We start from the raw sequence: 72089 nt of genomic DNA on the forward strand, positions 1-72089 counted from the left end.
AAAAAGATCCCCAAGAATGGGACACCGGCATCCTGCAGCTCCAGCAAGCAAGATAAGATAAGATAATAATTTATTCGTCCCATGACGGGGAAATTTCCGATGTTATAGCAGCATAGTGCAACATATGCAGAAATAAGGTATAAGAAAATACCAGAATAACAAAATATACCACATAATACACTATTGACAAGCAAGATTTAAAAAAAAGAATGCTTCATAATGTTATTATTATTATTATTGAGGATTTATTTCATTCATTTAAAAGAAAAAACAGAAAAAGCAAAATTAACAAAACATTACAAACCATTGAATAAAAGGAGCAGTTTGGAAGGAAGAAGTCTTATATAATCTGCCCCTTTTTTTTACAATACAATCTTGCAAAGCATCATCAATCGACATCATTGCATTTCTATGACTTTGTCACATGCCACCGACTTCTTTCCTAATTTTAACCATTATTTAAAGACTACATCCCTAATAGATTACATTTTAAACTTCAAACATTCTAAACATTATTAACAGATTACATTTTTGGCTTTGTCACAGCCCACTGACTTATTTCATAGTTTCATACTTTCATATTGCACAAGTGAAGTTACATATGAGTGTACAAGTATTATTGCACAAGAATGTATAAGTATTATTGCACATGAGAAACAGAAAATTGTTACTTTAGCGATCTGAGTGATCTGAGTGGTCGATTGGGAGCAGTGCTGGTTGTAGAGTCTGACAGCAGCAGGACCCAAGTCACCTCAGCAGGTAGAGTCTTCTCTGGCTTTTCTTATAAAGTGCAGTAGTGTTGTTTGACTAGTCCAGGTGAACACCCAGGTACTTGTAAGAGGTCACTCTCTCAATATCTGTTCCCTGGAGCTTCACTGGTGTCGGTGGAGAGTGCCTGTGCCTGCGGAAATCTACCACCAGCTCTTTGGTTTTCCACTGATACCAACTAACCAACTTTATTTATTCAGCACTTTAAACAACCAAAGTGGACCAAAGTACTCACCAGAAAATAAAAATCACCACAAAAGGCATAGTTCACATAAAATTGAAAACAAAATACAAATAATTGTAAGGCTTGTACAATCTTTAAAAATTTTCCTGTTCTTAATTGACCAGCAAACTCGCCTGACCTTAATCCCATAGAAAATCTATGGGGTATTGTGAAGAGGAAGATGCGACACACCAGACCCAACAATGCAGAAGAGATGAAGGCCACTATCAGAGCAAGCTGGGCTCTCATACCACCTGAGCAGTGCCACAGACTGATGGGCACCATGCCACGCCACACTGCTGCAGTAATTCAGGCAAAAGGAGCCCCAAGTACGTATTTATTGCTGTACATGCTCATACTTTTCATGTTCATACTTTTCAGTTGGCCAACATTTCTAGAAATCCTTTTTTGTATTGGTCTTAAGTAATATTCTAATTTTCTGAGATACTGAATTTGGGATTTGCATTAGTTGTCAGTTATAATCATCAAAATTAAAAGAAATAAACATTTGAAACATATCAGTCTGTGTGTAATGAATGAATATAATGTACACATTTCACTTTTTGAATGTAATTACTGAAATAAATCAACTTTTTCATGATATTCTAATTATATGACCATAACATGTACATCAATTACAAAGAAATACAAACAGTATGACACTCTACGGTAAATCTGTGTGGAGTAGACAGTTCTCAAAAACTGAGTGTCTGTGCAAGAAGGAGAAGAGTGAGGAAAGCCACCAAGACACCCAGACAGCCCAGAAGTTGTTACAGGCTTCTGTGGCTGTGATTGGAGGAATTGTGCACAGTGCAAGTTTTGCATTTTGTATCACCAATTATACAGCTTCGTGATGAAGTGGTATAGAGGAGGATTTTCTTAAAAGGAAGACCTGAAAGTTTAGCTACAAATTGTCAGAAGACACATCTGAGATGCAAACCTAGGTTTGATCTGTTTGGGTGAAAGAAAATCCTTCTCCGCTCAGCTCCACCATGAAACTAAAGTGATAAATTTAACAGTTTGCAGATGGATAGCAAGTTACCTGTGATGCTGCTATCTCCTTCAATCAATCAATCAACTTTTTTCTTATATAGCGCCAAATCACAACAAACAGTTGCCCCAAGGCGCTCCATATTGTAAGGCAAGGCCATACAATAATTATGAAAAACCCCAATGGTCAAAACGACCCCCTATGAACAAGCACTTGGCCACAGTGGGAAGGAAAAACTCCCTTTTAACAGGAAGAAACCTCCAGCAGAACCAGGCTCAGGGAGGGGCAGTCTTCTGCTGAGACTGGTTGGGGCTGAGGGAAAGAACCAGGAAAAAGACATGCCGAGAAGGGGGGCAGAGATCGATCACTAATGATTAAATGCAGAGTGATGCATACGGAGCAAAAGAGAAAGAAACAGTGCATCATGGGAACCCCCCCCACAGTCTACGTCTAAAGCAACATAACCAAGGGATGGTCCAGGGTCACCCGATCCAGCCCTAACTATAAGCCTTAGCGAAAAGGAAAGTTTTAAGCCTAATCTTAAAAGTAGAGAGGGTATCTGTCTCCCTGATCTGAATTGGGAGCTGGTTCCACAGGAGAGGAGCCTGAAAGCTGAAGGCTCTGCCTCCCATTCTACTCTTACAAACCCTAGGAACTACAAGTAAGCCTGCAGTCTGAGAGCGAAGCGCTCTAATGGGGTAATATGGTACTACGAGGTCCATAAGATAAGATGGGACCTGATTATTCAAAACCTTATAAGTAAGAAGAAGAATTTTAAATTCTATTCTAGAATTAACAGGAAGCCAATGAAGAGAGGCCAACACGGGTGAGATATGCTCTCTCCTGCTAGTCCCCGTCAGTACTCTAGCTGCAGCATTCTGAACCAACTGAAGGCTTTTTAGGGAACTTTTAGGACAACCTGATAATAATGAATTACAATAGTCCAGCCTAGAGGAAATAAATGCATGAATTAGTTTTTCAGCATCACTCTGAGACAAGACCTTTCTGATTTTAGAGATATTGCGTAAATGCAAAAAGGCAGTCCTACATATTTGTTTAATATGCGCTTTGAATGACATATCCTGATCAAAAATGACTCCAAGATTTCTCACAGTATTACTAGAGATCAGGGAAATGCCATCCAGAGTAACGATCTGGTTAGACACCATGCTTCTAAGATTTGTGGGGCCAAGTACAATAACTTCAGTTTTATCTGAGTTTAAAAGCAGGAAATTAGAGGTCATCCATGTCTTTATGTCTGTAAGACAATCCTGCAGTTTAGCTAATTGGTGTGTATCCTCTGGCTTCATGGATAGATAAAGCTGGGTATCATCTGCGTAACAATGAAAATTTAAGCAATACCGTCTAATAATACTGCCTAAGGGAAGCATGTATAAAGTGAATAAAATTGGTCCTAGCACAGAACCTTGTGGAACTCCATAATTAACTTTAGTCTGTGAAGAAGATTCCCCATTTACATGAACAACTGTAATCTATTAGACAAATATGATTCAAACCACCGCAGCGCAGTGCCTTTAATACCTATGACATGCTCTAATCTCTGTAATAAAATTTTATGGTCAACAGTATCAAAAGCAGCACTGAGGTCCAACAGAACAAGCACAGAGATAAGTCCACTGTCCGAAGCCATAAGAAGATCATTTGTAACCTTCACTAATGCTGTTTCTGTACTATGATGAATTCTAAAACCTGACTGAAACTCTTCAAATAGACCATTCCTCTGCAGGTGATCAGTTAGCTGTTTTACAACTACCCTCTCAAGAATCTTTGAGAGAAAAGGAAGGTTGGAGATTGGCCTATAATTAGCTAAGATAGCTGGGTCAAGTGATGGCTTTTTGAGTAATGGTTTAATTACTGCCACCTTAAAGGCCTGTTGTACATAACCAACTAACAAAGATAGATTGATCATATTTAAGATTGAAGCATTAAATAATGGTAGGACTTCCTTGAGCAGCCTGGCAGGAATGGGGTCTAATAAACATGTTGATGGTTTGGATGAAGTAACTAATGAAAATAACTCAGACAGAACAATCGGAGAGAAAGAGTCTAACCAAATACCGGCATCACTGAAAGCAGCCAAAGATAACGATACATCTTTGGGATGGTTATGAGTAATTTTTTCTCTAATAGTCAAAATTTTGTTAGCAAAGAAAGTCATGAAGTCATTACTAGTTAAAGTTAATGGAATACTCAGCTCAATAGAGCTCTGACTCTTTGTCAGCCTGGCTACAGTGCTGAAAAGAAACCTGGGGTTGTTCTTATTTTCTTCAATTAGTGATGAGTAGAAAGATGTCCTAGCTTTACGGAGGGCTTTTTTTTATAGAGCAACAAACTCTTTTTCCAGGCTAAGTGAAGATCTTCTAAATTAGTGAGACGCCATTTCCTCTCCAACTTACGGGTTATCTGCTTTAAGCTACGAGTTTGTGAGTTATACCACGGAGTCAGACAATTCTGATTTAAAGCTCTCTTTTTCAGAGGAGCTACAGCATCCAAAGTTGTCTTCAATGAGGATGTAAAACTATTGACGAGATACTCTAACTCCCTTACAGAGTTTAGGTAGCTACTCTGCTCTGTGTTGGTATATGACATTAGAGAACATAAAGAAGGAATCATATCCTTAAACCTAGTTACAGCGCTTTCTGAAAGACTTCTAGTGTAATGAAACTTATTCCCCACTGCAGGGTAGTCCATCAGGGTAAATGTAAATGTTATTAAAAAATGATCAGACAGAAGGGAGTTTTCAGGGAATACTGTTAAGTCTTCTATTTCCATACCATAAGTCAGAACAAGATCTAAAATATGATTAAAGTGGTGGGTGGACTCATTTACTTTTTGAGCAAAGCTGATAGAGTCTAATAATAGATTAAATGCAGAGTTGAGGCTGTCATTCTCAGCATCTGTGTGGATGTTAAAATCGCCCACTATAATTATCTTATCTGAGCTAAGCACTAAGTCAGACAAAAGGTCTGAAAATTCACAGAGAAACTCACAGTAACGACCAGGTGGACGATAGATAATAACAAATAAAACTGGTTTTTGGGACTTCCAATTTGGATGGACAAGACTAAGAGACAAGCTTTCAAATGAATTAAAGCTCTGTCTAGGTTTTTGATTAATTAATAAGCTGGAATGGAAGATTGCTGCTAATCCTCCGCCCCGGCCGTGCTACGAGCATTCTGACAGTTAGTGTGACTCGGGGGTGTTGACTCATTTAAACTAACATATTCATCCTGCTGTAACCAGGTTTCTGTTAGGCAGAATAAATCAATACGTTGATCAATTATTATATCATTTACCAACAGGGACTTAGAAGAAAGAGACCTAATGTTTAATAGACCACATTTAACTGTTTTAGTCTGTGGTGCAATTGAAGGTGCTATATTATTTTTTCTTTTTGAATTTTTATGCTTAAATAGATTTTTGCTGGTTATTGGTGGTCTGGGAGCAGGCACCGTCTCTACGGGGATGGGGTAATGAGGGGATGGCAGGGGGAGAGAAGCTGCAGAGAGGTGTATAAGACCACAGCTCTGCCTCCTGGTCCCAACGCTAGACAGTCACAGTTTGGAGGATCCAAAAAAATTGGCCAGATTTCTAGAAATGAGAGCTGCTCCCTCTAAAGTGGGATGGATGCCGTCTCTCCTAACAAGACCAAGTTTTCCCCAGAAGCTTTGCCAATTATCAATAAAGCCCACCTCATTTTTTGGACACCACTCAGACAGCCAGCAATTCAAGGAGAACATGCGGCTAAACATGTCACTCCCGGTCTGATTGGGGAGGGCCCCAGAGAAAACAACAGAGTCCGACATTGTTTTTGCAAAGTTACACACCGATTTAATGTTAATTTTAGTGACCTCCGATTGGCGTAACCGAGTGTCATTACTGCCGACGTGAATTACAATCTTACCAAATTTACGCTTAGCCTTAGCCAGCAATTTCAAATGTCCTTCGATGTCGCATGCTCTGGCCCCCGGAAGACAATTGACAATGGTTGCTGGTGTCGCTAACTTCACATTTCTCAAAACAGAGTCGCCAATAACCAGAGTTTGATCCTCGGCGAGTGTATCGTCGAGTGGGGAAAAACGGTTAGAGATGTGAACGGGTTGACGGTGTACACGGGGCTTCTGTTTAGGGCTACGCTTCCTCCTCACAGTCACCCAGTCAGCCTGCTTTCCCGACTGCACGGGATCTGCCAGGGGGGAACTAACGGCGGCTAAGCTACCTTGGTCCGCACCGACTACAGGGGCCTGGCTAGCTGTAGAATTTTCCACGGTGCGGAGCCGAGCCTCCAATTCACCCAGCCTGGCCTCCAAAGCTACGAATAAGCTGCACTTATTACAAGTACCGTTACTGCTAAAGGAGGCCGAGGAATAACTAAAGATTTCACACCCAGAGCAGAAAAGTACGGGAGAGACAGGAGAAGCCGCCATGCTAAACCGGCTAAGAGCTAGTAGCTGCGCTAAGCTAGCGGATTCCCAAAAACACACAAAGTGAATAATGTGCAAATAATCCAGAGGTGATTCAGCAGAAGGAGTGCCCCAATCAAGGCACCAAACAGGCCATGAAGCAGCACAGGCAACGCACGACAACAGCGAATGCACAACAACGGTGCTAAAATAAAAAATAAATAAATAAATAAATAAATAAATAAAAACGAAAGCGTTAGCAAGCTAGTTAGCTTGCCAACGCTAATGAAAGTTAGCTGATAAAAGTGCTCCGTCGCGATGTTTCGACCGTTAGAGGTCTTCCTTAGGCGTTGGAGCACAGTAAAAAAGTAAAAAAAGTAAAAAGGTAAAAAAGTAAAAAGTAAAAAAGTCTTGAAAAAGACTGTTAGTTCAAGTCCAAAGCAGCAGGTAGCAGTCTCTGTGTAAACAGTCCCAACAGAGAGCTCGATCAGATCTATAGCAGTAGATTTGGCAGTAAATTTTTTGACCCTGGAGACTTGCTGTTGTACACGTTCGTACCTTGAGATGAGCGCTGTGACACAAGAGTCTGCAGGCTGTAGCCGTACCTGTCTCATGGATTCAGCAGTCTGCTGCTTACAGACTTTATCAGGCTAACCAAGCTGTCAAGAAGTTTTAGATAATCTACCACTGCTCAAAAATTTATTTTAAGAAGTTATGGCCTATTTCAATGGCTAAATAAATGAATAAACAGAAGAAAGTTCATTTGTTGATGTAATCATATTTAGGGTGGGGGTTTTTTTTCTAACTTTTTCCTCTGACGTTATTCCTCTTTTATGGTGACCATTACAGCTTCATGCAAATTTCCAATTTGCATGTAGGATGATTAGGACAAATTGCCAGACTATGTATGTGTTCAACTGCCAGAGACACAGCAACTGTCATCATGACAGATGATCTTCAGCGCTCAAGTTATAACACACATTCATATCACTGATCACACTGCCAAAGGCTTCTGACACAACATGGTGGATTCAAAACCCCAAGAGTCACTGACATAAGTGTAACTGTCACTGGGTAACATATGACAAGAAGAAATTATGAGATTGTGATCATCACAGAAGTTAAGTATATTTTTGTTAAGCAACAAATTATCTGGATCTTCAGGTTTGCATTCCAGTCACTTATCAATACAACAGCAGTCAAATTCCTCAATTTATGTACTCAGAAAACACAAATCCTGTCAGTACTTATCTTCATTTTCCCTGCATTGATGAGGTAGATATACATTAATACCATACCTAAAAACTAAACTTAAAACCTGAATAACACTTTTAAAATGGTAAATTGGGAGGATATTTCACGTGCAAAAGATATTGATACTAGCGCCAATCTGTTTCTCACAAAATTCCAGAGGTGATGTCAAATTTTGTCAGTAGTGGGTGCAAGAGGGGTAAAAAGCAAAACCATCTACCTTGGCTGGACAAAATTGCTGAAGTATGCTAAAACTAAAAGACGTACTACTGAAACAATACATAAAATCTGGGCTGACGATTGATAGACAAAATTTCACTCGTGCGCACAATAAAGCTATACAAACTATTAGAAAAGCAAAAGCAAAATTTTTTGTATCAATTATAGAAAACACAAAGGGCAATGGACAAAAAACATGGCAAATTTTTATTAAATTATTGGGTAAACACAAAGAATGTGAAAATAGAACCCCAGAATCGGTTGTAAACAACATCACAATCAGGGACCCGATGATGGTAGCAAGTGCTTTTAACAGTTATTTTATAGATAGCACAAATGAAATGTCAAATCTTTTTAAACTACCCACAATTTTGTTTCAACCATTAAAGGAGATTCAGCCAGTTTTTCAGTTGCAAACGATAACAGAGTCTGCAGTAGCAATGATTATTGCAGCACTCAAAAGTTCCAAAGCAAAAGATGTCAACAACATTGACACCAGCTTCTTAAAGGCCCACTCCAATGTCTTGGTGGAACCCATCATGTTTTTAGTTAATCAGTCAATTACACAAAAGAAATTTCCATCATCTTGGAAGGAGGCTAATGTGACACCGATCCACAAATCTGGACTTAAATCACAGGCTGCTAACTACTGACCAATTAGTATCCTACCAATAGTATCTAAAGTCACTGAAAAATGGATAGCGATTCAGGTAATTGAACACCTTAGCAAAAGTCACACGACACTACATGAAATGCAATTTGGGTTTCGAGCTAACCACAGCACAGAGACTGCAAATTGCTTTTTTATCGAAAAGATTAAACATCTACTAGATAACAACCCTTGTGTAGGAGCCGTATTTTTAGACTTAAAGAAAGCATTTGACACAGTTAACCATCAAGCTCTCTTGGCTAAACTTTCATATTTTAATTTTTCGGAGGATACTATTCAATGCTTTCAATCTTATCTTTCGAATAGAAAATACCGTGTTGTTGTGGATGGTGCCACGTCCTCTTATCTCCCCAGTTATGTTGGTCTTCCACAAGGCTCAATATTAGCCCCTCTATTATTCTCTCTGTATATAAATGATCTCCCCGATGTGTGCTCTGAACTAAATATGCAAATGTATGCAGATGACGCAGTAATTTTTACCCAGGGAAAGAGTGACAAAATATCTGTAGACCTCACAAATGGACTCTGTAAAATGGCAACAAATGGCTACACAAAAATTGTCTTCTGCTGAACACCAAAAAAACTGTATGTATGATGTTCACCAAAAGACCAATTAAGCTAGCCAGATCCCATGTTTTCTTGGAAGGTGAAGAACTGGTGCTTGTGTTTAATATTTTTAAGTTTAATATTCATATGTATGGAAAATTGTATTACTTGCACACTGAGTCTGAGGATAGTGATAAGTGTAATACTTGTCATGACATACAGATGTGGCATGAAATACTAGGCCACTGCAACTATGATGATGTACTAAGGCTGCAAAAGGTGGTTGATGGTATGAAGATTAAGGGGAAGGCTGTTAAACCTGATCAAGAGTGTGGGATATGTATTCAGGGAAAGTTTGTACAAACCAGAAGTAGAGAACCTGACACAAGAGGCCCCATTACAGATGGCACACACAGACTTAACAGGTCCAGTACCAAATTAATCTATTGATGGATCCAAATATGTGCGGTCATTCACTGATGGCTATTCAAATGCAGTGTTTGTATACTTTCTTAAGACAAAGAGTGATACGGTACAGGCAATCAAAAAGTTTCTTAAGAGTATTGTTACAAAAAGCAGCACAGGAGAACCTGTTGATCCACCAAATGGATGTTAAAACATCTTATTTACATGCTTCCATTGACTATGAGATCTACACAGCTCAACCAGAAGGTTATGAAGAAGGAGAAGGTCTGGTGTGTAAGCTGGAGAAATCTTTGTACAGCTTAAAACAGTCAAGGTGAAATTGGAACAGGGTTTTGCATGACTACCTGAAAATGACTTCCACAAAACCCAGCAGATCACTGTGTCTATGCCAAGGAAGGAGAACATGGAAAGGTGATTATGATAATCTGGGTGGATGATCTGATTATTGCCGCCAGCAATGAAGAGGTGATGGTGGATGTGAAAAGGATGCTTTCAGAAAGATTCAAGATGAAAGATTTAGGGAGACTTAAGCATTTTCTTGGTATTGATTTCATTCAGTCTACTGAATGTGTGAAGATGTCACATGAAATACTAGGCCACTGCAACTATGATGATGTACTAAGACTGCAAAAGGTGGTTGATGGTATGCAGATTAAGGGGAAGGCTGTTATGGCAATCACACAACACTCCATCCCTGAGATCACTTGATGAACCTCTGGTGCCCTGGAAAAGTTGGTGTTGGTTATTTAGGCTTTGCAAGCCCTGCTGACTGTACCATGTTTCCTGGATACAAATAATGTCATTGTTGTCCAAAGTGTACACCAGATCCTGTCGACGATTAAGGTCTCTTGCACCTTGGGGAGACCTCTGTTGTTGAACTCAGTAGATGTGGTTTGCTGACCATTGGAAGTGCTGTTAAGAACCCCCTGACCACATTCGGTATCACAGACGTCATCTCTCACGTCGTTCCTCATACCAGGTCGAGCTGCCAAAACCTGAGCCTGTGTTGGTCTGCGTTCCCTCCACCATTGGACAAAAACACACTCTGGCCACTGAATGTCAGCCATCAATACAGAAGGGTCTGTACATTCACATGTCACATGGAAGGAATAATAGATGTTGTACCTCATCACCACCCTCTCAACTTTATGTTCCAAGTTCAGCTTTCCTTTCAGGTAAGCCTCAAGATCATCACACATCACATTTCAGGACCAAAATAGGTAGCGAATACACTGGCTACAGGTTTAGGTACAGTCTGAAGACCAGAACCCTTCTCTGCACCTGTAATTTTCTTTGGTCTTTGAGCTTTGCTTGAATTTGGCTTCTGTCTTGTAATTGACCTGGTGACACTTCTTCAGGTATCAGGGTCAAGGTTTGCTGCAGACCCTTCTGCTGATCTCTCACAACCTCGGGCAACTCGTTGTGCATAAGAGCCCACATCCAGATGCTGTCTACTGAGGGTGAAGCTGCCAAAAGTAAAAAATTTGAAAAAAGCACTACAGCTGCTGAGGCTCTGCGATGTTGTAAATTATGGTTGCGGGGAAAGAGGAAAAAAAACAGACGGATTTTTGCAGAACAGCCGCTGGTTTGAGAGCTAAAAAAAGAAATTTCACGGAGGAGGAGCGTGGTCACAGTAAGCATTTCCCCCATAATGCATTGAGCCTGCGTGACGACTATCTGAAAAACAATCACACTCGCCAAGTAATCTTCAAAGTTGTATTGCAATAATGCTATAAACTGCAGATAATGTAGTAAGTATTCTGTGTTCTGAATATTACTTCACAACCGTAAGTGAAAGTGTGTTTGTGGCGCATTAAGAGCGGTAGATGTCGATTCTACTTTCATTCGTAACAGATGTATAGTTCTACAAAAAAATTTTTGGCGTCCCTTTGGGGACATCAATATTTTGTTTAAAAAAAAAATCTCGTAAGTGTTGGTGTTGCACATTTAAGTATCGGTTCGCTTTTTATTTCTACACGTGCATCATTAGACGCGGTTCATAGTTAAAACCTCGTTTCTGCTTTAAACTGCCTCCAGTCATTCCCTTACCAAAAATAGTACTGATAAGTATATAAAAAGTAAACTAGAAGTATACTTGAAACATACTTGCATATACTACTTTTTGGTAAGGGTTATCTGTCTCAGCAACAGATATCTGAAGCTTTAGTACAACAGTCATTTCCACATAAATTCAGCATTATTTCATCATAAAATGCGGTGGAAGCGAATCAGAGTGCCGCGGCTAAACGACCTGCTGGCTGATGCGTTCACTGCGCGTCGGTCATTTAAAAGCGTCATGGAATTTCGCCTCGTTTCTGCTTCAAACGGCCTAGTTAGTTTCTGCTTAAAACTGACTTTAGAATGATTCAAGAGGTTTTACCTTTATCATCTGATGGTTATTAATCCCATTAATCCATTTGATCGCTTTGGGTGAAGAGACTGTCTTAGATGTGCTGCTGTGGTCCCAAATGAAGCATGCGCAGATGCAAAGGGCAACCGATTTTTAGGGGCGACCGTTTGGTCTGCAAGACTCACGTCCCGAGACAAAGTTAGAGAGGTAAGATTGAGATGGTTTGGACATGTGCAGAGGAGGGACCCAGCGTATATAGGGAGAAGGATGCTGAGGATGGAGCCACCAGACAGGAGGAGAAGACGGAGGCCAAAGAGGAGGTTTATGGATGTGCTGAGGGAGGACATGTAGGTGGTTGGTGTGAAAGAGGAAGATACAGAGGACAGGGTGAGATGGAAATGATTGATCTGCTGTGGCGACCCCTAACGGGAACAGCCGAAAAACAAAGAAGAAGCACAATCTTTATTGTCATTGTAATTAGTACAACGACAGATAAGGTGAATAAACTGTTAAGACATTCTTTTAATTTTGTGAATTCAGTTGTGATAAACAGGTGATTGTGTTGTTGTTTGCTGAAGTGCAGTATTTTATTTCTTCCACTGGGTGCCGCAAGTTTGTAAGCCGGGGTTTTTGCTGCCATCCCATTTTTGTGTTTGTCCACGCCCCGTTTTTTTTTTTTTTTTTTTCTCCTGTGAGTTCAGAGTTCATCCCGCTGTATAGAGGTGGGCGGTTGCGGGAATTTTGGTATTGATCCGATACCAAGTAAATACAGGCCCAGTATCGCCGATGTCAATACCGATACTGATACTTTTTCATATTTAATTTCGCCAAACATTGTACGTGACAACAAAATACTTTGTTATCACAATCAACATTTTTGTTTAAACAAATATCACTCAACACAACTTAAAACAAAATCTCCTGAGGTAGAGGGCTGACAAACCACAATACAAGGGTGCGCTACTCTGTGTTGTGTGACAGTGCAGCGCTGCTCTTACAGACAGAGAGTAGACTTTGATGAATCTGCATGCACAGCAGTCAGTGCGTGCGGGAGAGAAAAAACCTTCAGTATTGATCTTTTTACACAAGGATCATTCAATATCAATACCAGCGTTGGTATCGATATTATTGATATTAGGATCAATCCGCCCACCTCTACCGCCGTACCCGTTCTAGTTGTATTAGAAATCAAGTACACCAAAAGGGCTAAAAATGATGACTGCCTCCGTTAAGTTTCCTTTTCCCGAGTTCAACACTGGTGAAGCTGCAAAGCTGAACAGGTTATGTGCCCAGGAGTAACTCGGAGGAGAAGAGAGCCGGTAGAAAGTCACGACAGACTGCATGCTAACGGCTAGAGCATCATGGAGACATGAGGTGCAAGCAGGCAGCCTCGGACCATGTTTGACGGAGATGAAACTAAGTATGAACTGTGGGAGACTAAAGTGCTCGGACATCTGCATTTATTAGGATTAAAGGATACAGTTCTGAAAGAACCCAGCGGCGACGCAGAGGTAACGGCAGATGGTAAGAAGAACGCTGATGCGTATGCCAAGTTGATTCAACTTTTGGATGATAGTTAATTATGAGAGATGGACCAGACAATGCGAAAAAGGCGTTAAAAATACTGAGACCACTATGCTGGGAAGGGGAAGCCCCGCATTATCACCTTGTACACCATGCTGAGTGACGTCACTTAAGAAGACAAGCAGCGAGACAGTAACAGACTATATAATCAGGGCAGAGATCACCATCACGGTGCTGCGAAATGCAGGTGAGACTTTGGGAGATGATCTGATGATTGCCATGATATTAAAAGGACTGTTTTGACCACATGTTCAAGCATGCAGACACCTCTGCACAGGGTGCGGATGGCACCCTGTGCAGAGGTGTCGCTCAATGTAGGAGAACTGCAGAGGTGTTCCTAGTGGACAGTACAGGACAGCAATGCTGAGAGATGCACTGCTTATACCATCTTACCCCCAAGACATCTTTTCAGTGAAGTCAGCCACTGCTGCTCACGGGTCAACGGTAACATTTAAACAAGGACAGGACACACTGATGCATAAAGATGGTACCAAGTTTAATATTCATATGTATGGAAAATTGTATTACTTGCACACTGAGTCTGAGGATAGTGATGTGTAATACTTGTCATGACATACAGATGTGGCATGAAATACTAGGCCACTGCAACTATGATGATGTACTAAGGCTGCAAAAGGTGGTTGATGGTATGAAGATTAAGGGGAAGGCTGTTAAACCTGATCAAGAGTGTGGGATATGTATTCAGGGAAAGTTTGTACAAACCAGAAGTAGAGAACCTGACACAAGAGGCCCCATTACAGATGGCACACACAGACTTAACAAGTCCAGTACCAAATTAATCTATTGATGGATCCAAATATGTGCGGTCATTCACTGATGACTATTCAAATGCAGTGTTTGTATACTTTCTTAAGACAAAGAGTGATACGGTACAGGCAATCAAAAAGTTTCTTAAGAGTATTGTTACAAAAAGCAGCACAGGAGAACCTGTTGATCCACCAAATGGATGTTAAAACATCTTATTTACATGCTTCCATTGACTATGAGATCTACACAGCTCAACCAGAAGGTTATAAAGAAGGAGAAGGTCTGGTGTGTAAGCTGGAGAAATCTTTGTACAGCTTAAAACAGTCAAGGTGAAATTGGAACAGGGTTTTGCATGACTACAGCAAATGACTTCCACAAAACCCAGCAGATCACTGTGTCTATGCCAAGGAAGGAGAACATGGAAAGGTGATTATGATAATCTGGGTGGATGATCTGATTATTGCCGCCAGCAATGAAGAGGTGATGGTGGATGTGAAAAGGATGCTTTCAGAAAGATTCAAGATGAAAGATTTAGGGAGACTTAAGCATTTTCTTGGTATTGATTTCATTCAGTCTACTGAATGTGTGAAGATGTCACAGGAAGCACATGTCAACTGGATACTGGAAAGGTTTAACATGCCAAACTGCAAACCCAGGGAAACTGCTTGTGATCAAAAACTGTTACACAGAAGATGCTGTCAAGATGGGTGATGTTAAGATGTACAGAGAGGCTGTGGGCACCCTTATTTATTTATCAACATGTACACGTTCAGACTTAAATTTTGTGGTAAGCAAGCTATCACAGCATTTTTGTGAAAGAACAGGAACAGTGGGTAACTGTAAAGCATGCCTTAAGGTACCTCAAAGGCACCGCAAGCAAAGAGCTGTGTTTCAGAAGAAATGATAATGAAAAGTTTGGCCTGGTAGCCTATAGTGATGCAGACTGGGCATCTGATACCACTGACAGAGGCAGCACCACAGGTTACTGTGTAAGCCTGAGTAAGAATAGTTCTTTAGTTTAATGGAAAACTAAGAAACAACCTACAGTAGCGCTCTCAACCTGTGAAGCAGAGTATATGGCTCTAGCATCTACAATGCAGGAGTGCATCTACCTAGAGCAGCTACTGGAAAGCATTGATGACTACAAATACACACGAACAGTAGTGTATGAGGACAATCAGGGGACAATTGCCCTTGCCAGAAACCCTGTAAGCAGGCAGAGATGCAAACGTGGACATTAAATATCATTTTATAAGGTCCATTGTAAACGACAGGAAAGTGACTCTGGTATATTGCACTACTGAAGAGCTGGTCGCAGACATTATAGATAGAGAGATAGATAGATAGAGAGATAGATAGATAAACTTTATTACAGACTCAAGGTCCAGATAAAAGAAACAAAACACCATACATACAGTATAACAACAACAAAGAAAATAAATAAATAAATAAAATAGGGACACTAAATGCCCTTGAATAAAAGACACTTATACCAGTGTTTCCAAATCTGTGACATATACCGTGTGGCACTGTAGGAAATATTAATCAGTTTAAGAACAATCTTATTATCAGAATTATTTAAAGGAGAGATAAACCTAAATGGGCGGCACAGTGGATTAGTGGTTAGCACTGTTGCCTCACAGCGAGGAGGTCGTGGGTTCAGTTCCCGTGGCCTTTCTGTGTGGAGTTTGCATGTTCTCCCCGTGTTTGCGTGGGTTTCCTCCAGGTGCTCCGGTTTCCTCCCACATCCAAAGACATACGGGTTAGGTGGATTGGAATCTTTAAAAAAATTGTCCGTAGGTGTGTGTGTGGGTGTCTGTGTTTGTTTGTCTATTTGTGGCCCTGCGACAGACTGGCATCTTGTCCTAGGTGTACCCCGCCTCATGCCCTATGACTGCCGGGATAGGCTCCAGCCCCCCGCGACCCTTAATTGGACTAAGCAGTAGAAGATGAATGAATGAATGAACCTAAATGTCATTGTTCTTAAAATGGCTTGGAGAGCGTTCACACGTGCCATCACAAACATTTCCGTGGCACTGGTCCATCGAGGCCTTTTTAGTAAAATTCTCAGTCATTATAAGCCACTTGTAGTCTCTGAAGGCTCACTTTCTTATAGTTTTTCCACAGATGTGCAGTGTACAGAGGTGTTTTTCGAACTAATGTGTTTGCTTTCTGACATATAGCGTACGACACTGACGAAAAACATCCTCATCATCACTCAGCATATCTGTGATCACATGACCAAGATACCTCACCTGATTACATACATTCAGTACATGACCTGCCAGAGTAAAATCAGGAAAAACCAAATGTTTGTCATCATTCGTTCTAGCAATCATGATCATATTTTTCATATCATTATATTTTATGTCATGTTTTTCTCCATACATGGCACACACATTCAACAATTGCTGTAGCCCAGCAGAACTGGGACTAAACAAAACACAGTCATCAGCATACATCAAATGGTTCACCACTGTATCCCCAACCACACAACCAGTTCTACACCCATTCAGCTGTTCAGACAGACCATTCATATAAAAATTAAATAAAATTGGAGACAAAATGCTCCCTTGTCTGACTCCATTGCTGACCTGAAAAGGGGAAGATATACAATTACCCCATTTCACCTGCATTTTTGGATGTGCATACCAATACATTAGTAGCCTCACTATGGATTTGGAAATACCAGCATCAACCAATTTTCTGAACAATTTTCCATGGTTCACACAATCAAATGCCTTAGAGGCATCCATGAAACACAAGAATATTGATGAGTTTTTCCCTTTATAATCACTCAGTAATTCTTTTAAAACATATACGAGGTCTGTTAGAAAAGTATCCGACCAAAATCATATGGATTTGAATCACGTGTGATTGCATCAGCCAAGCTTGAACTTCGTGTGCATGAGTGAGTTTTTTCACACCTGTTGGTTGCGTCATTCACCTGTGAGCACGCTTTGAGTGAGCATTGGTCCTCCCCCCTCGTCGGATTTTCATTGTGAGGAAAATGTCTGAACGGCTGGAGCAGCGCTGCATCAAATTTTTCCAGAAACTGTGAGAGACAGCCAGATGGACACCATTCTGAAAATTCAGATGGCTTTCAGGGACGATTTTATGGGCATCACACAGATTAAGGAGTGTTACAGCCGGTTTAAAGACGGCGCACAATGGCGGAGGGCACGCCATGCTCCGAGCGACGAACGACAGGCTGAAACGATCAGATCATTTCCAAACCAAATGCTGTGTTGATCCGGGACGTCGTCTGACTACCAGAGAAATTACAGAAAAGGTGGACATAGCACTTTTCCGGCACATTCCACTGTTAACAGGAGCGGAGGAATTCGCCACGGAGCCGCTAATGGCGCGGAACGAAAGCACCTCCGTGTTGGTCTCACAGGACATGTGACATGCCCAGATCTTCAACAGTTTCTCGGATACTCACTCGACTGAAAAGCCACCCAAAGCCTCTGAATCTTCCGAATGGTGGAAGAGCTGGGCATGTCCCATGAGACTTCCAACACGGAGGTGCTTTTTGTTCTGCACCATTACGCAGCTCCGTCCTGACGCGCAAATTCCGCCGCATGTCTTTCATTACAAAATCTCCTGTAACAGTGTAATGTGCTGAAAAAGTGCTATGTCCACCTCTCTTGCCATTTCTCTGGTAGTCAGACGACGTCCCGGATCAACACAGCCTTCACTTTGGAAATGATCTGGTCGTTTCAGCCTGTCGATGGCCGCTCCAAGCGCCGTGCGCCCTCAGCCGCTGTGGGCCGTCTTTAATCCGGTTGTAATGCTCCTTAATCTGTGTGATGCCCATGGGATCTTCACCGAAAGCCATCTGAATTTTCCGAATGGTTTCCACCTGGCTGTCTCTCACAGTTTCTAAAAAAAATTTTGATGCAGCAAAGCGGCAGTCGCCATTTTCCTGACAATGAAAATCTGCCGAGGGGGCTGGACCACTCCTCCCACAAAGCGTGCTCACAGGCGAATGACGCAACCGACAGGCGTGAAAAAACTCACACATGCGCACGAAGGTTCAAGCTTGGCTGATGCAATCACACGTGATTCAAATCCATATGGTTTTTGCAAAAAATAAAAAGGTCGGATAGTTTTCTAACAGACCTCGTATACACAAATCAGTACTATGCATGGCTTTAAATCCAAACTGATATTCTGAGATAATCAGAGTATTAACTCTCTCCAGAAGAATTTGCTCAAGTACTTTAGACAGTACATTAGCAAGAGCAATAGGTCTGTAATTGTCAGAGCTGCATAATTTCCCTGCTTTATCCTTGATAAGAGGAACCAGCAACACTGTCATCATGGAGTCAGGAAGATAGCCATGGGCCATGTTATGACCAAACCTGCCACAAAGTCAAAACTGAAAAAGTTTTGAAAGAGATCCACATGTGTATCACATCTTGATGTGTAATTTTGTTCATATTCTTACAACCTGAGTTCAAGTGGGGGTGTTAAGAGACATTCTTTTAATTTTTTGAACTCAGTTGTGATAAATAGGTGATTGTGCTGTTTGCTGAAGTGCAATATTTTATTGCTTTGCTTTAGTGCTGCAAGTTTGTAAACCGGTGTTTTTGCTGCGCTTCCCCATTTTTGTGTTTGTCCACACCCAGTTTGTTTGTTTTTTTTTCTTCTCCTGTGAGTTCAGAGTTCATCCCGCCGTACCCGTTCCAGTTGTATTAAGTTTCCTTTTCCCGAGTTCAACGCTGGTGAAGCTGCAAAGCTCAACATAAACCATGCACTGACTTGAAAAGTCTGCAGAAGAAAAAATAAATACAACATTTAATGGAATGAATGAAGTATGTTCAGAGCGCAAATAAAAAAAGAAAAAAATAATAAGAATGTAGCAGCAAAATATATGTATTCTTGCTGTGTGTGTGTGTGCATACGTACATACAAAACTGGATATTTCACTGGCAGTGGATATGTAAGAATATAGAATATACGAGGTCTATTAGAAAAGTATCTGACCTTATTATTTTTTTCAAAAACCATATGGATTTGAATCACGTGTGATTGCGTCAGACAAGCTTGAACTTCGTGTGCATGCGTGAGTTTTTCCACGCCTGTCGGTTGCGTCATTCGCCTGTGAGCTGTGGGCTTTGAGTGTGGAGTGGTCCACCCCTCTCGTCGTTGTTTCATTGCCAGGAAATGGCGGAATGATTTGGGCTTTTTTCCATCAGAATTTTTTTCAGAAACTGTTAGAGACAGGCAGCTGGAAACCATTCGAAAAATTTATCTGGCTTTCGGTGAAAATTTTACGGGCTTCACAGAGAATAACCAGCCGCCACTGGAAGGAGCAGTCTGTTACATTGTCCACTGTAAAGCAACCCTTACTTGGACTGAATTGGAAATATTTTAGAAAAATACACTAAATTACAAGTCTTTACAGAACAGTGCGCTATTGTAGACTTAATATGTAAGGTTAAAATTGCATTATTTTAATAATAATACGAGGTCGTAATCTAAAGTGAGTCGGTCTGAGGCATGAACCTCCAGGGATGAAAATGAGTCCCACTCTGGCCCTTGAGCCAACAACAAGTCACAGTAAAAAAATAAACATTTTTTTTGCCAGAACTATAGCATTTTTAACATTTTTTGTCTGTTTGTTTGCTGGACAGTCTTGTCTGTCTCTGGAGGAGAATAGTCAAGTAGCTTGGATAGTTTTTCTATATTTTCTATTTCCTTCAGACTCTTCCTGTGCTTTAGAGTTTCCTCTATATTGAAAACTGACATATTCTGCAATGCTTCAGTGTCGTCTGGCAATCTCATCCTCAACTCGTTAGTGAGGGAGGCGATGAAGGCTGCACATGCCTTTCATACATAGTTGTTCTTCTTCTCCTCAGGTGCAACGTGGAGCTCAGCTGCCTTTGACTCAAAAAGAATATGAATAATAACACAAAAACTTTTTTCACTCATGGTTAGTGGTTGTGTGAAGCCATTTATTGTCCAACAACTGTGTTTCCTCTTTTTAAATAATAATGACAACGGAAACGACCCAAATGACAAATGATCAAAAGTTTACATCCCCCTTTTCTTAATACTGTGTGTTGCCCCCTTTAACATAAGCGACAGCTTGGAGTCTTTTGTGGTGTTTGTGGATGAGGCTCTCTGATGGTGAAGCTGCCACAAAATATCTCTTGGACTTTATTTACATCAATTACAAAGAAATACAAACAGTATGGTACTCTATGGTAATTCCGCATGGAGTAGACAGTTCTCAAAAACTGACTGTGCAAGAAGGAGAAGAGTGAGGAAAGCCACCAAGACACCCAGAAGAAGTTATAGGCTTCTGCGGCTGTGATTGGAGAAATTGTGCATAGTGCATGGTTTGCATTTTGTATCCCCAGTTATACAGCTTCATGATGAAGTGGTAGGATTTTCTTAAAAAGAAGACCTGAAAGTTTAGTATTTTTATGTATTCTTATGTAATTTTATTGCCGAATGAATTCCAATCAAATTCAAATCAAATCAAAACTATAGTGGTAAATTTAACAATTTCTAGATGGATATTAATTACCTGTGATGCTGCCATCTCCTTTGACAAACTTTTCTTCTCTTGGTTTGATTTATTACCTCCGCCAAGGAGGTTATGTTTTCGGTCGCGTTTGTCTGTTGTCAGCAAGATAACACAAAAAGTTCTGAACGGATTTTGATGAAATTTTCTGGAGTGGTTGGAAATGACAAGAGGAACAAGTTATTAAATTTTAGTGGTGATCTGGATCACGGTCCGGATCCAGGAATTTTTTAAAGGATTCTTCACCATTGCGGGATAGGGGGAATTTTGACATTCTAGTTTCTAACTCCACAAAAACAAGGCAGAAAGGCTTGAAAAAAAATTAGGGTGTAACATAGTCAAATGTTCTATCAAACAACAAAGTTTGGTGATGATTGGATCCGGATTCCGGATCTGGTGATCCAGAATATGCAAAAATATAGGGAAAATAGAAAATGTGTCAGTGTGAGGTGACAAATGAAGCTAGAAATGCACAACTAACACCAAATTGTAGCTGAATCTGTACTGATTCAGTAAGGTGTCAACAGATTTGATGTAGCTTCAAATGTTATGGAGCTAGATCCAGAAGAAAACCGCCATTACTGAAAAATCGTTTTTATACAATAACTTTTCAACTAATAAAGACATAAAAGTGATTCCAAGTTCTAGTGGTATGTTTTCATGGTCAAGGATGTCAAATATAAAGGAAAGAAAAGTGTATGTATCATAGTTTTGGTTGTAACACTGAATTGTTGAATAGATCACTGTGCCAAGGAGGGAACGTCTTTAGGGTCAGTGACCCTATGGCCTTGTTTAGAGAAGTGTTTCATAAATGTTAAAAAAATTCATAAATTTGCAGTTTAGTTGAATAATAAATTGAATTTTGTCTCTTATTTGTTTTTGTCTATAAGCACATGCAATATCAATGCTCAGATGACAGTAGCTTCTGGGAAAGGTGCAAGTTGCAATAAACTGTGATGCCAAGTGCTAAGGATACATGCTATCCAGTCACAGCACATCAAACTTTTTTTTACTACTGAGCAAACATCATTGTTAGACTTTTTTAGGTTCAATGATTCCACGACGTGTAGATGTTATGGTGTCAGTGACCCCATGACCTTGGCGGAGGTTTGCACTCTCTGAGTCCTTCTAGTTGGCAGTAAAAAATTTTACCCTGGAGACTTGCTGTTGTACACGTCCATACCATGAGATGAGCACTATGACACAAGCGTTTCAAATTTTATTTTGAGAAGTAATGGCCTATTTCAATGGCTAAATAAATGAATAAACAGAAGAAAGTTCATTTGTTGTTGTAAACATATTTAGGGTGTGTTTTTTTTCTTTGATTTATTGGCAGTAAAATTTCTGACCCTGGAGACTTGCTGTTGTACACGTCCATACCATGAGATGAGCACTATGACACAAGCCTTTCAAATTTTATTTTGAGAAGTAATGGCCTATTTCAATGGCTAAATAAATGAATAAACAGAAGAAAGTTCATTTGTTGATGTAAACATATTTAGGGTGGGGTTTTTTCTAACTTTTTCCTCTGACGTTATTCCTCTTTTATGGTGACCATTACAGCTTCATGCAAATTGCCAATTTGCATGTAGGATGAATATTAGGACAAATTGCCAGACTATGTATGTGTTCAACTGCCAGAGACACAGCAACTGTCATCATGACAGATGATCTTTAGCGCTCAAGTTATAACACACATTCATATCACTGATCACACTGCCAAAGGCTTCTGACACAACATGGTGGATTCAAAACCCCAAGAGTCACTGACATAAGTGTAACTGTCACTGGGTAACATATGACAAGAAGAAATTATGAGATTGTGATCATCACAGATGTTAAGTATAGGTATGTTTGTTAAGCAACGAATTATCTGGATCCTTCAGGTTTGCATTCCAGTCACTTATCAATACAACAGCAGTAGAGTCATATTCCTCAATTTACGCACTCAGAAAACCCAGAAGATGAGGTAGATATGAATTAATAACACTTTTTTAACAGCTGCTGAGGCTCTGATCAGATTGGTGGGTGGGGAAGTAGAACAGAAGCCTTGAACGCTCTTGATAGATATTTACTCTTTGTGTGAACAACGCTCATTTCTTACAAGTCGATGCCTACAAACAGAAGGATAACGGCGATGTTGTAAATTATGGTTGCGAGGAAAGAGAGAAAAAGCAGACATGGATTTTAGCAGAACAGCCGCTGGTTTAGAGCTAAAACAAAAGAGGTTTCACGAAGGAGGGGCGTGGTCACAGTAAGCATTTCCCCCATAATGCATTGAGCCTGCATGACGGCTATCTGAAACATAATCACAGTCGCCAAAGAACTTAAGAGAACAATGCTGTGTGCCACATTTAAAATAAACTGCACACACGCACACACCTTCACAAATGACACCAACATCCTGCCTTTTCCTCAAAAATTACTACATTTATGTTTGCTGTCTGTCTCTGTACTGTCAGTTTTGCGCTCTTTTTCATACTTTCCCTCGTTTCAAAAGTCACCGAACGCACTGTTGGAAAGCATGGGTTCTTGGCTTGCTGTCAAATTTTTTAGAGTGAGGGCTTATATGAGAACTTACGGTAATGAGAATCAGCGGCGCACTAGTTTTTTTTTTAATTATTATTATTTTTCTCAGCGGCGCACTAGTGTGAAACTTCCGTGTTTTTCCTCTGCGTTATGACATCACAGGCTTACGTTTACCGTAATACACCATATATATCATTGGAAATCGTTTTTTTTTTGTTTTTGTTTTTTTGGCAAATTAGGTTGATAGATACCTACAACTGCATTATTGATGAAGAGAATAGATTATACATCTTGGTTGCAAAAACTTCTTTTTTTTTTTGTTAGCTCCACAAGTATTTTTTTGTTGTCTTGTTCTCTCAGGTGTAGGCCTATAGAATAGATTAGTGATTTTGGGTGCAATTTTGTTATTTAAGCTATTTGTTTGTTTGCCTACACACTTAATAATGTAAATAAAGTGTTAAATATTAATAAAGTGTCGTCATATGTTATGTATTATGCTGTACTTGTGCGTCTAATGGTGTGAGTGGGTTAGGGGGTGGTGGTGGGCAGGGGTCCGGGGGGGTATTGTCCCTACCAAAGCTGAGACCAAACCTACGCCCTTGCTCGTGTGTTTTGCCAACCAGAAAGCTTTGTGTGGAAATTATCTATGGTAGTAGTTGATATATTCAAATTATTTAACTTTTAATTTAAATATATGTAAACAGCTGACATGTGGACATCTGTGAACCTGGAGGCTTACTTGGCTCTTACCTGTCACTACATTAATGAAAATTTGTAGTTGTGTACATCTGCGATGGGTGTGCAATACTTTCCACAATCTGGCCCAACTCAAAGGCGCATGATGGAAGACTGGGCCATAACCAACAAAGTAAAGTGTCTTTTTGAATTTGAATTTATTAGACACCCATGCAACAAAATTTCACCCATATATACAACACAAAACTCAAACAAAGTAGTCAAAGAAAAAAATAGCCAGTAACAAAAAATAAAAAAAATAAACAATGTACACGGTGCCTAAAAGCATAGGCAGAAGCAAAAGCTTATCAATGCCTACACCCCTCCATGAAACCAAATTAAACCAGGCATATGTACCTGTTCATAAACATTCATTTCCAAACAAAATCTGAACAACATCAGCTCATAATTACAATTAAAGAAAACAAATATTTCCCAGCAGCTCTCAATACAAGCTGGTTACTATCTACATATTTCAGTAGAAAAACACCTTCTAAGGGATGGTTCAGGGTCACCTGTCACCAATAGATATAAGCTGTACAAGGTATTAATGAAATCTTCTGTCCCATTATGCTGATATGGATTTAAAAGATTAATATTTACTCGTATATCTCCACAGACAAATACTCTTTTATTTCCCATCTTAGATTTTCACGTTATGATACATGTTCACATTATTTATTATTATTTAAAATTTTAAATTTAAATGAAGATATGAAATTATACAAAAAGAAATACAATGACTGTCAGTATTCAGTGACACAGTATCGACACAAGTCGATGCCTACAAACAGAAGGAAAACGGCGATGTAAATTATGGTTGCGGAGAAAGAGAGAGAGAAAAAAAAAAACAGACATGGATTTTAGCAGAGCAGCCACCGGTTTGAGAGCTAAAAAGAAGAGGTTTCAGAAGGAGGGGTGTGGTCATTGCATTTCCCCCATAATGCATTGAGCCTGCATGACGACTTTCTGAAAAACAACCACACTCGCCAAAAGAACTTCAAATTTATACTGAAATAATTTCATAAAATGCAGTTAATCCAGTAAATGTTCTGTGTTCCAAATATTACTTTCGCATAACCCTAAGTGAAAGTGTGTTCGTGGTGCATTAAAATCTGTACTCGGCTATATATTTAGTTCTCATGCCACCTGGATTTAATTGCAAGGCTTGTATAGCCTTCAAAAAATTTTTGATGTACCTTTCGGTGCAGTAAACGTTTTATTAAAAAGAGTCTGTTCAGGATGATGTTTTAAGGGACATGTCTCACGTTTTTTGTTGCACTGTAGGAAATATTAATCAGTTTAAGAACAATCTTATTATCAGAATTATTTAAAGGAGAGATAAACCTAAATGGGCGGCACAGTGGATTAGTGGTTAGCACTGTTGCCTCACAGCGAGGAGGTCGTGGGTTCAGTTCCCGTGGCCTTTCTGTGTGGAGTTTGCATGTTCTCCCCGTGTTTGCGTGGGTTTCCTCCAGGTGCTCCGGTTTCCTCCCACATCCAAAGACATACGGGTTAGGTGGATTGGAATCTTTAAAAAAATTGTCCGTAGGTGTGTGTGTGGGTGTCTGTGTTTGTTTGTCTATTTGTGGCCCTGCGACAGACTGGCATCTTGTCCTAGGTGTACCCCGCCTCATGCCCCATGACTGCCGGGATAGGCTCCAGCCCCCCGCGACCCTTAATTGGACTAAGCAGTAGAAGATGAATGAATGAATGAACCTAAATGTCATTGTTCTTAAAATGGCTTGGAGAGCGTTCACACGTGCCATCACAAACATTTCCGTGGCACTGGTCCATCGAGGCCTTTTTAGTAAAATTCTCAGTCATTATAAGCCACTTGTAGTCTCTGAAGGCTCACTTTCTTATAGTTTTTCCACAGATGTGCAGTGTACAGAGGTGTTTTTCGAACTAATGTGTTTGCTTTCTGACATATAGCGTACGACACTGACGAAAAACATCCTCATCATCACTCAGCATATCTGTGATCACATGACCAAGATACCTCACCTGATTACATACATTCAGTACATGACCTGCCAGAGTAAAATCAGGAAAAACCAAATGTTTGTCATCATTCGTTCTAGCAATCATGATCATATTTTTCATATCATTATATTTTATGTCATGTTTTTCTCCATACATGGCACACACATTCAACAATTGCTGTAGCCCAGCAGAACTGGGACTAAACAAAACACAGTCATCAGCATACATCAAATGGTTCACCACTGTATCCCCAACCACACAACCAGTTCTACACCCATTCAGCTGTTCAGACAGACCATTCATATAAAAATTAAATAAAATTGGAGACAAAATGCTCCCTTGTCTGACTCCATTGCTGACCTGAAAAGGGGAAGATATACAATTACCCCATTTCACCTGCATTTTTTGATGTGCATACCAATACATTAGTAGCCTCACTATGGATTTGGAAATACCAGCATCAACCAATTTTCTGAACAATTTTCCATGGTTCACACAATCAAATGCCTTAGAGGCATCCATGAAACACAAGAATATTGATGAGTTTTTCCCTTTATAATCACTCAGTAATTCTTTTAAAACATATACGAGGTCTGTTAGAAAAGTATCCGACCTTTTTATTTTTTGCAAAAACCATATGGATTTGAATCACGTGTGATTGCATCAGCCAAGCTTGAACTTCGTGTGCATGAGTGAGTTTTTTCACACCTGTTGGTTGCGTCATTCGCTTGTGAGCACGCTTTGAGTGAGCATTGGTCCTCCCCCCTCGTCGGATTTTCATTGTGAGGAAAATGTCTGAACGGCTGGAGCAGCGCTGCATCAAATTTTTCCAGAAACTGTGAGAGACAGCCAGATGGACACCATTCGGAAAATTCAGATGGCTTTCAGGGACGATTTTATGGGCATCACACAGATTAAGGAGTGTTACAGCCGGTTTAAAGACGGCGCACAATGGCGGAGGGCACGCCATGCTCCGAGCGACGAACGACAGGCTGAAACGATCAGATCATTTCCAAACCGAATGCTGTGTTGATCCGGGTCGTCGTCTGACTACCAGAGAAATGACAGAAAAGGTGGACATAGCACTTTTCCGGCACATTCCACTGTTAACAGGAGCGGAGGAATTCGCCACGGAGCCGCTAATGGCGCGGAACAAAAGCACCTCCGTGTTGGTCTCACAGGACATGTGACATGCCCAGATCTTCAACAGTTTCTCGGATACTCACTCGACTGAAAAGCCACCCAAAGCCTCTGAATCTTCCGAATGGTGGAAGAGCTGGGCATGTCCCATGAGACTTCCAACACGGAGGTGCTTTTTGTTCTGCACCATTACGCAGCTCCGTCCTGACGCGCAAATTCCGCCGCATGTCTTTCATTACAAAATCTCCTGTAACAGTGTAATGTGCTGAAAAAGTGCTATGTCCACCTCTCTTGCCATTTCTCTGGTAGTCAGACGACGTCCCGGATCAACACAGCCTTCACTTTGGAAATGATCTGGTCGTTTCAGCCTGTCGATGGCCGCTCCAAGCGCCGTGCGCCCTCAGCCGCTGTGGGCCGTCTTTAATCCGGTTGTAATGCTCCTTAATCTGTGTGATGCCCATGGGATCTTCACCGAAAGCCATCTGAATTTTCCGAATGGTTTCCACCTGGCTGTCTCTCACAGTTTCTAAAAAAAATTTTGATGCAGCAAAGCGGCAGTCGCCATTTTCCTGACAATGAAAATCTGCCGAGGGGGCTGGACCACTCCTCCCACAAAGCGTGCTCACAGGCGAATGACGCAACCGACAGGCGTGAAAAAACTCACACATGCGCACGAAGGTTCAAGCTTGGCTGATGCAATCACACGTGATTCAAATCCATATGGTTTTTGCAAAAAATAAAAAGGTCGGATAGTTTTCTAACAGACCTCGTATACACAAATCAGTACTATGCATGGCTTTAAATCCAAACTGATATTCTGAGATAATCAGAGTATTAACTCTCTCCAGAAGAATTTGCTCAAGTACTTTAGACAGTACATTAGCAAGAGCAATAGGTCTGTAATTGTCAGAGCTGCATAATTTCCCTGCTTTATCCTTGATAAGAGGAACCAGCAACACTGTCATTATGGAGTCAGGAAGATAGCCATGGGCCATGTTATGACCAAACCTGCCACAAAGTCAAAACTGAAAAAGTTTTGAAAGAGATCCACATGTGTATCACATCTTGATGTGTAATTTTGTTCATATTCTTACAACCTGAGTTCAAGTGGGGGTGTTAAGAGACATTCTTTTAATTTTTTGAACTCAGTTGTGATAAATAGGTGATTGTGCTGTTTGCTGAAGTGCAATATTTTATTGCTTTGCTTTAGTGCTGCAAGTTTGTAAACCGGTGTTTTTGCTGCGCTTCCCCATTTTTGTGTTTGTCCACACCCAGTTTGTTTGTTTTTTTTCTTCTCCTGTGAGTTCAGAGTTCATCCCGCCGTACCCGTTCCAGTTGTATTAAGTTTCCTTTTCCCGAGTTCAACGCTGGTGAAGCTGCAAAGCTCAACATAAACCATGCACTGACTTGAAAAGTCTGCAGAAGAAAAAATAAATACAACATTTAATGGAATGAATGAAGTATGTTCAGAGCGCAAATAAAAAAAGAAAAAAATAATAAGAATGTAGCAGCAAAATATATGTATTCTTGCTGTGTGTGTGTGTGCATACGTACATACAAAACTGGATATTTCACTGGCAGTGGATATGTAAGAATATAGAATATACGAGGTCTATTAGAAAAGTATCTGACCTTATTATTTTTTTCAAAAACCATATGGATTTGAATCACGTGTGATTGCGTCAGACAAGCTTGAACTTCGTGTGCATGCGTGAGTTTTTCCACGCCTGTCGGTTGCGTCATTCGCCTGTGAGCTGTGGGCTTTGAGTGTGGAGTGGTCCACCCCTCTCGTCGTTGTTTCATTGCCAGGAAATGGCGGAATGATTTGGGCTTTTTTCCATCAGAATTTTTTTCAGAAACTGTTAGAGACAGGCAGCTGGAAACCATTCGAAAAATTTATCTGGCTTTCGGTGAAAATTTTACGGGCTTCACAGAGAATAACCAGCCGCCACTGGAAGGAGCAGTCTGTTACATTGTCCACTGTAAAGCAACCCTTACTTGGACTGAATTGGAAATATTTTAGAAAAATACACTAAATTACAAGTCTTTACAGAACAGTGCGCTATTGTAGACTTAATATGTAAGGTTAAAATTGCATTATTTTAATAATAATACGAGGTCGTAATCTAAAGTGAGTCGGTCTGAGGCATGAACCTCCAGGGATGAAAATGAGTCCCACTCTGGCCCTTGAGCCAACAACAAGTCACAGTAAAAAAATAAACATTTTTTTTGCCAGAACTATAGCATTTTTAACATTTTTTGTCTGTTTGTTTGCTGGACAGTCTTGTCTGTCTCTGGAGGAGAATAGTCAAGTAGCTTGGATAGTTTTTCTATATTTTCTATTTCCTTCAGACTCTTCCTGTGCTTTAGAGTTTCCTCTATATTGAAAACTGACATATTCTGCAATGCTTCAGTGTCGTCTGGCAATCTCATCCTCAACTCGTTAGTGAGGGAGGCGATGAAGGCTGCACATGCCTTTCATACATAGTTGTTCTTCTTCTCCTCAGGTGCAACGTGGAGCTCAGCTGCCTTTGACTCAAAAAGAATATGAAGAATAACACAAAAACTTTTTTCACTCATGGTTAGTGGTTGTGTGAAGCCATTTATTGTCCAACAACTGTGTTTCCTCTTTTTAAATAATAATGACAACGGAAACGACCCAAATGACAAATGATCAAAAGTTTACATCCCCCTTTTCTTAATACTGTGTGTTGCCCCCTTTAACATAAGCGACAGCTTGGAGTCTTTTGTGGTGTTTGTGGATGAGGCTCTCTGATGGTGAAGCTGCCACAAAATATCTCTTGGACTTTATTTACATCAATTACAAAGAAATACAAACAGTATGGTACTCTATGGTAATTCCGCATGGAGTAGACAGTTCTCAAAAACTGACTGTGCAAGAAGGAGAAGAATGAGGAAAGCCACCAAGACACCCAGAAGAAGTTATAGGCTTCTGCGGCTGTGATTGGAGAAATTGTGCATAGTGCATGGTTTGCATTTTGTATCCCCAGTTATACAGCTTCATGATGAAGTGGTAGGATTTTCTTAAAAAGAAGAAGTGATGGAACGAAAGAAACTATTCCAAATTACTTTGTTAAGGAAAATAAAGAGATATATGATATAAAAGAAGTTGCAAATGGGTTTAATGATTATTTTTCAAATGTAGGGTCAAGTCTGGTGGGAAATAAACCAATAATAGAAGATAAATTATGTACATTGGTAAATACGGTCAATAGTATTTTCCTGGACAATGTGGAAAAAGATGAAATAAGAAATATTGTAAAAAACTGTGTAAGCAAAAGATCAACTGACCATGAAGATTTAGACATGATGACTGTAAAAAGTATAATAGAAATTGTTATTGAACCATTTACTTATATTTGTAATCTGTCTCTGTCAACTGGGGTTTTTCCAGATGAAATGAAAATTGCTAAGGTAGTCCCATTATATAAAAATGGAGACAAACATAATTTTTCTAATTACAGGCCAGTATCATTGCTTCCACAGTTTTCTAAAATTATGGAAAAAGTTTTTGTAACAAGATTGGATAAATTTATTGAGAAACATCATATTTTAAATAATTCTCAGTATGGATTCAGAACAAAACATTCGACAGCTATGGCAATTATGGAAATAATAGAGAAAATATCAACAACAATAGATAATAAGGATTATTTTGTAAGTATTTTTATTGACCTGAAAAAGGCTTTTGATGTTATAGACCACTCAAGATTGCTCCACAAGTTACAACAATATGGAATAAGAGGTGTTGCACATCAGTGGGTAAAAAGCTACTTAGAAAATAGAAAACAGTTTGTTCAGATAAATAATACCAAATCAGAATTGTGTAACATTATTTATGGAGTACCACAAGGATCGGTACTTGGACCCAAACTGTTTATTTTGTATATCAATGATTTTGTGAATGTATCCAATGTGCTTGGCAGCATTTTATTTGCTGATGATACAACGCTGTTTTACTCTGGATCAGATATACAGGAAGTAGCACAAGTGATAAATACAGAGTTGGAAAAAGTTAAACATTGGTTTGATATAAACAGATTGTCACTAAATATTAATAAGACAAATTTCATATTGTTTAATGATAGAGCGAAAGAAAATAATGTGTCATTACAAATAGATGGAATGGATATACAAAGGGTAAAAGAAATGAAATTTTTAGGAGTCATGATTGATGAAGATCTTACATGGAAGTCACACATAAATTACATAAAAGGAAAAATAGCGAAAGCCATTGCTGTTTTGCATAAAGTAAAATATTCATTAAATAGTTATGGTTTATTAACATTGTACAATTCATTGATTGTCCCATATTTAACTTACTGTGTAGAAATCTGGGGATCAACATATACAACCTATATACAACCTTTATTTATTTTGTAGAAAAGAGCTTTAAAAGTGATTAGTAACAGTGGTTTTAGAGATCCATCTAATCCATTGTTTATTAAGTATAGGGTACTTAAATTTCATGATTTAGTTGATTTGAAAATATTACAAACGATGTACCAAGTTAATAAAAATACTTTACCAACAAACATTCAAAATATGTTTGAAAAAAGAGTAAGTAGTTATAAATTGAAAGGAATAGAAGTCTTTAAAAAACCAAGATTTAGAACCAAAGTAAAGGAAAGGAGTATTGCAGTAAATGGTGTCAAATTATGGAACAATCTTAATAAAGAAATTAAAGAATTAAGGTCGCTTAAATTATTTAAAAAACATATTAAATTAGATGTATTACGTAAGTATGAAACTATGAAGTAAGTCAGTGGGCTGCAAGAAAGTCAAAAAAAAAAAAAAGTAAACTGTTAATAATGTTTGGAGTGTCTTAAGTTTAAATGTAACCTGTCAGTGATGTAATCTATTAATTAATGGTCATAATTATGAAATGGGTCAGTGGTATGTGACAAGTTAAAGAAATGCAATCTGTTAAATAATGTTGACTATGATGCTGTATATTGAAAGATTGTATTGTTAAAAGGGGCAGAACTCATAAGACTTGTTCTTCTTTCTGCTCCTTTTCATTCTGGTATTGTGGTGCTTTTGTTTTTTGCTTTTCTGTTTTTCTTTTAAATGAATGAAATAAATATATATATAAAAAAAAAAAAAAAAAAAAAGACCTGAAAGTTTAGTATTTTTATGTATTCTTATGTAATTTTATTGCCGAATGAATTCCAATCAAATTCAAATCAAATCAAAACTATAGTGGTAAATTTAACAATTTCTAGATGGATATTAATTACCTGTGATGCTGCCATCTCCTTTGACAAACTTTTCTTCTCTTGGTTTGATTTATTACCTCCGCCAAGGAGGTTATGTTTTCGGTCGCGTTTGTCTGTTGTCAGCAGGATAACACAAAAAGTTCTGAACGGATTTTGATGAAATTTTGTGGAGTGGTTGGAAATGACAAGAGGAACAAGTTATTAAATTTTAGTGGTGATCCAGATCACGGTCCGGATCCAGGAATTTTTTAAAGGATTCTTCACCATTGCGGGATAGGGGGAATTTTGACATTCTAGTTTCTAACTCCACAAAAACAAGGCAGAAAGGCTTGAAAAAAATTAGGGTGTAACATAGTCAAATGTTCTATCAAACAACAAAGTTTGGTGATGATCGGATCCGGATTCCGGATCTGGTGATCCAGAATATGCAAAAATATAGGGAAAATAGAAAATGTGTCAGTGTGAGGTGACAAATGAAGCTAGAAATGCACAACTAACACCAAATTGTAGCTGAATCTGTACTGATTCAGTAAGGTGTCAACAGATTTGATGTAGCTTCAAATGTTATGGAGCTAGATCCAGAAGAAAACCGCCATTACCGAAAAATCGTTTTTATACAATAACTTTTCAACTAATAAAGACATAAAAGTGATTCCAAGTTCTAGTGGTATGTTTTCATGGTCAAGGATGTCAAATATAAAGGAAAGAAAAGTGTATGTATCATAGTTTTGGTTGTAACACTGAATTGTTGAATAGATCACTGTGCCAAGGAGGGAACGTCTTTAGGGTCAGTGACCCTATGGCCTTGTTTAGAGAAGTGTTTCATAAATGTTAAAAAAATTCATATATTTGCAGTTTAGTTGAATAATAAATTGAATTTTGTCTCTTATTTGTTTTTGTCTATAAGCACATGCAATATCAATGCTCAGATGACAGTAGCTTCTGGAAAAGGTGCAAGTTGCAATAAACTGTGATGCCAAGTGCAAAGAATACATGCCATCCAGTCACAGCACATGAAACTTTTTTTACTACTGAGCAAACATCATTGTTAGACTTTTTTAGGTTCAATGATTCCACGACGTGTAGATGTTATGGTGTCAGTGACCCCATGACCTTGGCGGAGGTTTGCACTCTCTGAGTCCTTCTAGTTGGCAGTAAAAATTTTTACCCTGGAGACTTGCTGTTGTACACGTCCATACCATGAGATGAGCACTATGACACAAGCGTTTCAAATTTTATTTTGAGAAGTAATGGCCTATTTCAATGGCTAAATAAATGAATAAACAGAAGAAAGTTCATTTGTTGTTGTAAACATATTTAGGGTGTGTTTTTTTTTTCTTTGATTTATTGGCAGTAAAATTTCTGACCCTGGAGACTTGCTGTTGTACACATTCGTACCTTGAGATGAGCGCTGTGACACAAGAGTCTGCAGGCTGCAGCCGTACCTGTTTCATGGATTCAGCAGTCTGCTGCTTACAGACTTTATCAGGCTAACCAAGCTGTCAAAAAGTTTCAGATGATCTACCACTTCTCAAAAATTTATTTTAAGAAGTTATGGCCTATTTCAATGGCTAAATGAATGAATAAACAGAAGAAAGTTCATTTGTTGTTGTAAACATATTTAGGGTGTGTTTTTTTTTTCTTTGATTTATTGGCAGTAAAATTTCTGACCCTGGAGACTTGCTGTTGTACACATTCGTACCTTGAGATGAGCGCTGTGACACAAGAGTCTGCAGGCTGCAGCCGTACCTGTTTCATGGATTCAGCAGTCTGCTGCTTACAGACTTTATCAGGCTAACCAAGCTGTCAAAAAGTTTCAGATGATCTACCACTTCTCAAAAATTTATTTTAAGAAGTTATGGCCTATTTCAATGGCTAAATGAATGAATAAACAGAAGAAAGTTCATTTGTTGATGTAAACATATTTAGGGTGGGGTTTTTTCTAACTTTTTCCTCTGACGTTATTCCTCTTTTATGGTGACCATTACAGCTACATGCAAATTGCCAATTTGCATGTAGGATGAATATTAGGACAAATTGCCAGACTATGTATGTGTTCAACTGCCAGAGACACAGCAACTGTCATCATAACACACATTCATATCACTGATCACACTGCCAAAGGCTTCTGACACAACATGGTGGATTCAAAACCCCAAGAGTCACTGACATAAGTGTAACTGTCACTGGGTAACATATGACAAGAAGAAATTATGAGATTGTGATCATCACAGATGTTAAGTATATGTATGTTTGTTGAGCAACGAATTATCTGGATCCTTCAGGTTTGCATTCTAGTCACTTATCAATACAACAGCAGTAGAGTCATATTCCTCAATTTACGCACTCAGAAAACCCAGAAGATGAGGTAGATATGAATTAATAACACTTTTTTAACAGCTGCTGAGGCTCTGATCAGATTGGTGGGTGGGGAAGTAGAACAGAAGCCTTGAACGCTCTTGATAGATATTTACTCTTTGTGTGAAGAACGCTCATTTCTTACAAGTAGATGCCTACAAACAGAAGGATAACGGCGATGTTGTAAATTATGGTTGCGAGGAAAGAGAGAAAAAGCAGACATGGATTTTAGCAGAACAGCCGCTGGTTTAGAGCTAAAAAAAAAAGAGGTTTCACGAAGGAGGGGCGTGGTCACAGTAAGCATTTCCCCCATAATGCATTGAGCCTGCATGACGGCTATCTGAAACATAATCACAGTCGCCAAAGAACTTAAGAGAACAATGCTGTGTGCCACATTTAAAATAAACTGCACACCCACACAAACACGCACACACCTTCACAAATGACACTAACATCCTGCCTTTTCCTCAAAAATTACTACATTTATGTTTGCTGTCTGTCTCTGTACTATCAGTTTTGCGTTCTTTTTCATGCTTTCCCTCGTTTCAAAAGTCACCGAACGCACTGTTGGAAAGCATGGGTTCTTGGCTTGCTGTCAAATTTTTTAGAGTGAGGGCTTATATGAGAACTTACGGTAATGAGAATCAGCGGCGCACTAGTTTTTTTTTTTTTTTTTTTTTTCTCAGCGGCGCACTAGTGTGAAACTTCCGTGTTTTTCCTCTGCGTTATGACATCACAGGCATACGTTTACCGTAATACACCATATATATCATTGGAAATCGTTTTTTTTTTTTTTGTTTTTTTTTTTGGCAAATTAGGTTGCTAGATACCTACAACTGCATTATTGATGAAGAGAATAGATTATACATCTTGGTTGCAAAAACTTTTTTTTTTTTTTTGTTAGCTCCACAAGTATTTTTTTGTTGTCTTGTTCTCTCAGGTGTAGGCCTATAGAATAGATTAGTGATTTTGGGTGCAATTTTGTTATTTAAGCTATTTGTTTGTTTGCCTACACACTTAATAATGTAAATAAAGTGTTAAATATTAATAAAGTGTCGTCATATGTTATGTATTATGCTGTACTTGTGCGTCTAATGGTGTGAGTGGGTTAGGGGGTGGTGGTGGGCAGGGGTCCGGGGGGGTATTGTCCCTACCAAAGCTGAGACCAAACCTACGCCCTTGCTCGTGTGTTTTGCCAACCAGAAAGCTTTGTGTGGAAATTATCTATGGTAGTAGTTGATATATTCAAATTATTTAACTTTTAATTTAAATATATGTAAACAGCTGACATGTGGACATCTGTGAACCTGGAGGCTTACTTGGCTCTTACCTGTCACTACATTAATGAAAATTTGTAGTTGTGTACATCTGCGATGGGTGTGCAATACTTTCCACAATCTGGCCCAACTCAAAGGCGCATGATGGAAGACTGGGCCATAACCAACAAAGTAAAGTGTCTTTTTGAATTTGAATTTATTAGACACCCATGCAACAAAATTTCACCCATATATACAACACAAAACTCAAACAAAGTAGTCAAAGAAAAAAATAGCCAGTAACAAAAAATAAAAAAAATAAACAATGTACACGGTGCCTAAAAGCATAGGCAGAAGCAAAAGCTTATCAATGCCTACACCCCTCCATGAAACCAAATTAAACCAGGCATATGTACCTGTTCATAAACATTCATTTCCAAACAAAATCTGAACAACATCAGCTCATAATTACAATTAAAGAAAACAAATATTTCCCAGCAGCTCTCAATACAAGCTGGTTACTATCTACATATTTCAGTAGAAAAACACCTTCTAAGGGATGGTTCAGGGTCACCTGTCACCAATAGATATAAGCTGTACAAGGTATTAATGAAATCTTCTGTCCCATTATGCTGATATGGATTTAAAAGATTAATATTTACTCGTATATCTCCACAGACAAATACTCTTTTATTTCCCATCTTAGATTTTCACGTTATGATACATGTTCACATTATTTATTATTATTTAAGATTTTAAATTTAAATGAAGATATGAAATTATACAAAAGAAATACAATGACTGTCAGTATTCAGTGACACAGTATCGACACAAGTCGATGCCTACAAACAGAAGGAAAACGGCGATGTTGTAAATTATGGTTGCGGAGAAAGAGAGAGAGAGAAAAAAAAAAACAGACATGGATTTTAGCAGAGCAGCCACCGGTTTGAGAGCTAAAAAGAAGAGGTTTCACGAAGGAGGGGTGTGGTCATTGCATTTCCCCCATAATGCATTGAGCCTGCGTGACGACTATCTGAAAAACAACCACACTCGCCAAAAGAACTTCAAATTTATACTGAAATAATTTCATAAAATGCAGTTAATCCAGTAAATGTTCTGTGTTCCAAATATTACTTTCGCATAACCCTAAGTGAAAGTGTGTTCGTAGTGCATTAAAATCTGTACTCGGCTATATATTTAGTTCTCATGCCACCTGGATTTAATTGCAAGGCTTGTATAGCCTTCAAAAAAATTTTGATGTACCTTTCGGTGCAATAAACGTTTTATTAAAGAGTCTGTTCAGGATGATGTTTTAAGGGACATGTCTCACGTTTTTTTGTTGCACTGTAGGAAATATTAATCAGTTTAAGAACAATCTTATCAGAATTATTTAAAGGAGAGATAAACCTAAATGGGCGGCACAGTGGATTAGTGGTTAGCACTGTTGCCTCACAGCGAGGAGGTCGTGGGTTCAGTTCCCGTGGCCTTTCTGTGTGGAGTTTGCATGTTCTCCCCGTGTTCGCGTGGGTTTCCTCCAGGTGCTCCGGTTTCCTCCCACATCCAAAGACATACGGGTTAGGTGGATTGGAATCTTTAAAAAAATTGTCCGTAGGTGTGTGTGTGGGTGTCTGTGTTTGTTTGTCTATTTGTGGCCCTGCGACAGACTGGCATCTTGTCCTAGGTGTACCCCGCCTCATGCCCTATGACTGCCGGGATAGGCTCCAGCCCCCCGCGACCCTTAATTGGACTGAGCAGTAGAAGATGAATGAATGAATGAACCTAAATGTCATTGTTCTTAAAATGGCTTGGAGAGCGTTCACACGTGCCATCACAAACATTTCCGTGGCACTGGTCCATCGAGGCCTTTTTAGTAAAATTCTCAGTCATTATAAGCCACTTGTAGTCTCTGAAGGCTCACTTTCTTATAGTTTTTCCACAGATGTGCAGTGTACAGAGGTGTTTTTCGAACTAATGTGTTTGCTTTCTGACATATAGCGTACGACACTGACGAAAAACATCCTCATCATCACTCAGCATATCTGTGATCACATGACCAAGATACCTCACCTGATTACATACATTCAGTACATGACCTGCCAGAGTAAAATCAGGAAAAACCAAATGTTTGTCATCATTCGTTCTAGCAATCATGATCATATTTTTCATATCATTATATTTTATGTCATGTTTTTCTCCATACATGGCACACACATTCAACAATTGCTGTAGCCCAGCAGAACTGGGACTAAACAAAACACAGTCATCAGCATACATCAAATGGTTCACCACTGTATCCCCAACCACACAACCAGTTCTACACCCATTCAGCTGTTCAGACAGACCATTCATATAAAAATTAAATAAAATTGGAGACAAAATGCTCCCTTGTCTGACTCCATTGCTGACCTGAAAAGGGGAAGATATACAATTACCCCATTTCACCTGCATTTTTTGATGTGCATACCAATACATTAGTAGCCTCACTATGGATTTGGAAATACCAGCATCAACCAATTTTCTGAACAATTTTCCATGGTTCACACAATCAAATGCCTTAGAGGCATCCATGAAACACAAGAATATTGATGAGTTTTTCCCTTTATAATCACTCAGTAATTCTTTTAAAACATATACGAGGTCTGTTAGAAAAGTATCCGACCTTTTTATTTTTTGCAAAAACCATATGGATTTGAATCACGTGTGATTGCATCAGCCAAGCTTGAACTTCGTGTGCATGAGTGAGTTTTTTCACACCTGTTGGTTGCGTCATTCGCCTATGAGCACGCTTTGAGTGAGCATTGGTCCTCCCCCCTCGTCGGATTTTCATTGTGAGGAAAATGTCTGAACGGCTGGAGCAGCGCTGCATCAAATTTTTCCAGAAACTGTGAGAGACAGCCAGATGGACACCATTCGGAAAATTCAGATGGCTTTCAGGGACGATTTTATGGGCATCACACAGATTAAGGAGTGTTACAGCCGGTTTAAAGACGACGCACAATGGCGGAGGGCACGCCATGCTCCGAGCGACGAACGACAGGCTGAAACGATCAGATCATTTCCAAACCGAATGCTGTGTTGATCCGGGTCGTCGTCTGACTACCAGAGAAATGACAGAAAAGGTGGACATAGCACTTTTCCGGCACATTCCACTGTTAACAGGAGCGGAGGAATTCGCCACGGAGCCGCTAATGGCGCGGAACGAAAGCACCTCCGTGTTGGTCTCACAGGACATGTGACATGCCCAGATCTTCAACAGTTTCTGGGATACTCACTCGACTGAAAAGCCACCCAAAGCCTCTGAATCTTCCGAATGGTGGAAGAGCTGGGCATGTCCCATGAGACTTCCAACACGGAGGTGCTTTTTGTTCTGCACCATTACGCAGCTCCGTCCTGACGCGCAAATTCCGCCGCATGTCTTTCATTACAAAATCTCCTGTAACAGTGTAATGTGCTGAAAAAGTGCTATGTCCACCTCTCTTGCCATTTCTCTGGTAGTCAGACGACGTCCCGGATCAACACAGCCTTCACTTTGGAAATGATCTGGTCGTTTCAGCCTGTCGATGGCCGCTCCAAGCGCCGTGCGCCCTCAGCCGCTGTGGGCCGTCTTTAATCCGGTTGTAATGCTCCTTAATCTGTGTGATGCCCATGGGATCTTCACCGAAAGCCATCTGAATTTTCCGAATGGTTTCCACCTGGCTGTCTCTCACAGTTTCTAAAAAAATTTTTGATGCAGCAAAGCGGCAGTCGCCATTTTCCTGACAATGAAAATCTGCCGAGGGGGCTGGACCACTCCTCCCACAAAGCGTGCTCACAGGCGAATGACGCAACCGACAGGCGTGAAAAAACTCACACATGCGCACGAAGGTTCAAGCTTGGCTGATGCAATCACACGTGATTCAAATCCATATGGTTTTTGCAAAAAATAAAAAGGTCGGATAGTTTTCTAACAGACCTCGTATACACAAATCAGTACTATGCATGGCTTTAAATCCAAACTGATATTCTGAGATAATCAGAGTATTAACTCTCTCCAGAAGAATTTGCTCAAGTACTTTAGACAGTACATTAGCAAGAGCAATAGGTCTGTAATTGTCAGAGCTGCATAATTTCCCTGCTTTATCCTTGATAAGAGGAACCAGCAACACTGTCATCATGGAGTCAGGAAGATAGCCATGGGCCATGTTATGACCAAACCTGCCACAAAGTCAAAACTGAAAAAGTTTTGAAAGAGATCCACATGTGTATCACATCTTGATGTGTAATTTTGTTCATATTCTTACAACCTGAGTTCAAGTGGGGGTGTTAAGAGGCATTCTTTTAATTTTTGAACTCAGTTGTGATAAATAGGTGATTGTGCTGTTTGCTGAAGTGCAATATTTTATTGCTTTGCTTTAGTGCTGCAAGTTTGTAAACCGGTGTTTTTGCTGCGCTTCCCCATTTTTGTGTTTGTCCACACCCAGTTTGTTTGTTTTTTTTCTTCTCCTGTGAGTTCAGAGTTCATCCCGCCGTACCCGTTCCAGTTGTATTAAGTTTCCTTTTCCCGAGTTCAACGCTGGTGAAGCTGCAAAGCTCAACATAAACCATGCACTGACTTGAAAAGTCTGCAGAAGAAAAAATAAATACAACATTTAATGGAATGAATGAAGTATGTTCAGAGCGCAAATAAAAAAAGAAAAAAATAATAAGAATGTAGCAGCAAAATATATGTATTCTTGCTGTGTGTGTGTGTGCATACGTACATACAAAACTGGATATTTCACTGGCAGTGGATATGTAAGAATATAGAATATACGAGGTCTATTAGAAAAGTATCTGACCTTATTATTTTTTTCAAAAACCATATGGATTTGAATCACGTGTGATTGCGTCAGACAAGCTTGAACTTCGTGTGCATGCGTGAGTTTTTCCACGCCTGTCGGTTGCGTCATTCGCCTGTGAGCTGTGGGCTTTGAGTGTGGAGTGGTCCACCCCTCTCGTCGTTGTTTCATTGCCAGGAAATGGCGGAATGATTTGGGCTTTTTTCCATCAGAATTTTTTTCAGAAACTGTTAGAGACAGGCAGCTGGAAACCATTCGAAAAATTTATCTGGCTTTCGGTGAAAATTTTACGGGCTTCACAGAGAATAACCAGCCGCCACTGGAAGGAGCAGTCTGTTACATTGTCCACTGTAAAGCAACCCTTACTTGGACTGAATTGGAAATATTTTAGAAAAATACACTAAATTACAAGTCTTTACAGAACAGTGCGCTATTGTAGACTTAATATGTAAGGTTAAAATTGCATTATTTTAATAATAATACGAGGTCGTAATCTAAAGTGAGTCGGTCTGAGGCATGAACCTCCAGGGATGAAAATGAGTCCCACTCTGGCCCTTGAGCCAACAACAAGTCACAGTAAAAAAATAAACATTTTTTTTGCCAGAACTATAGCATTTTTAACATTTTTTGTCTGTTTGTTTGCTGGACAGTCTTGTCTGTCTCTGGAGGAGAATAGTCAAGTAGCTTGGATAGTTTTTCTATATTTTCTATTTCCTTCAGACTCTTCCTGTGCTTTAGAGTTTCCTCTATATTGAAAACTGACATATTCTGCAATGCTTCAGTGTCGTCTGGCAATCTCATCCTCAACTCGTTAGTGAGGGAGGCGATGAAGGCTGCACATGCCTTTCATACATAGTTGTTCTTCTTCTCCTCAGGTGCAACGTGGAGCTCAGCTGCCTTTGACTCAAAAAGAATATGAATAATAACACAAAAACTTTTTTCACTCATGGTTAGTGGTTGTGTGAAGCCATTTATTGTCCAACAACTGTGTTTCCTCTTTTTAAATAATAATGACAACGGAAACGACCCAAATGACAAATGATCAAAAGTTTACATCCCCCTTTTCTTAATACTGTGTGTTGCCCCCTTTAACATAAGCGACAGCTTGGAGTCTTTTGTGGTGTTTGTGGATGAGGCTCTCTGATGGTGAAGCTGCCACAAAATATCTCTTGGACTTTATTTACATCAATTACAAAGAAATACAAACAGTATGGTACTCTATGGTAATTCCGCATGGAGTAGACAGTTCTCAAAAACTGACTGTGCAAGAAGGAGAAGAGTGAGGAAAGCCACCAAGACACCCAGAAGAAGTTATAGGCTTCTGCGGCTGTGATTGGAGAAATTGTGCATAGTGCATGGTTTGCATTTTGTATCCCCAGTTATACAGCTTCATGATGAAGTGGTAGGATTTTCTTAAAAAGAAGAAGTGATGGAACGAAAGAAACTATTCCAAATTACTTTGTTAAGGAAAATAAAGAGATATATGATATAAAAGAAGTTGCAAATGGGTTTAATGATTATTTTCAAATGTAGGGTCAAGTCTGGTGGGAAATAAACCAATAATATAAGATAAATTATGTACATTGGTAAATACGGTCAATAGTATTTTCCTGGACAATGTGGAAAAAGATGAAATAAGAAATATTGTAAAAAACTGTGTAAGCAAAAGATCAACTGACCATGAAGATTTAGACATGATGACTGTAAAAAGTATAATAGAAATTGTTATTGAACCATTTACTTATATTTGTAATCTGTCTCTGTCAACTGGGGTTTTTCCAGATGAAATGAAAATTGCTAAGGTAGTCCCATTATATAAAAATGGAGACAAACATAATTTTTCTAATTACAGGCCAGTATCATTGCTTCCACAGTTTTCTAAAATTATGGAAAAAGTTTTTGTAACAAGATTGGATAAATTTATTGAGAAACATCATATTTTAAATAATTCTCAGTATGGATTCAGAACAAAACATTCGACAGCTATGACAATTATGGAACTAATAGAGAAAATATCAACAACAATAGATAATAAGGATTATTTTGTAAGTATTTTTATTGACCTGAAAAAGGCTTTTGATGTTATAGACCACTCAAGATTGCTCCACAAGTTACAACAATATGGAATAAGAGGTGTTGCACATCAGTGGGTAAAAAGCTACTTAGAAAATAGAAAACAGTTTGTTCAGATAAATAATACCAAATCAGAATTGTGTAACATTATTTATGGAGTACCACAAGGATCGGTACTTGGACCCAAACTGTTTATTTTGTATATCAATGATTTTGTGAATGTATCCAATGTGCTTGGCAGCATTTTATTTGCTGATGATACAACGCTGTTTTACTCTGGATCAGATATACAGGAAGTAGCACAAGTGATAAATACAGAGTTGGAAAAAGTTAAACATTGGTTTGATATAAACAGATTGTCACTAAATATTAATAAGACAAATTTCATATTGTTTAATGATAGAGCGAAAGAAAATAATGTGTCATTACAAATAGATGGAATGGATATACAAAGGGTAAAAGAAATGAAATTTTTAGGAGTCATGATTGATGAAGATCTTACATGGAAGTCACACATAAATTACATAAAAGGAAAAATAGCGAAAGCCATTGCTGTTTTGCATAAAGTAAAATATTCATTAAATAGTTATGGTTTATTAACATTGTACAATTCATTGATTGTCCCATATTTAACTTACTGTGTAGAAATCTGGGGATCAACATATACAACCTATATACAACCTTTATTTATTTTGTAGAAAAGAGCTTTAAAAGTGATTAGTAACAGTGGTTTTAGAGATCCATCTAATCCATTGTTTATTAAGTATAGGGTACTTAAATTTCATGATTTAGTTGATTTGAAAATATTACAAACGATGTACCAAGTTAATAAAAATACTTTACCAACAAACATTCAAAATATGTTTGAAAAAAGAGTAAGTAGTTATAAATTGAAAGGAATAGAAGTCTTTAAAAAACCAAGATTTAGAACCAAAGTAAAGGAAAGGAGTATTGCAGTAAATGGTGTCAAATTATGGAACAATCTTAATAAAGAAATTAAAGAATTAAGGTCGCTTAAATTATTTAAAAAACATATTAAATTAGATGTATTAAGTAAGTATGAAACTATGAAGTAAGTCAGTGGGCTGCAAGAAAGTCAAAAAAAAAAAGTAAACTGTTAATAATGTTTGGAGTGTCTTAAGTTTAAATGTAACCTGTCAGTGATGTAATCTATTAATTAATGGTCATAATTATGAAATGGGTCAGTGGTATGTGACAAGTTAAAGAAATGCAATCTGTTAAATAATGTTGACTATGATGCTGTATATTGAAAGATTGTATTGTTAAAAGGGGCAGAAATCATAAGACTTGTTCTTCTTTCTGCTCCTTTTCATTCTGGTATTGTGGTGCTTTTGTTTTTTGCTTTTCTGTTTTTCTTTTAAATGAATGAAATAAATATATATAAAAAAAAAAAAAAAAAAAAAAAAGACCTGAAAGTTTAGTATTTTTATGTATTCTTATGTAATTTTATTGCCGAATGAATTCCAATCAAATTCAAATCAAATCAAAACTATAGTGGTAAATTTAACAATTTCTAGATGGATATTAATTACCTGTGATGCTGCCATCTCCTTTGACAAACTTTTCTTCTCTTGGTTTGATTTATTACCTCCGCCAAGGAGGTTATGTTTTCGGTCGCGTTTGTCTGTTGTCAGCAGGATAACACAAAAAGTTCTGAACGGATTTTGATGAAATTTTGTGGAGTGGTTGGAAATGACAAGAGGAACAAGTTATTAAATTTTAGTGGTGATCCAGATCACGGTCCGGATCCAGGAATTTTTTAAAGGATTCTTCACCATTGCGGGATAGGGGGAATTTTGACATTCTAGTTTCTAACTCCACAAAAACAAGGCAGAAAGGCTTGAAAAAAATTAGGGTGTAACATAGTCAAATGTTCTATCAAACAACAAAGTTTGGTGATGATCGGATCCGGATTCCGGATGTGGTGATCCAGAATATGCAAAAATATAGGGAAAATAGAAAATGTGTCAGTGTGAGGTGACAAATGAAGCTAGAAATGCACAACTAACACCAAATTGTAGCTGAATCTGTACTGATTCAGTAAGGTGTCAACAGATTTGATGTAGCTTCAAATGTTATGGAGCTAGATCCAGAAGAAAACCGCCATTACCGAAAAATCGTTTTTATACAATAACTTTTCAACTAATAAAGACATAAAAGTGATTCCAAGTTCTAGTGGTATGTTTTCATGGTCAAGGATGTCAAATATAAAGGAAAGAAAAGTGTATGTATCATAGTTTTGGTTGTAACACTGAATTGTTGAATAGATCACTGTGCCAAGGAGGGAACGTCTTTAGGGTCAGTGACCCTATGGCCTTGTTTAGAGAAGTGTTTCATAAATGTTAAAAAAAATTCATATATTTGCAGTTTAGTTGAATAATAAATTGAATTTTGTCTCATTTGTTTTTGTCTATAAGCACATGCAGTATCAATGCTCAGATGACAGTAGCTTCTGGAAAAGGTGCAAGTTGCAATAAACTGTGATGCTAAGTGCAAAGGATACATGCTATCCAGTCACAGCACATGAAACTTTTTTTAGTACTGAGCAAACATCATTGTTAGACTTTTTTAGGTTCAATGATTCCACGACGTGTAGATGTTATGGTGTCAGTGACCCCATGACCTTGGCGGAGGTTTGCAGTCTCTGAGTCCTTCTAGTTGGCAGTAAAAATTTTTACCCTGGAGACTTGCTGTTGTACACGTCCATACCATGAGATGAGCACTATGACACAAGCGTTTCAAATTTTATTTTGAGAAGTAATGGCCTATTTCAATGGCTAAATAAATGAATAAACAGAAGAAAGTTCATTTGTTGTTGTAAACATATTTAGGGTGTGTGTTTTTTTTTCTTTGATTTATTGGCAGTAAAATTTCTGACCCTGGAGACTTGCTGTTGTACACATTCGTACCTTGAGATGAGCGCTGTGACACAAGAGTCTGCAGGCTGCAGCCGTACCTGTTTCATGGATTCAGCAGTCTGCTGCTTACAGACTTTATCAGGCTAACCAAGCTGTCAAAAAGTTTCAGATGATCTACCACTTCTCAAAAATTTATTTTAAGAAGTTATGGCCTATTTCAATGGCTAAATGAATGAATAAACAGAAGAAAGTTCATTTGTTGATGTAAACATATTTAGGGTGGGGTTTTTTCTAACTTTTTCCTCTGACGTTATTCCTCTTTTATGGTGACCATTACAGCTACATGCAAATTGCCAATTTGCATGTAGGATGAATATTAGGACAAATTGCCAGACTATGTATGTGTTCAACTGCCAGAGACACAGCAACTGTTATCATGACAGATGATCTTCAGCGCTCAAGTTATAACACACATTCATATCACTGATCACACTGCCAAAGGCTTCTGACACAACATGGTGGATTCAAAACCCCAAGAGTCACTGACATAAGTGTAACTGTCACTGGGTAACATATGACAAGAAGAAATTATGAGATTGTGATCATCACAGATGTTAAGTATAGGTATGTTTGTTGAGCAACGAATTATCTGGATCCTTCAGGTTTGCATTCTAGTCACTTATCAATACAACACCAGTAGAGTCATATTCCTCAATTTACGCACTCAGAAAACCCAGAAGATGAGGTAGATATGAATTAATAACACTTTTTTAACAGCTGCTGAGGCTCTGATCAGATTGGTGGGTGGGGAAGTAGAACAGAAGCCTTGAACGCTCTTGATAGATATTTACTCTTTGTGAGAAGAACGCTCATTTCTTACAAGTCGATGCCTACAAACAGAAGGATAACGGCGATGTTGTAAATTATGGTTGCGAGGAAAGAGAGAAAAAGCAGACATGGATTTTAGCAGAACAGCCGCTGGTTTAGAGCTAAAAAAAAAGAGGTTTCACGAAGGAGGGGCGTGGTCACAGTAAGCATTTCCCCCATAATGCATTGAGCCTGCATGACGGCTATCTGAAACATAATCACAGTTGCCAAAGAACTTAAGAGAACAATGCTGTGTGCCACATTTAAAATAAACTGCACACCCACACAAACACGCACACACCTTCACAAATGACACTAACATCCTGCCTTTTCCTCAAAAATTACTATATTTATGTTTGCTGTCTGTCTCTGTACTGTCAGTTTTGCGCTCTTTTTCATACTTTTCCTCGTTTCAAAAGTCACCGAACGCACTGTTGGAAAGCATGGGTTCTTGGCTTGCTGTCAAATTTTTTAGAGTGAGGGCTTATATGAGAACTTACGGTAATGAGAATCAGCGGCGTACTAGTTTTTTTTTTTGTTGTTTTTTTTTTCTCAGCGGCGCACTAGTGTGAAACTTCCGTGTTTTTCCTCTGCGTTATGACATCACAGGCATACGTTTACCGTAATACACCATATATATCATTGGAAATCGTTTTTTTTTTTGTTTTTTTGGCAAATTAGGTTGCTAGATACCTACAACTGCATTATTGATGAAGAGAATAGATTATACATCTTGGTTGCAAAAACTTTTTTTTTTTTTTTTGTTAGCTCCACAAGTATTTTTTTGTTGTCTTGTTCTCTCAGGTGTAGGCCTATAGAATAGATTAGTGATTTTGGGTGCAATTTTGTTATTTAAGCTATTTGTTTGTTTGCCTACACACTTAATAATGTAAATAAAGTGTTAAATATTAATAAAGTGTCGTCATATGTTATGTATTATGCTGTACTTGTGCGTCTAATGGTGTGAGTGGGTTAGGGGGTGGTGGTGGTGGGCAGGGGTCCGGGGGGGTATTGTCCCTACCAAAGCTGAGACCAAACCTACGCCCTTGCTCGTGTGTTTTGCCAACCAGAAAGCTTTGTGTGGAAATTATCTATGGTAGTAGTTGATATATTCAAATTATTTAACTTTTAATTTAAATATATGTAAACAGCTGAAATGTGGACATCTGTGAACCTGGAGGCTTACTTGGCTCTTACCTGTCACTACATTAATGAAAATTTGTAGTTGTGTACATCTGCGATGGGTGTGCAATACTTTCCACAATCTGGCCCAACTCAAAGGCGCATGATGGAAGACTGGGCCATAACCAACAAAGTAAAGTGTCTTTTTGAATTTGAATTTATTAGACACCCATGCAACAAAATTTCACTCATATATACAACACAAAACTCAAACAAAGTAGTCAAAGAAAAAAATAGCCAGTAACAAAAAATAAAAAAAAAATAAACAATGTACACGGTGCCTAAAAGCATAGGCAGAAGCAAAAGCTTATCAATGCCTACACCCCTCCATGAAACCAAATTAAACCAGGCATATGTACCTGTTCATAAACATTCATTTCCAAACAAAATCTGAACAACATCAGCTCATAATTACAATTAAAGAAAACAAATATTTCCCAACAGCTCTCAATACAAGCTGGTTACTATCTACATATTTCAGTAGAAAAACACCTTCTAAGGGATGGTTCAGGGTCACCTGTCACCAATAGATATAAGCTGTACAAGGTATTAATGAAATCTTCTGTCCCATTATGCTGATATGGATTTAAAAGATTAATATTTACTCGTATATCTCCACAGACAAATACTCTTTTATTTCCCATCTTAGATTTTCACGTTATGATACATGTTCACATTATTTATTATTATTTAAGATTTTAAATTTAAATGAAGATATGAAATTATACAAAAAGAAATACAATGACTGTCAGTATTCAGTGACACAGTATCGACACAAGTCGATGCCTACAAACAGAAGGAAAACGGCGATGTTGTAAATTATGGTTGCGGAGAAAGAGAGAGAGAGAGAAAAAAAAAAAACAGACGGATTTTAGCAGAGCAGCCACCGGTTTGAGAGCTAAAAAGAAGAGGTTTCACGAAGGAGGGGTGTGGTCATTGCATTTCCCCCATAATGCATTGAGCCTGCGTGACGACTATCTGAAAAACAACCACACTCGCCAAAAGAACTTCAAATTTATACTGAAATAATTTCATAAAATGCAGTTAATCCAGTAAATGTTCTGTGTTCCAAATATTACTTTCGCATAACCCTAAGTGAAAGTGTGTTCGTAGTGCATTAAAATCTGTACTCGGCTATATATTTAGTTCTCATGCCACCTGGATTTAATTGCAAGGCTTGTATAGCCTTCAAAAAATTTTTGATGTACCTTTCGGTGCAATAAACGTTTTATTAAAGAGTCTGTTCAGGATGATGTTTTAAGGGACATGTCTCACGTTTTTTTGTTGCACTGTAGGAAATATTAATCAGTTTAAGAACAATCTTATCAGAATTATTTAAAGGAGAGATAAACCTAAATGGGCGGCACAGTGGATTAGTGGTTAGCACTGTTGCCTCACAGCGAGGAGGTCGTGGGTTCAGTTCCCGTGGCCTTTCTGTGTGGAGTTTGCATGTTCTCCCCGTGTTTGCGTGGGTTTCCTCCAGGTGCTCCGGTTTCCTCCCACATCCAAAGACATACGGGTTAGGTGGATTGGAATCTTTAAAAAAATTGTCCGTAGGTGTGTGTGTGGGTGTCTGTGTTTGTTTGTCTATTTGTGGCCCTGCGACAGACTGGCATCTTGTCCTAGGTGTACCCCGCCTCATGCCCTATGACTGCCGGGATAGGCTCCAGCCCCCCGCGACCCTTAATTGGACTGAGCAGTAGAAGATGAATGAATGAATGAACCTAAATGTCATTGTTCTTAAAATGGCTTGGAGAGCGTTCACACGTGCCATCACAAACATTTCCGTGGCACTGGTCCATCGAGGCCTTTTTAGTAAAATTCTCAGTCATTATAAGCCACTTGTAGTCTCTGAAGGCTCACTTTCTTATAGTTTTTCCACAGATGTGCAGTGTACAGAGGTGTTTTTCGAACTAATGTGTTTGCTTTCTGACATATAGCGTACGACACTGACGAAAAACATCCTCATCATCACTCAGCATATCTGTGATCACATGACCAAGATACCTCACCTGATTACATACATTCAGTACATGACCTGCCAGAGTAAAATCAGGAAAAACCAAATGTTTGTCATCATTCGTTCTAGCAATCATGATCATATTTTTCATATCATTATATTTTATGTCATGTTTTTCTCCATACATGGCACACACATTCAACAATTGCTGTAGCCCAGCAGAACTGGGACTAAACAAAACACAGTCATCAGCATACATCAAATGGTTCACCACTGTATCCCCAACCACACAACCAGTTCTACACCCATTCAGCTGTTCAGACAGACCATTCATATAAAAATTAAATAAAATTGGAGACAAAATGCTCCCTTGTCTGACTCCATTGCTGACCTGAAAAGGGGAAGATATACAATTACCCCATTTCACCTGCATTTTTTGATGTGCATACCAATACATTAGTAGCCTCACTATGGATTTGGAAATACCAGCATCAACCAATTTTCTGAACAATTTTCCATGGTTCACACAATCAAATGCCTTAGAGGCATCCATGAAACACAAGAATATTGATGAGTTTTTCCCTTTATAATCACTCAGTAATTCTTTTAAAACATATACGAGGTCTGTTAGAAAAGTATCCGACCTTTTTATTTTTTGCAAAAACCATATGGATTTGAATCACGTGTGATTGCATCAGCCAAGCTTGAACTTCGTGTGCATGAGTGAGTTTTTTCACACCTGTTGGTTGCGTCATTCGCCTATGAGCACGCTTTGAGTGAGCATTGGTCCTCCCCCCTCGTCGGATTTTCATTGTGAGGAAAATGTCTGAACGGCTGGAGCAGCGCTGCATCAAATTTTTCCAGAAACTGTGAGAGACAGCCAGATGGACACCATTCGGAAAATTCAGATGGCTTTCAGGGACGATTTTATGGGCATCACACAGATTAAGGAGTGTTACAGCCGGTTTAAAGACGACGCACAATGGCGGAGGGCACGCCATGCTCCGAGCGACGAACGACAGGCTGAAACGATCAGATCATTTCCAAACCGAATGCTGTGTTGATCCGGGTCGTCGTCTGACTACCAGAGAAATGACAGAAAAGGTGGACATAGCACTTTTCCGGCACATTCCACTGTTAACAGGAGCGGAGGAATTCGCCACGGAGCCGCTAATGGCGCGGAACGAAAGCACCTCCGTGTTGGTCTCACAGGACATGTGACATGCCCAGATCTTCAACAGTTTCTGGGATACTCACTCGACTGAAAAGCCACCCAAAGCCTCTGAATCTTCCGAATGGTGGAAGAGCTGGGCATGTCCCATGAGACTTCCAACACGGAGGTGCTTTTTGTTCTGCACCATTACGCAGCTCCGTCCTGACGCGCAAATTCCGCCGCATGTCTTTCATTACAAAATCTCCTGTAACAGTGTAATGTGCTGAAAAAGTGCTATGTCCACCTCTCTTGCCATTTCTCTGGTAGTCAGACGACGTCCCGGATCAACACAGCCTTCACTTTGGAAATGATCTGGTCGTTTCAGCCTGTCGATGGCCGCTCCAAGCGCCGTGCGCCCTCAGCCGCTGTGGGCCGTCTTTAATCCGGTTGTAATGCTCCTTAATCTGTGTGATGCCCATGGGATCTTCACCGAAAGCCATCTGAATTTTCCGAATGGTTTCCACCTGGCTGTCTCTCACAGTTTCTAAAAAAATTTTTGATGCAGCAAAGCGGCAGTCGCCATTTTCCTGACAATGAAAATCTGCCGAGGGGGCTGGACCACTCCTCCCACAAAGCGTGCTCACAGGCGAATGACGCAACCGACAGGCGTGAAAAAACTCACACATGCGCACGAAGGTTCAAGCTTGGCTGATGCAATCACACGTGATTCAAATCCATATGGTTTTTGCAAAAAATAAAAAGGTCGGATAGTTTTCTAACAGACCTCGTATACACAAATCAGTACTATGCATGGCTTTAAATCCAAACTGATATTCTGAGATAATCAGAGTATTAACTCTCTCCAGAAGAATTTGCTCAAGTACTTTAGACAGTACATTAGCAAGAGCAATAGGTCTGTAATTGTCAGAGCTGCATAATTTCCCTGCTTTATCCTTGATAAGAGGAACCAGCAACACTGTCATCATGGAGTCAGGAAGATAGCCATGGGCCATGTTATGACCAAACCTGCCACAAAGTCAAAACTGAAAAAGTTTTGAAAGAGATCCACATGTGTATCACATCTTGATGTGTAATTTTGTTCATATTCTTACAACCTGAGTTCAAGTGGGGGTGTTAAGAGGCATTCTTTTAATTTTTTGAACTCAGTTGTGATAAATAGGTGATTGTGCTGTTTGCTGAAGTGCAATATTTTATTGCTTTGCTTTAGTGCTGCAAGTTTGTAAACCGGTGTTTTGCTGCGCTTCCCCATTTTTGTGTTTGTCCACACCCAGTTTGTTTGTTTTTTTTCTTCTCCTGTGAGTTCAGAGTTCATCCCGCCGTACCCGTTCCAGTTGTATTAAGTTTCCTTTTCCCGAGTTCAACGCTGGTGAAGCTGCAAAGCTCAACATAAACCATGCACTGACTTGAAAAGTCTGCAGAAGAAAAAATAAATACAACATTTAATGGAATGAATGAAGTATGTTCAGAGCGCAAATAAAAAAAGAAAAAAATAATAAGAATGTAGCAGCAAAATATATGTATTCTTGCTGTGTGTGTGTGTGCATACGTACATACAAAACTGGATATTTCACTGGCAGTGGATATGTAAGAATATAGAATATACGAGGTCTATTAGAAAAGTATCTGACCTTATTATTTTTTTCAAAAACCATATGGATTTGAATCACGTGTGATTGCGTCAGACAAGCTTGAACTTCGTGTGCATGCGTGAGTTTTTCCACGCCTGTCGGTTGCGTCATTCGCCTGTGAGCTGTGGGCTTTGAGTGTGGAGTGGTCCACCCCTCTCGTCGTTGTTTCATTGCCAGGAAATGGCGGAATGATTTGGGCTTTTTTCCATCAGAATTTTTTTCAGAAACTGTTAGAGACAGGCAGCTGGAAACCATTCGAAAAATTTATCTGGCTTTCGGTGAAAATTTTACGGGCTTCACAGAGAATAACCAGCCGCCACTGGAAGGAGCAGTCTGTTACATTGTCCACTGTAAAGCAACCCTTACTTGGACTGAATTGGAAATATTTTAGAAAAATACACTAAATTACAAGTCTTTACAGAACAGTGCGCTATTGTAGACTTAATATGTAAGGTTAAAATTGCATTATTTTAATAATAATACGAGGTCGTAATCTAAAGTGAGTCGGTCTGAGGCATGAACCTCCAGGGATGAAAATGAGTCCCACTCTGGCCCTTGAGCCAACAACAAGTCACAGTAAAAAAATAAACATTTTTTTTGCCAGAACTATAGCATTTTTAACATTTTTTGTCTGTTTGTTTGCTGGACAGTCTTGTCTGTCTCTGGAGGAGAATAGTCAAGTAGCTTGGATAGTTTTTCTATATTTTCTATTTCCTTCAGACTCTTCCTGTGCTTTAGAGTTTCCTCTATATTGAAAACTGACATATTCTGCAATGCTTCAGTGTCGTCTGGCAATCTCATCCTCAACTCGTTAGTGAGGGAGGCGATGAAGGCTGCACATGCCTTTCATACATAGTTGTTCTTCTTCTCCTCAGGTGCAACGTGGAGCTCAGCTGCCTTTGACTCAAAAAGAATATGAATAATAACACAAAAACTTTTTTCACTCATGGTTAGTGGTTGTGTGAAGCCATTTATTGTCCAACAACTGTGTTTCCTCTTTTTAAATAATAATGACAACGGAAACGACCCAAATGACAAATGATCAAAAGTTTACATCCCCCTTTTCTTAATACTGTGTGTTGCCCCCTTTAACATAAGCGACAGCTTGGAGTCTTTTGTGGTGTTTGTGGATGAGGCTCTCTGATGGTGAAGCTGCCACAAAATATCTCTTGGACTTTATTTACATCAATTACAAAGAAATACAAACAGTATGGTACTCTATGGTAATTCCGCATGGAGTAGACAGTTCTCAAAAACTGACTGTGCAAGAAGGAGAAGAGTGAGGAAAGCCACCAAGACACCCAGAAGAAGTTATAGGCTTCTGCGGCTGTGATTGGAGAAATTGTGCATAGTGCATGGTTTGCATTTTGTATCCCCAGTTATACAGCTTCATGATGAAGTGGTAGGATTTTCTTAAAAAGAAGAAGTGATGGAACGAAAGAAACTATTCCAAATTACTTTGTTAAGGAAAATAAAGAGATATATGATATAAAAGAAGTTGCAAATGGGTTTAATGATTATTTTTCAAATGTAGGGTCAAGTCTGGTGGGAAATAAACCAATAATAGAAGATAAATTATGTACATTGGTAAATACGGTCAATAGTATTTTCCTGGACAATGTGGAAAAAGATGAAATAAGAAATATTGTAAAAAACTGTGTAAGCAAAAGATCAACTGACCATGAAGATTTAGACATGATGACTGTAAAAAGTATAATAGAAATTGTTATTGAACCATTTACTTATATTTGTAATCTGTCTCTGTCAACTGGGGTTTTTCCAGATGAAATGAAAATTGCTAAGGTAGTCCCATTATATAAAAATGGAGACAAACATAATTTTTCTAATTACAGGCCAGTATCATTGCTTCCACAGTTTTCTAAAATTATGGAAAAAGTTTTTGTAACAAGATTGGATAAATTTATTGAGAAACATCATATTTTAAATAATTCTCAGTATGGATTCAGAACAAAACATTCGACAGCTATGACAATTATGGAACTAATAGAGAAAATATCAACAACAATAGATAATAAGGATTATTTTGTAAGTATTTTTATTGACCTGAAAAAGGCTTTTGATGTTATAGACCACTCAAGATTGCTCCACAAGTTACAACAATATGGAATAAGAGGTGTTGCACATCAGTGGGTAAAAAGCTACTTAGAAAATAGAAAACAGTTTGTTCAGATAAATAATACCAAATCAGAATTGTGTAACATTATTTATGGAGTACCACAAGGATCGGTACTTGGACCCAAACTGTTTATTTTGTATATCAATGATTTTGTGAATGTATCCAATGTGCTTGGCAGCATTTTATTTGCTGATGATACAACGCTGTTTTACTCTGGATCAGATATACAGGAAGTAGCACAAGTGATAAATACAGAGTTGGAAAAAGTTAAACATTGGTTTGATATAAACAGATTGTCACTAAATATTAATAAGACAAATTTCATATTGTTTAATGATAGAGCGAAAGAAAATAATGTGTCATTACAAATAGATGGAATGGATATACAAAGGGTAAAAGAAATGAAATTTTTAGGAGTCATGATTGATGAAGATCTTACATGGAAGTCACACATAAATTACATAAAAGGAAAAATAGCGAAAGCCATTGCTGTTTTGCATAAAGTAAAATATTCATTAAATAGTTATGGTTTATTAACATTGTACAATTCATTGATTGTCCCATATTTAACTTACTGTGTAGAAATCTGGGGATCAACATATACAACCTATATACAACCTTTATTTATTTTGTAGAAAAGAGCTTTAAAAGTGATTAGTAACAGTGGTTTTAGAGATCCATCTAATCCATTGTTTATTAAGTATAGGGTACTTAAATTTCATGATTTAGTTGATTTGAAAATATTACAAACGATGTACCAAGTTAATAAAAATACTTTACCAACAAACATTCAAAATATGTTTGAAAAAAGAGTAAGTAGTTATAAATTGAAAGGAATAGAAGTCTTTAAAAAACCAAGATTTAGAACCAAAGTAAAGGAAAGGAGTATTGCAGTAAATGGTGTCAAATTATGGAACAATCTTAATAAAGAAATTAAAGAATTAAGGTCGCTTAAATTATTTAAAAAACATATTAAATTAGATGTATTAAGTAAGTATGAAACTATGAAGTAAGTCAGTGGGCTGCAAGAAAGTCAAAAAAAAAAGTAAACTGTTAATAATGTTTGGAGTGTCTTAAGTTTAAATGTAACCTGTCAGTGATGTAATCTATTAATTAATGGTCATAATTATGAAATGGGTCAGTGGTATGTGACAAGTTAAAGAAATGCAATCTGTTAAATAATGTTGACTATGATGCTGTATATTGAAAGATTGTATTGTTAAAAGGGGCAGAAATCATAAGACTTGTTCTTCTTTCTGCTCCTTTTCATTCTGGTATTGTGGTGCTTTTGTTTTTTGCTTTTCTGTTTTTCTTTTAAATGAATGAAATAAATATATATAAAAAAAAAAAAAAAAAAAAAAAAAAAGACCTGAAAGTTTAGTATTTTTATGTATTCTTATGTAATTTTATTGCCGAATGAATTCCAATCAAATTCAAATCAAATCAAAACTATAGTGGTAAATTTAACAATTTCTAGATGGATATTAATTACCTGTGATGCTGCCATCTCCTTTGACAAACTTTTCTTCTCTTGGTTTGATTTATTACCTCCGCCAAGGAGGTTATGTTTTCGGTCGCGTTTGTCTGTTGTCAGCAGGATAACACAAAAAGTTCTGAACGGATTTTGATGAAATTTTGTGGAGTGGTTGGAAATGACAAGAGGAACAAGTTATTAAATTTTAGTGGTGATCCAGATCACGGTCCGGATCCAGGAATTTTTTAAAGGATTCTTCACCATTGCGGGATAGGGGGAATTTTGACATTCTAGTTTCTAACTCCACAAAAACAAGGCAGAAAGGCTTGAAAAAAATTAGGGTGTAACATAGTCAAATGTTCTATCAAACAACAAAGTTTGGTGATGATCGGATCCGGATTCCGGATGTGGTGATCCAGAATATGCAAAAATATAGGGAAAATAGAAAATGTGTCAGTGTGAGGTGACAAATGAAGCTAGAAATGCACAACTAACACCAAATTGTAGCTGAATCTGTACTGATTCAGTAAGGTGTCAACAGATTTGATGTAGCTTCAAATGTTATGGAGCTAGATCCAGAAGAAAACCGCCATTACCGAAAAATCGTTTTTATACAATAACTTTTCAACTAATAAAGACATAAAAGTGATTCCAAGTTCTAGTGGTATGTTTTCATGGTCAAGGATGTCAAATATAAAGGAAAGAAAAGTGTATGTATCATAGTTTTGGTTGTAACACTGAATTGTTGAATAGATCACTGTGCCAAGGAGGGAACGTCTTTAGGGTCAGTGACCCTATGGCCTTGTTTAGAGAAGTGTTTCATAAATGTTAAAAAAATTCATATATTTGCAGTTTAGTTGAATAATAAATTGAATTTTGTCTCATTTGTTTTTGTCTATAAGCACATGCAGTATCAATGCTCAGATGACAGTAGCTTCTGGAAAAGGTGCAAGTTGCAATAAACTGTGATGCTAAGTGCAAAGGATACATGCTATCCAGTCACAGCACATGAAACTTTTTTTAGTACTGAGCAAACATCATTGTTAGACTTTTTAGGTTCAATGATTCCACGACGTGTAGATGTTATGGTGTCAGTGACCCCATGACCTTGGCGGAGGTTTGCACTCTCTGAGTCCTTCTAGTTGGCAGTAAAAATTTTTACCCTGGAGACTTGCTGTTGTACACGTCCATACCATGAGATGAGCACTATGACACAAGCGTTTCAAATTTTATTTTGAGAAGTAATGGCCTATTTCAATGGCTAAATAAATGAATAAACAGAAGAAAGTTCATTTGTTGTTGTAAACATATTTAGGGTGTGTGTTTTTTTTTCTTTGATTTATTGGCAGTAAAATTTCTGACCCTGGAGACTTGCTGTTGTACACATTCGTACCTTGAGATGAGCGCTGTGACACAAGAGTCTGCAGGCTGCAGCCGTACCTGTTTCATGGATTCAGCAGTCTGCTGCTTACAGACTTTATCAGGCTAACCAAGCTGTCAAAAAGTTTCAGATGATCTACCACTTCTCAAAAATTTATTTTAAGAAGTTATGGCCTATTTCAATGGCTAAATGAATGAATAAACAGAAGAAAGTTCATTTGTTGATGTAAACATATTTAGGGTGGGGTTTTTTCTAACTTTTTCCTCTGACGTTATTCCTCTTTTATGGTGACCATTACAGCTACATGCAAATTGCCAATTTGCATGTAGGATGAATATTAGGACAAATTGCCAGACTATGTATGTGTTCAACTGCCAGAGACACAGCAACTGTTATCATGACAGATGATCTTCAGCGCTCAAGTTATAACACACATTCATATCACTGATCACACTGCCAAAGGCTTCTGACACAACATGGTGGATTCAAAACCCCAAGAGTCACTGACATAAGTGTAACTGTCACTGGGTAACATATGACAAGAAGAAATTATGAGATTGTGATCATCACAGATGTTAAGTATAGGTATGTTTGTTGAGCAACGAATTATCTGGATCCTTCAGGTTTGCATTCTAGTCACTTATCAATACAACACCAGTAGAGTCATATTCCTCAATTTACGCACTCAGAAAACCCAGAAGATGAGGTAGATATGAATTAATAACACTTTTTTAACAGCTGCTGAGGCTCTGATCAGATTGGTGGGTGGGGAAGTAGAACAGAAGCCTTGAACGCTCTTGATAGATATTTACTCTTTGTGAGAAGAACGCTCATTTCTTACAAGTCGATGCCTACAAACAGAAGGATAACGGCGATGTTGTAAATTATGGTTGCGAGGAAAGAGAGAAAAAGCAGACATGGATTTTAGCAGAACAGCCGCTGGTTTAGAGCTAAAAAAAAAAGAGGTTTCACGAAGGAGGGGCGTGGTCACAGTAAGCATTTCCCCCATAATGCATTGAGCCTGCATGACGGCTATCTGAAACATAATCACAGTTGCCAAAGAACTTAAGAGAACAATGCTGTGTGCCACATTTAAAATAAACTGCACACCCACACAAACACACACACACCTTCACAAATGACACTAACATCCTGCCTTTTCCTCAAAATTACTATATTTATGTTTGCTGTCTGTCTCTGTACTGTCAGTTTTGCGCTCTTTTTCATACTTTTCCTCGTTTCAAAAGTCACCGAACGCACTGTTGGAAAGCATGGGTTCTTGGCTTGCTGTCAAATTTTTTAGAGTGAGGGCTTATATGAGAACTTACGGTAATGAGAATCAGCGGCGTACTAGTTTTTTTTTTTTTTTTTTTTTTTTTCTCAGCGGCGTACTAGTGTGAAACTTCCGTGTTTTTCCTCTGCGTTATGACATCACAGGCATACGTTTACCGTAATACACCATATATATCATTGGAAATCGTTTTTTTTTTTTGTTTTTTTGGCAAATTAGGTTGCTAGATACCTACAACTGCATTATTGATGAAGAGAATAGATTATACATCTTGGTTGCAAAAACTTTTTTTTTTTTTTTTGTTAGCTCCACAAGTATTTTTTTGTTGTCTTGTTCTCTCAGGTGTAGGCCTATAGAATAGATTAGTGATTTTGGGTGCAATTTTGTTATTTAAGCTATTTGTTTGTTTGCCTACACACTTAATAATGTAAATAAAGTGTTAAATATTAATAAAGTGTCGTCATATGTTATGTATTATGCTGTACTTGTGCGTCTAATGGTGTGAGTGGGTTAGGGGGTGGTGGTGGTGGGCAGGGGTCCGGGGGGTATTGTCCCTACCAAAGCTGAGACCAAACCTACGCCCTTGCTCGTGTGTTTTGCCAACCAGAAAGCTTTGTGTGGAAATTATCTATGGTAGTAGTTGATATATTCAAATTATTTAACTTTTAATTTAAATATATGTAAACAGCTGAAATGTGGACATCTGTGAACCTGGAGGCTTACTTGGCTCTTACCTGTCACTACATTAATGAAAATTTGTAGTTGTGTACATCTGCGATGGGTGTGCAATACTTTCCACAATCTGGCCCAACTCAAAGGCGCATGATGGAAGACTGGGCCATAACCAACAAAGTAAAGTGTCTTTTTGAATTTGAATTTATTAGACACCCATGCAACAAAATTTCACTCATATATACAACACAAAACTCAAACAAAGTAGTCAAAGAAAAAAATAGCCAGTAACAAAAAATAAAAAAAAAATAAACAATGTACACGGTGCCTAAAAGCATAGGCAGAAGCAAAAGCTTATCAATGCCTACACCCCTCCATGAAACCAAATTAAACCAGGCATATGTACCTGTTCATAAACATTCATTTCCAAACAAAATCTGAACAACATCAGCTCATAATTACAATTAAAGAAAACAAATATTTCCCAACAGCTCTCAATACAAGCTGGTTACTATCTACATATTTCAGTAGAAAAACACCTTCTAAGGGATGGTTCAGGGTCACCTGTCACCAATAGATATAAGCTGTACAAGGTATTAATGAAATCTTCTGTCCCATTATGCTGATATGGATTTAAAAGATTAATATTTACTCGTATATCTCCACAGACAAATACTCTTTTATTTCCCATCTTAGATTTTCACGTTATGATACATGTTCACATTATTTATTATTATTTAAGATTTTAAATTTAAATGAAGATATGAAATTATACAAAAAGAAATACAATGACTGTCAGTATTCAGTGACACAGTATCGACACAAGTCGATGCCTACAAACAGAAGGAAAACGGCGATGTTGTAAATTATGGTTGCGGAGAAAGAGAGAGAGAGAGAAAAAAAAAAAAACAGACGGATTTTAGCAGAGCAGCCACCGGTTTGAGAGCTAAAAAGAAGAGGTTTCACGAAGGAGGGGTGTGGTCATTGCATTTCCCCCATAATGCATTGAGCCTGCGTGACGACTATCTGAAAAACAACCACACTCGCCAAAAGAACTTCAAATTTATACTGAAATAATTTCATAAAATGCAGTTAATCCAGTAAATGTTCTGTGTTCCAAATATTACTTTCGCATAACCCTAAGTGAAAGTGTGTTCGTAGTGCATTAAAATCTGTACTCGGCTATATATTTAGTTCTCATGCCACCTGGATTTAATTGCAAGGCTTGTATAGCCTTCAAAAAAATTTTGATGTACCTTTCGGTGCAATAAACGTTTTATTAAAGAGTCTGTTCAGGATGATGTTTTAAGGGACATGTCTCACGTTTTTTTGTTGCACTGTAGGAAATATTAATCAGTTTAAGAACAATCTTATCAGAATTATTTAAAGGAGAGATAAACCTAAATGGGCGGCACGGTGGATTAGTGGTTAGCACTGTTGCCTCACAGCGAGGAGGTCGTGGGTTCAGTTCCCGTGGCCTTTCTGTGTGGAGTTTGCATGTTCTCCCCGTGTTTGCGTGGGTTTCCTCCAGGTGCTCCGGTTTCCTCCCACATCCAAAGACATACGGGTTAGGTGGATTGGAATCTTTAAAAAAATTGTCCGTAGGTGTGTGTGTGGGTGTCTGTGTTTGTTTGTCTATTTGTGGCCCTGCGACAGACTGGCATCTTGTCCTAGGTGTACCCCGCCTCATGCCCTATGACTGCCGGGATAGGCTCCAGCCCCCCGCGACCCTTAATTGGACTGAGCAGTAGAAGATGAATGAATGAATGAACCTAAATGTCATTGTTCTTAAAATGGCTTGGAGAGCGTTCACACGTGCCATCACAAACATTTCCGTGGCACTGGTCCATCGAGGCCTTTTTAGTAAAATTCTCAGTCATTATAAGCCACTTGTAGTCTCTGAAGGCTCACTTTCTTATAGTTTTTCCACAGATGTGCAGTGTACAGAGGTGTTTTTCGAACTAATGTGTTTGCTTTCTGACATATAGCGTACGACACTGACGAAAAACATCCTCATCATCACTCAGCATATCTGTGATCACATGACCAAGATACCTCACCTGATTACATACATTCAGTACATGACCTGCCAGAGTAAAATCAGGAAAAACCAAATGTTTGTCATCATTCGTTCTAGCAATCATGATCATATTTTTCATATCATTATATTTTATGTCATGTTTTTCTCCATACATGGCACACACATTCAACAATTGCTGTAGCCCAGCAGAACTGGGACTAAACAAAACACAGTCATCAGCATACATCAAATGGTTCACCACTGTATCCCCAACCACACAACCAGTTCTACACCCATTCAGCTGTTCAGACAGACCATTCATATAAAAATTAAATAAAATTGGAGACAAAATGCTCCCTTGTCTGACTCCATTGCTGACCTGAAAAGGGGAAGATATACAATTACCCCATTTCACCTGCATTTTTTGATGTGCATACCAATACATTAGTAGCCTCACTATGGATTTGGAAATACCAGCATCAACCAATTTTCTGAACAATTTTCCATGGTTCACACAATCAAATGCCTTAGAGGCATCCATGAAACACAAGAATATTGATGAGTTTTTCCCTTTATAATCACTCAGTAATTCTTTTAAAACATATACGAGGTCTGTTAGAAAAGTATCCGACCTTTTTATTTTTTGCAAAAACCATATGGATTTGAATCACGTGTGATTGCATCAGCCAAGCTTGAACTTCGTGTGCATGAGTGAGTTTTTTCACACCTGTTGGTTGCGTCATTCGCCTATGAGCACGCTTTGAGTGAGCATTGGTCCTCCCCCCTCGTCGGATTTTCATTGTGAGGAAAATGTCTGAACGGCTGGAGCAGCGCTGCATCAAATTTTTCCAGAAACTGTGAGAGACAGCCAGATGGACACCATTCGGAAAATTCAGATGGCTTTCAGGGACGATTTTATGGGCATCACACAGATTAAGGAGTGTTACAGCCGGTTTAAAGACGACGCACAATGGCGGAGGGCACGCCATGCTCCGAGCGACGAACGACAGGCTGAAACGATCAGATCATTTCCAAACCGAATGCTGTGTTGATCCGGGTCGTCGTCTGACTACCAGAGAAATGACAGAAAAGGTGGACATAGCACTTTTCCGGCACATTCCACTGTTAACAGGAGCGGAGGAATTCGCCACGGAGCCGCTAATGGCGCGGAACGAAAGCACCTCCGTGTTGGTCTCACAGGACATGTGACATGCCCAGATCTTCAACAGTTTCTCGGATACTCACTCGACTGAAAAGCCACCCAAAGCCTCTGAATCTTCCGAATGGTGGAAGAGCTGGGCATGTCCCATGAGACTTCCAACACGGAGGTGCTTTTTGTTCTGCACCATTACGCAGCTCCGTCCTGACGCGCAAATTCCGCCGCATGTCTTTCATTACAAAATCTCCTGTAACAGTGTAATGTGCTGAAAAAGTGCTATGTCCACCTCTCTTGCCATTTCTCTGGTAGTCAGACGACGTCCCGGATCAACACAGCCTTCACTTTGGAAATGATCTGGTCGTTTCAGCCTGTCGATGGCCGCTCCAAGCGCCGTGCGCCCTCAGCCGCTGTGGGCCGTCTTTAATCCGGTTGTAATGCTCCTTAATCTGTGTGATGCCCATGGGATCTTCACCGAAAGCCATCTGAATTTTCCGAATGGTTTCCACCTGGCTGTCTCTCACAGTTTCTAAAAAAATTTTTGATGCAGCAAAGCGGCAGTCGCCATTTTCCTGACAATGAAAATCTGCCGAGGGGGCTGGACCACTCCTCCCACAAAGCGTGCTCACAGGCGAATGACGCAACCGACAGGCGTGAAAAAACTCACACATGCGCACGAAGGTTCAAGCTTGGCTGATGCAATCACACGTGATTCAAATCCATATGGTTTTTGCAAAAATAAAAAGGTCGGATAGTTTTCTAACAGACCTCGTATACACAAATCAGTACTATGCATGGCTTTAAATCCAAACTGATATTCTGAGATAATCAGAGTATTAACTCTCTCCAGAAGAATTTGCTCAAGTACTTTAGACAGTACATTAGCAAGAGCAATAGGTCTGTAATTGTCAGAGCTGCATAATTTCCCTGCTTTATCCTTGATAAGAGGAACCAGCAACACTGTCATCATGGAGTCAGGAAGATAGCCATGGGCCATGTTATGACCAAACCTGCCACAAAGTCAAAACTGAAAAAGTTTTGAAAGAGATCCACATGTGTATCACATCTTGATGTGTAATTTTGTTCATATTCTTACAACCTGAGTTCAAGTGGGGGTGTTAAGAGGCATTCTTTTAATTTTTTGAACTCAGTTGTGATAAATAGGTGATTGTGCTGTTTGCTGAAGTGCAATATTTTATTGCTTTGCTTTAGTGCTGCAAGTTTGTAAACCGGTGTTTTTGCTGCGCTTCCCCATTTTTGTGTTTGTCCACACCCAGTTTGTTTGTTTTTTTTCTTCTCCTGTGAGTTCAGAGTTCATCCCGCCGTACCCGTTCCAGTTGTATTAAGTTTCCTTTTCCCGAGTTCAACGCTGGTGAAGCTGCAAAGCTCAACATAAACCATGCACTGACTTGAAAAGTCTGCAGAAGAAAAAATAAATACAACATTTAATGGAATGAATGAAGTATGTTCAGAGCGCAAATAAAAAAAGAAAAAAATAATAAGAATGTAGCAGCAAAATATATGTATTCTTGCTGTGTGTGTGTGTGCATACGTACATACAAAACTGGATATTTCACTGGCAGTGGATATGTAAGAATATAGAATATACGAGGTCTATTAGAAAAGTATCTGACCTTATTATTTTTTTCAAAAACCATATGGATTTGAATCACGTGTGATTGCGTCAGACAAGCTTGAACTTCGTGTGCATGCGTGAGTTTTTCCACGCCTGTCGGTTGCGTCATTCGCCTGTGAGCTGTGGGCTTTGAGTGTGGAGTGGTCCACCCCTCTCGTCGTTGTTTCATTGCCAGGAAATGGCGGAATGATTTGGGCTTTTTTCCATCAGAATTTTTTTCAGAAACTGTTAGAGACAGGTAGCTGGAAACCATTCGAAAAATTTATCTGGCTTTCGGTGAAAATTTTACGGGCTTCACAGAGAATAACCAGCCGCCACTGGAAGGAGCAGTCTGTTACATTGTCCACTGTAAAGCAACCCTTACTTGGACTGAATTGGAAATATTTTAGAAAAATACACTAAATTACAAGTCTTTACAGAACAGTGCGCTATTGTAGACTTAATATGTAAGGTTAAAATTGCATTATTTTAATAATAATACGAGGTCGTAATCTAAAGTGAGTCGGTCTGAGGCATGAACCTCCAGGGATGAAAATGAGTCCCACTCTGGCCCTTGAGCCAACAACAAGTCACAGTAAAAAAATAAACATTTTTTTTGCCAGAACTATAGCATTTTTAACATTTTTTGTCTGTTTGTTTGCTGGACAGTCTTGTCTGTCTCTGGAGGAGAATAGTCAAGTAGCTTGGATAGTTTTTCTATATTTTCTATTTCCTTCAGACTCTTCCTGTGCTTTAGAGTTTCCTCTATATTGAAAACTGACATATTCTGCAATGCTTCAGTGTCGTCTGGCAATCTCATCCTCAACTCGTTAGTGAGGGAGGCGATGAAGGCTGCACATGCCTTTCATACATAGTTGTTCTTCTTCTCCTCAGGTGCAACGTGGAGCTCAGCTGCCTTTGACTCAAAAAGAATATGAATAATAACACAAAAACTTTTTTCACTCATGGTTAGTGGTTGTGTGAAGCCATTTATTGTCCAACAACTGTGTTTCCTCTTTTTAAATAATAATGACAACGGAAACGACCCAAATGACAAATGATCAAAAGTTTACATCCCCCTTTTCTTAATACTGTGTGTTGCCCCCTTTAACATAAGCGACAGCTTGGAGTCTTTTGTGGTGTTTGTGGATGAGGCTCTCTGATGGTGAAGCTGCCACAAAATATCTCTTGGACTTTATTTACATCAATTACAAAGAAATACAAACAGTATGGTACTCTATGGTAATTCCGCATGGAGTAGACAGTTCTCAAAAACTGACTGTGCAAGAAGGAGAAGAGTGAGGAAAGCCACCAAGACACCCAGAAGAAGTTATAGGCTTCTGCGGCTGTGATTGGAGAAATTGTGCATAGTGCATGGTTTGCATTTTGTATCCCCAGTTATACAGCTTCATGATGAAGTGGTAGGATTTTCTTAAAAAGAAGAAGTGATGGAACGAAAGAAACTATTCCAAATTACTTTGTTAAGGAAAATAAAGAGATATATGATATAAAAGAAGTTGCAAATGGGTTTAATGATTATTTTTCAAATGTAGGGTCAAGTCTGGTGGGAAATAAACCAATAATAGAAGATAAATTATGTACATTGGTAAATACGGTCAATAGTATTTTCCTGGACAATGTGGAAAAAGATGAAATAAGAAATATTGTAAAAAACTGTGTAAGCAAAAGATCAACTGACCATGAAGATTTAGACATGATGACTGTAAAAAGTATAATAGAAATTGTTATTGAACCATTTACTTATATTTGTAATCTGTCTCTGTCAACTGGGGTTTTTCCAGATGAAATGAAAATTGCTAAGGTAGTCCCATTATATAAAAATGGAGACAAACATAATTTTTCTAATTACAGGCCAGTATCATTGCTTCCACAGTTTTCTAAAATTATGGAAAAAGTTTTTGTAACAAGATTGGATAAATTTATTGAGAAACATCATATTTTAAATAATTCTCAGTATGGATTCAGAACAAAACATTCGGCAGCTATGGCAATTATGGAACTAATAGAGAAAATATCAACAACAATAGATAATAAGGATTATTTTGTAAGTATTTTTATTGACCTGAAAAAGGCTTTTGATGTTATAGACCACTCAAGATTGCTCCACAAGTTACAACAATATGGAATAAGAGGTGTTGCACATCAGTGGGTAAAAAGCTACTTAGAAAATAGAAAACAGTTTGTTCAGATCAATAATACCAAATCAGAATTGTGTAACATTATTTATGGAGTACCACAAGGATCGGTACTTGGACCCAAACTGTTTATTTTGTATATCAATGATTTTGTGAATGTATCCAATGTGCTTGGCAGCATTTTATTTGCTGATGATACAACGCTGTTTTACTCTGGATCAGATATACAGGAAGTAGCACAAGTGATAAATACAGAGTTGGAAAAAGTTAAACATTGGTTTGATATAAACAGATTGTCACTAAATATTAATAAGACAAATTTCATATTGTTTAATGATAGAGCGAAAGAAAATAATGTGTCATTACAAATAGATGGAATGGATATACAAAGGGTAAAAGAAATGAAATTTTTAGGAGTCATGATTGATGAAGATCTTACATGGAAGTCACACATAAATTACATAAAAGGAAAAATAGCGAAAGCCATTGCTGTTTTGCATAAAGTAAAATATTCATTAAATAGTTATGGTTTATTAACATTGTACAATTCATTGATTGTCCCATATTTAACTTACTGTGTAGAAATCTGGGGATCAACATATACAACCTATATACAACCTTTATTTATTTTGTAGAAAAGAGCTTTAAAAGTGATTAGTAACAGTGGTTTTAGAGATCCATCTAATCCATTGTTTATTAAGTATAGGGTACTTAAATTTCATGATTTAGTTGATTTGAAAATATTACAAACGATGTACCAAGTTAATAAAAATACTTTACCAACAAACATTCAAAATATGTTTGAAAAAAGAGTAAGTAGTTATAAATTGAAAGGAATAGAAGTCTTTAAAAAAACAAGATTTAGAACCAAAGTAAAGGAAAGGAGTATTGCAGTAAATGGTGTCAAATTATGGAACAATCTTAATAAAGAAATTAAAGAATTAAGGTCGCTTAAATTATTTAAAAAACATATTAAATTAGATGTATTAAGTAAGTATGAAACTATGAAGTAAGTCAGTGGGCTGCAAGAAAGTCAAAAAAAAAAAAAAAGTAAACTGTTAATAATGTTTGGAGTGTCTTAAGTTTAAATGTAACCTGTCAGTGATGTAATCTATTAATTAATGGTCATAATTATGAAATGGGTCAGTGGTATGTGACAAGTTAAAGAAATGCAATCTGTTAAATAATGTTGACTATGATGCTGTATATTGAAAGATTGTATTGTTAAAAGGGGCAGAAATCATAAGACTTGTTCTTCTTTCTGCTCCTTTTCATTCTGGTATTGTGGTGCTTTTGTTTTTTGCTTTTCTGTTTTTCTTTTAAATGAATGAAATAAATATATATAAAAAAAAAAAAAAAAAAAAAAAGACCTGAAAGTTTAGTATTTTTATGTATTCTTATGTAATTTTATTGCCGAATGAATTCCAATCAAATTCAAATCAAATCAAAACTATAGTGGTAAATTTAACAATTTCTAGATGGATATTAATTACCTGTGATGCTGCCATCTCCTTTGACAAACTTTTCTTCTCTTGGTTTGATTTATTACCTCCGCCAAGGAGGTTATGTTTTCGGTCGCGTTTGTCTGTTGTCAGCAGGATAACACAAAAAGTTCTGAACGGATTTTGATGAAATTTTGTGGAGTGGTTGGAAATGACAAGAGGAACAAGTTATTAAATTTTAGTGGTGATCCAGATCACGGTCCGGATCCAGGAATTTTTTAAAGGATTCTTCACCATTGCGGGATAGGGGGAATTTTGACATTCTAGTTTCTAACTCCACAAAAACAAGGCAGAAAGGCTTGAAAAAAATTAGGGTGTAATATAGTCAAATGTTCTATCAAACAACAAAGTTTGGTGATGATCGGATCCGGATTCCGGATCTGGTGATCCAGAATATGCAAAAATATAGGGAAAATAGAAAATGTGTCAGTGTGAGGTGACAAATGAAGCTAGAAATGCACAACTAACACCAAATTGTAGCTGAATCTGTACTGATTCAGTAAGGTGTCAACAGATTTGATGTAGCTTCAAATGTTATGGAGCTAGATCCAGAAGAAAACCGCCATTACCGAAAAATCGTTTTTATACAATAACTTTTCAACTAATAAAGACATAAAAGTGATTCCAAGTTCTAGTGGTATGTTTTCATGGTCAAGGATGTCAAATATAAAGGAAAGAAAAGTGTATGTATCATAGTTTTGGTTGTAACACTGAATTGTTGAATAGATCACTGTGCCAAGGAGGGAACGTCTTTAGGGTCAGTGACCCTATGGCCTTGTTTAGAGAAGTGTTTCATAAATGTTAAAAAAATTCATATATTTGCAGTTTAGTTGAATAATAAATTGAATTTTGTCTCATTTGTTTTTGTCTATAAGCACATGCAGTATCAATGCTCAGATGACAGTAGCTTCTGGAAAAGGTGCAAGTTGCAATAAACTGTGATACTAAGTGCTAAGGATACATGCTATCCAGTCACAGCACATGAAACTTTTTTTAGTACTGAGCAAACATCATTGTTAGACTTTTTTAGGTTCAATGATTCCACGACGTGTAGATGTTATGGTGTCAGTGACCCCATGACCTTGGCGGAGGTTTGCAGTCTCTGAGTCCTTCTAGTTGGCAGTAAAAATTTTTACCCTGGAGACTTGCTGTTGTACACGTCCATACCATGAGATGAGCACTATGACACAAGCGTTTCAAATTTTATTTTGAGAAGTAATGGCCTATTTCAATGGCTAAATAAATGAATAAACAGAAGAAAGTTCATTTGTTGTTGTAAACATATTTAGGGTGTGTGTTTTTTTTTCTTTGATTTATTGGCAGTAAAATTTCTGACCCTGGAGACTTGCTGTTGTACACATTCGTACCTTGAGATGAGCGCTGTGACACAAGAGTCTGCAGGCTGCAGCCGTACCTGTTTCATGGATTCAGCAGTCTGCTGCTTACAGACTTTATCAGGCTAACCAAGCTGTCAAAAAGTTTCAGATGATCTACCACTTCTCAAAAATTTATTTTAAGAAGTTATGGCCTATTTCAATGGCTAAATGAATGAATAAACAGAAGAAAGTTCATTTGTTGATGTAAACATATTTAGGGTGGGGTTTTTTCTAACTTTTTCCTCTGACGTTATTCCTCTTTTATGGTGACCATTACAGCTACATGCAAATTGCCAATTTGCATGTAGGATGAATATTAGGACAAATTGCCAGACTATGTATGTGTTCAACTGCCAGAGACACAGCAACTGTTATCATGACAGATGATCTTCAGCGCTCAAGTTATAACACACATTCATATCACTGATCACACTGCCAAAGGCTTCTGACACAACATGGTGGATTCAAAACCCCAAGAGTCACTGACATAAGTGTAACTGTCACTGGGTAACATATGACAAGAAGAAATTATGAGATTGTGATCATCACAGATGTTAAGTATAGGTATGTTTGTTGAGCAACGAATTATCTGGATCCTTCAGGTTTGCATTCTAGTCACTTATCAATACAACACCAGTAGAGTCATATTCCTCAATTTACGCACTCAGAAAACCCAGAAGATGAGGTAGATATGAATTAATAACACTTTTTTAACAGCTGCTGAGGCTCTGATCAGATTGGTGGGTGGGGAAGTAGAACAGAAGCCTTGAACGCTCTTGATAGATATTTACTCTTTGTGAGAAGAACGCTCATTTCTTACAAGTCGATGCCTACAAACAGAAGGATAACGGCAATGTTGTAAATTATGGTTGCGAGGAAAGAGAGAAAAAGCAGACATGGATTTTAGCAGAACAGCCGCTGGTTTAGAGCTAAAAAAAAAAGAGGTTTCACGAAGGAGGGGCGTGGTCACAGTAAGCATTTCCCCCATAATGCATTGAGCCTGCATGACGGCTATCTGAAACATAATCACAGTTGCCAAAGAACTTAAGAGAACAATGCTGTGTGCCACATTTAAAATAAACTGCACACCCACACAAACACGCACACACCTTCACAAATGACACTAACATCCTGCCTTTTCCTCAAAAATTACTACATTTATGTTTGCTGTCTGTCTCTGTACTGTCAGTTTTGCGCTCTTTTTCATACTTTTCCTCGTTTCAAAAGTCACCGAACGCACTGTTGGAAAGCATGGGTTCTTGGCTTGCTGTCAAATTTTTTAGAGTGAGGGCTTATATGAGAACTTACGGTAATGAGAATCAGCGGCGCACTAGTTTTTTTTTTTTTGTTTTTTTTTTTCTCAGCGGCGCACTAGTGTGAAACTTCCGTGTTTTTCCTCTGCGTTATGACATCACAGGCATACGTTTACCGTAATACACCATATATATCATTGGAAATCGTTTTTTTTTTTTTGTTTTTTTTGGCAAATTAGGTTGCTAGATACCTACAACTGCATTATTGATGAAGAGAATAGATTATACATCTTGGTTGCAAAAACTTTTTTTTTTTTTTTTTGTTAGCTCCACAAGTATTTTTTTGTTGTCTTGTTCTCTCAGGTGTAGGCCTATAGAATAGATTAGTGATTTTGGGTGCAATTTTGTTATTTAAGCTATTTGTTTGTTTGCCTACACACTTAATAATGTAAATAAAGTGTTAAATATTAATAAAGTGTCGTCATATGTTATGTATTATGCTGTACTTGTGCGTCTAATGGTGTGAGTGGGTTAGGGGGTGGTGGTGGTGGGCAGGGGTCCGGGGGGGTATTGTCCCTACCAAAGCTGAGACCAAACCTACGCCCTTGCTCGTGTGTTTTGTCAACCAGAAAGCTTTGTGTGGAAATTATCTATGGTAGTAGTTGATATATTCAAATTATTTAACTTTTAATTTAAATATATGTAAACAGCTGAAATGTGGACATCTGTGAACCTGGAGGCTTACTTGGCTCTTACCTGTCACTACATTAATGAAAATTTGTAGTTGTGTACATCTGCGATGGGTGTGCAATACTTTCCACAATCTGGCCCAACTCAAAGGCGCATGATGGAAGACTGGGCCATAACCAACAAAGTAAAGTGTCTTTTTGAATTTGAATTTATTAGACACCCATGCAACAAAATTTCACTCATATATACAACACAAAACTCAAACAAAGTAGTCAAAGAAAAAAATAGCCAGTAACAAAAAATAAAAAAAAATAAACAATGTACACGGTGCCTAAAAGCATAGGCAGAAGCAAAAGCTTATCAATGCCTACACCCCTCCATGAAACCAAATTAAACCAGGCATATGTACCTGTTCATAAACATTCATTTCCAAACAAAATCTGAACAACATCAGCTCATAATTACAATTAAAGAAAACAAATATTTCCCAACAGCTCTCAATACAAGCTGGTTACTATCTACATATTTCAGTAGAAAAACACCTTCTAAGGGATGGTTCAGGGTCACCTGTCACCAATAGATATAAGCTGTACAAGGTATTAATGAAATCTTCTGTCCCATTATGCTGATACGGATTTAAAAGATTAATATTTACTCGTATATCTCCACAGACAAATACTCTTTTATTTCCCATCTTGGATTTTCACGTTATGATACATGTTCACATTATTTATTATTATTTAAGATTTTAAATTTAAATGAAGATATGAAATTATACAAAAAG

This window comes from Thalassophryne amazonica, chromosome 6 (genome assembly GCF_902500255.1).
Source record: "Thalassophryne amazonica chromosome 6, fThaAma1.1, whole genome shotgun sequence".
NCBI lineage: Eukaryota > Metazoa > Chordata > Actinopteri > Batrachoidiformes > Batrachoididae > Thalassophryne > Thalassophryne amazonica.